The following is a 71021-nucleotide window of genomic DNA, read 5'->3' as shown; positions in this document are numbered from 1 at the left end:
ATCAAATTCAGAAATGAATGAAGATCAGTGCACAGAGTGCGTGTCTTGTCCAGGCAGCAGGGGATGCTCTTGGTATTCATTATTCAGCACACCCTGTTGCCTCTGTGCACTTGTCCATGTTACAATGAGACCAAATTTAATGTGTGTAGTAATTGCAGAATAACTCTGTGGGAGAGTATATCTATTCTAGAATATAAATGCCTTGCTTTGGGGAAGGTTAATTTGGTTTCAAAGGTTACACCAGAATAAGACTCTTCATTGCAGTTCAAGAGCACCCAAACTGAGTTATTCCAAGACTATTTATTTTTCAGAAAGATATATTTGGGGCTGTTTGGTAGTGAAGACAACGCCATCAAAATTATAAAAGTCTTTGGTCTGTGATCAACACACCACCTTTCAGCAAACAGGGCTTTAGTCGTCTGCTGAATGGAAGGTTTAAAAAGAGAAGTCAGGTCCTTTCTGAGAGCCCCATAGCTATTTGCAGACTTGCTGACTTCAGCTCAAAAGAAAACAGGTAGAAAGACTTTGGAAAAGTCAAGACTTCATCTTGACGCTTACAAAATGAAATGTCTTGATTTCTCATTGCAGTGCTTTTATTTCCAACACTGCCACAATACAATATTGAGAAAACTAGATAAAAATAGAATTTGAAGGCTTTTTGAAGTAAATAGATTTATTTTTTGTTGAACACAACTTTCTGTTTCAGTTACCATTACTCCTGTTTTTAAGGTGGGTAATAGTTTTAGTCGTATTTTCTTTAGTTCACCTTTTAGGACAAAATTGTGCATTTCAAGCAAAAGCAAAGCAAAACGGTAATTCCTGAGCTCAGATCATAAATAAATTAATATTTTCCTGTTTTCATATGATTATTTTCCAGTGCATGTTCAGGAAGAGGAAACATTAGTTCCATTTGCAGGCAAAGAGTTAAAGTCTGTTAATTCAGTCCCTGCAAGTGGTTTGAAGTCTCTCAAACCTTTCATGTTCACTCCCCTCTTGTGCTAGTTCTCCCCAAGTTTTGAGAATAGATGTCTTCTAATTAAAGCTGGCAGAAACCAATATCTTTTTACTGAAGCTGTGGAAAGAAAATGCATTTTTCATGAAATCAGCTCTGCCTGGAATAATGTCATTTTATTTCCACTGCTTGAAACTTCTGCTTGACGGTGAGCAAAGGGCAGGGGTTGAAGGCTGCCCCAGACAGCTGTTAACAGGCTTTGACTGCTCTTCCCCACGGCTCACTCCCCCAGAGCACATCAGCCCATCGCTGCCCCAAGCTCAGGTCGTGCCCATGAGTGGGCTGCTATGGGATGGAGAGGAACAGGGCACATGCCACAGCTTTAGGTCGTGCTTTACTGGGCAATTCTCCCCAAACTCTGGGGTTGGGAGCCTCTCCGTCTTCTTATTTGGGAAAATCATCTTACATTTCAATCCAGTGTTTGAGGAGTATCACAGAGCAAACAAAAATATCGAACTACTTAAGCTATAGGTGGGTAACAGTCACATTGCTCCCTTTTTACCTAATTTTGGGGGAAGTGCCAGCACTCTGGGAGGAAAAGCACGTCCTCCAGCTCAGCCTGTAGCCCTTGCAGGTATTAGATCTGAAGGTTGAAGTCATGTTGCCTAGTTAAAGTCATGGCATGATCCACTGAAACACTGAGACACTTCTCAAAAAAGGAAAAGCTGGCCTGGCTCTAACGAACGTCTCCATTTGCACCTTCCAGTTTCAATTCCTACAACTGACCCAGTGACAGGGCTCTGGGACAGAAGGAGTCAGCGGTGTTTCAGCAACACAGACCTTCTGCATCACCGTGCCAGTGTTGCCTCCTTTTGTAGCAATTCATATGAAAAATGAGCCAGATTGTAGAAATATGGAGAGTTTTTAAGAGTAAATAAAGTACCAAACATCAAAGGAGAGGGCTTGTCCAGGTCGAAGGTTCAGACTCACCAGCTCTCTTGAGAAATATCCACACCCTTGACTTTCTTGGTGTGCAGTTCACACACAAGCCTCCCCAGAGGTGATGATTTTCCCTTCCCCTCAGCCTTGCTCACGGCTATCCTGCCTGCCTACATCATGCAGACAGGATCAACTTCAAACTCCAGAAAATGCCCCTTCTTCGAGAGCAGCCAGTGTGATCACTTTGGAGAGATTCCCTTTTAGAGACAATGAATCCAGCAGCAAGTGTAGATCACGGCTGCAGAAATCCTGCCCACTTTGGGAAGTGTTTGCAATGGTTAAGAATAAACAGCTTTGCACAGTGGCTCAGTTATTAAGCACCAATTATTCCACCCGCTCCAACGATCGACTGCAATTGCAGAATAAAATCCAAAGTGAAACATGAAGTTCCAGTGCTCTGCACTAGATGGTGGTGCCTGCAAAGGAAAAATCCCGAATGGACCTCTCCGGGATGCTCAGCATTGGGCAGCACATTTGTGCACCTCCAGGCCACTGCCCCAAATTTAGGATGAGGTATGCAAGAGAGGCACATTCCCCCGGTGAGCAAGGGGACAGGGTTGGGCTCTTTCTATCCTGTACTGCCATAGTTGCAGGTTGCCCAGAGAAGCTGTGGCTGCCCCCTCCCTGGCAGGGTTCAAGGCCAGGTTGGACGGGGCTTTGGGCAACCTGGGCTAGTGGAAGGTGTCCCTGCCCATGGCAGGGAGGTGGGACTGGGTGGTCTTGAAGATTCCTTCCAACCCAAACCAGTCTGTGATTCATTCTATGATTCTACAGACAGTTTTGCCAGCATCAGTCAGAAAGCAAACGGCACTGTGCATCTAAGGAGAAGGCAAAAGAAACCTCCTAAGAAAAAAATCTTCAACCCACATAGTAATGAACAACGAAGAAATAATCATCCCTAGCTGAAAGTACGCACCTTTCAGCAGTAAACCTCTAAGGTCTTCACAAACAACCACAACAGCATGAGCTTTGTTGTACAAATGAAGAAGGAAGCTACAGCAGAGGTGGGAGGGATATCTTACCCCAGATTGCTTCCCTGGCAGTGAAATGATGATCTTCTGTGTCCCAGGGGGCAGAGATGATGACAAACCTGCAGATGGAAAAATTCAGCTGGCTTTACTTAGTGGCACTCTCTGGGTTGTTTTCTCCAAATCCAATTACAGGAGACCCAGGTACATCTATCCATCCTCTGCCGAGGGGTATCAGTGCTGGCACACAGGCCAGCACGAACCTTGCAAACTTCTGTCACCAGCCGTGATTCACAAAGGAAGAGAGCGGCTGGACTCTGGCAGCACAGGCTGAGCTTTTGGGGATGAGAATTAATGAAAGGGGAAACTCTCTTGGAAATCATGAGCTTATTTACTCTGGAGTCACTGTCCAACAGCAAATATTGCTGCCTCTCAGCCTAACCCCACCGTCTGAGAGCTGTGGTATGTGGTGGGGGAAGAAACAAGTTATTTCAGTAATATCCAATTCCCATGTAATATCCCCTCCCATGTGAACATCAATAATTCACCCGGTGAACAATATTTTACTGTCATCTTTGCCACATGTTTCCCTACAAAGAGATCGCAGACACCCTATGTTTCCATCTTTTTTTTCCTGTGAAGGTCAAAACTGAGTTTAAAAAGTTCTTAACTCTGTGTCATTGTCTACAGCCTCTGGTGAGGGCAGAAATGAAAGAAAAAATAACCAAACGTATCAATTTTCTTTGCAAGCTGCTCATTTAATCCTGACCCACTGTGCCATGGTATGCTGCCCCATGGAGACGGGGTAGAAGAAGTGGGGGGGGCTAATGGGGGGGGTTCATACGTGATGTTCCTGACCTCCAGCGATGGATCTGGGTGAACATCTTCACCCTGTTCCCAAAAAGAGTCACCTGGGAAAGCCTGGAAAAGACCAGAGCTTGTACTGGGCTGGAGATTTCATGAGCACAAACAGGTATTAACACGATTCAGGATCTGAGCATCTCATAAACAACTCAGCTGATGAATTTAACCAGCTTGTTTCCCTTCTCTTTAAACAAATGCTGGGATGCAGGGAAAATGCAAGCATGTGGAAGAAATGGAGGGAAGAGCTCATGTTTGCTTCTGAGCAGGCCAGCAACCAGAAACGCCCTTAGAGCAAGTTGTGGGCAATTCCCATGGTCACAGTCAGACCAGAAGAGTCTTCTGGTGTGAAAGTCTGGACTCTCTGCTCTGACTTTTCACCCTAAATTGAAATTACGTTTCTGGAATTTTGAAATTCCTGGCATTTGCCTCAGAAATATCACATTGTTTTGTTTTAATAATGTCTAAAGGTTTGAGTAAAGAAAAAAAAAAAAAAAAGAAAATGTTCAGTGTCCTTAAACATCTGAGTATATTAAAAAGCACTTCAGTAGATCCTGCGAAATATATCAAAAATACCAGCATCGGTATAACAGTGTAAAAATGTAAATGGAACAAGGAGGGCAAGGATTTTCATTATGTGGGAGTGAGTCTACATGATTTTTTTTAAGCATTTTCCCCCATGCTATGTTATCCAACCCAGTGTGTTACTATAAAACCTTTCCAACAGATTTGCACTTGCAAATGGGGGCAACTCCAGTTAATTTTGCATCTACTGAGGACATGATACAAAATTTGGCATTTGTAGATAATCAACTGGGCAAAGTATGGGAAGCAAAGTCATATCTTTTATTAGACTTGTTAGTATAGTTGAAATTTAAAAAAAAAAAAAAAAGACATTTGGGAACAGCAACACAACCGTCACCTAGCCAATGGCATTGCTCTCTTACTCAATTTTATATGATTGAGCCAGTAAGTTCATTAAGTTCATCCCTTTCCTTCCTCTGCAAGAGTCTGTTTTTCATATTCAACTCCTACTCAAGATTAGTTCATTGTGACTTCTCATCTGCTGAAAGTTAAACAGGAGAATTGCTCAAAAAAGGAATTTTTTTTTTGTTCACTCAAAAAAGTTCAACAGCATGAAAACCAACCTGCTTAAGTTTCCTGAAATCATGATGGCTTCTAGACCAATCCATAGCATTTTTAGACCAGGGCTATCAAAAAAATAGAGCTGTCCTCAGAGAAAATGCTTTGATATTCCCTCCTGGCCACTACATGGGGTGGAGAAGGATGGTGGTTGTGGTGTTTTGCACCATAGTGACAGAAAGCGCGGCACTGAAAACCCCCTTTTCCACCAATTCTGATGAGAATTTTCAAGATCCAGGTAGGAACAATTCGGGTGCTACTCTATGAAGTCAAGACCCATGAGTTACAGATCCTGGGAACAATTCTGCTTGGTTTCCCGTTGCCTGTTTGACAGCCCAGGCATTGCCAGCGAGTCGACCCGCCCAGTACCACCAGTCCTGGGCCACTCAGGTCCCATTGTTGGGTCTGCCCGGAGTCAGCTGTGCTGGGGGAGAGCAAGGGGCCATTTCCCAGCCAAAGGCTGAGCTGCTGACGTCTTTAAGTCCTTCAGATGTGGGCAATCTTGTTCCGTTCCTTCACCCAGAGGATGAAAACCTTGTTACCTGTATTGTTGGATGGTGGTGGCTTGGCATTCATTTTTCTCCCTTGTCTTTAATTCCTTCAGGGAGCATCCTTTACAGCCTCATAGCCAGGAACACAGTTGCTTGTACAGCTGTAAAGAGCCATATAACATTTATAGACCCGAAGAGGAAGGGGGGGGGGGGGGGGGGGCGGTGCCGAAAGCTTTTCTATTTTCTAACTCTATCTGTCAGTCCGAAAAAAAAAAGATATTATCCTTCAGAACATACTCCACCTTTATCACAACATTTATGGTGTCACCATGAAAGACTGTATATCCTATAGCATCAGGCACCAGCGGTGCCCCAGCGACCGCTCTGCAGAGATGCAATTCTCAGCAACACAAAGGCAATCTTACACAGCTCCTGCCTGGAAGCTAATATAAATTTGCACCCTCTTCAGTGCTCCCTAGCTTGACAAGTAATATAAAGCTATCTTGTTGCCAACAGGAATCAGGGCTAGACATTAAGTAAACCCCTGACCATGAAATCAGCTCTGGGATTAGGGATTTGTCGAACCACATGAAATGAAACTCAGCAGCTTGCGAGCAGAGGGACCGGGGAACTGGGAGGGATGCTGGGATGGTTTGAACTGTCACCAAGATACAGCTTTTCCCACCATCAGAAGATCTGCTGCTTTTCTTCTATGCAGCATACATTTGCAAAGCCCTCAAGCGATTTTTCTCCGAATTTTTTTTTTTTTTTTCTGCTTCAGCTGGAGGCGAATAGTCAAAAGTCCAAAATTTCTCACAAATGAAGAAACCGCATAAAGGTGCAGAAGTTTGAGTGCTGTTGAGTGCTGTGTTCTCTCATCATTATTTTTAAATATTTTTAACTTCTGCTTTATATAAATCCCCAGATTGAAAGCAATTCTAAAACAAAATGAAAATTATTATTATTTTGATCATATCAAAACAAATAGCAATAGTCTCAGAATTTCTTTTTTCCAAGATTTTATTATAAATATAACCTTTTCCCACAAGTAGCTGTAAATCCACAGAGGCGGCATCTGGGGAAAAGACTTTCATCAACAGATTCCTAGCCAGCTATTACTCCAGATTTAGAAGCAACACCACATCATGTCTCCAACTGCCCATTGAGCCCGGCTATAAGAAATCACACAGCACCACGTGCCCCTCTTCCTGCATTAATCCAACAGTTTTCCCAATCTGTTATAGTCCAGCATGAGTTACCGTAGCATTATTTAACACCAGGTGATTACACTAAGGCTCAGACCTTGATAAGCAAAAGTATTGGCCAGGCCAAGACATGAATCCCTTATTTCATTTCTGCACATGGTAATCTCTGGCTTTTTTTCTTCTTTTTCAGTAGCAAGGCTGCAGTTTCAACAGCAAAGGGCACGGGGATTTATTACAAGCAGAACAAAAACTGAGTAGCAAAGGGAAGATTAACAGCAGCCCTCTTGCCGAGTCCCACTATCGGGGACTTTATAATTCACTGATGTCTCTCAACTTTATGCCTTTAGTGGGATACACTGAAGCAGCTCGACAGAAACCAACCCTAGAACGAGCATAATAAATGGGTTTGCTGCAAACAAGTGTTGCAGAAATTGTGTAATGGAGGTGGGAAGGTGCAAAAACTTCCTCCATGTACCCTATGGGGCCTTGCTGGCTGGCGCAGGACAGCATCGCCCCACAGGTTCATTTCCAGGTGGTCCTTGACGTGTCCTTGAGTTTTTCCTTGAAGGTCAGGCACACCGCAGAGCAAATCACGCGTCCTTCTTGCAGATCCCTTGGGAAGACATCCTTTATGTGGATTTTTGTGAGGGCTGAGTGGCTTCTTTAGCCATCAGACCCCTCCACCACGGGTTTGCATCACGGGAGTAGGGAGTGGAAGGGACTGGTGGGGCAAGCCCCAGCTGAGGAGGGCTTCCAGCCAAGTTGCAAAGATGTTTGCTGAATGCAGACTCCTGGGATTTTCCTAGAGTGAAACCTACCTAAATTGACTTGAGCAGCCAGGCTGTTCCCAGTCCCAGCTTTATCTTTATCTTTATCTTTATCTTTATCTTTTATTCAGCAGGCTAAATGTTCTTGCCAGTGGTGTGTCTCATGTTGCAGCATTTGCTTGGCCGCTCTGTGCCTCATCAGCCCTTATGATAAAAAAAGAATAAGCAAACCCGCCTTTCCCACCGGTCTCCAGGCAATTTGCTATTCTGATTCAGCAGTTTGTTTGGGTTTAATTGCAATTATGTTATTGTGTGTTTAATTAACCCGGTGCTTTTGTTGTTGCTGCCAGGCTAACAGCAGCACAGAGACACTGCAGAACCAAATGTCTTCCCGGGGAGCAGCTCTGGCAGGTGGGAAAGGAGGGCAGCTGAGCTGTGCCAGCCATACAGAGATGCCAGCGGAGGAGTTTCTGCCTTGTTGTAGACACAGTCTCACCATGTCCGCTTCCCATGGCAGCTCCAACCTCCCTCGATTTCCAGCTGTCTGGTGGTGGATCTCCACAGCCATGCAGGAGCTACGCCTCCCTCCTGCCTCCTTCTAGAGCAGCTGAGGGACCAATGCAGGCAGCACTGATGGAGGAGGTAGAGGAGCAAAGGCTTCCCAACAGCAATACACCCCTTGGGCTCATCTGCACTCAGGATGGTTTCATAGAGTTGTGATCAGCCAAGTTCCCAACAGATCCACAAATGAGGTTTCCAACCTTTTCTAGCAGTAACAAGACCAGGACCATGAGTACGTGGATACAGAGATAAGAGAGAAAGCCTTGTGGATGCAGAAGTAAGTGAGGATAAGGAAAGGGCAGACAGCATCATCTTGGGCTGAACCTTCAGGTGTGGCGCCCAGCACCAGCCATCAAAGCTCTGCTCACTTGAAATCTGGCCACTGCGTTTTTCTGATGGTCTCCTGCTCACATGTCCAGTAACACATCTTGTAATCTTCCAGCACTGAGGACGAGTTGAAATTTCTCACTAAACAAAGCCACTGAAAAGTGTGATGAGTATTGACAAACCTTGAAATGCTTCGCTTTGATGTGGTCAGCTGGGTCTGTTCCAGCGGCAGCCGTTCAGTTCTCCACCTGAATTTTATAAAAGCGTAAGGAAAGGCTTCAATTCCCACTTTAATCTTTTTCTTGACAAAATCAGTCCATTCAGGGACACTTTCCAGTTTCTTTAAATCCTTCTTTTCAGCTGAAAAACTGAACCTGTGGGGGACTTCTAGCCAGTGGTGTAAATTAGAAGAAACTCCTTTGGAAAGCAGAGGAAAGCTGCCTTTTGTGTACTCGGCAAGTTTGGAAATGTCACACACAGAAAAAATGTACAGGTTTCACAATTCCCTACCTGCTTCACAGCAGCACTCAGGTCTAACATTTGTGAATTTTGCCCCATTATTTCCCAAAGACATTGATTTTCAATTGTTCCTAAACCATCTTTTAGTCTGGCCAAAGGAGTGAAAAATTGCATGTTCTGCCTTTTTTTATTTATTTATTTATTTCTCTTTCCCTTTTTTTGGCCTGTAGAATTTGGTCTTTAACACTTTTATTTCCAGTGTTTGCACATGTATTTAGCTTCTTGAGACAGCTTTCCTGAGAAATTCACCAAGCTGTAACAGTTCAATGTGTGTGTGGTGGTTCCATCCCTTTGTGTATCTGCTAATACAAATGCAGTCACCCAGAGACAGGCTTTAAATCCAATCAAAGAAACAAATAACTAAAGGCTATTAGCCTGGTAATGATGCACAAAGTCCATGGAAATTAATCACAGGGAGCAAGAGTTCTCAGAGGTGGAGACCCTTGATGGGACGGTTGTCGGTGTTTTGAAAAGCTTTGGTCAAACACAAGGACGTGAGAATCTGGCAGTGAACAAACACTCCCATGAACCCTTTCTTCATGATATTAGAAAGCAGTGATTTTCTACTTCCTCATCTCTCCAGCTATTAAAAAAAAAAAAAAAAGTTTCATATTAGTCACACTCTGAGTTATTATTTTCTCCAGTTTTCCTCTGACTCGTAGTTTAATAAATTTAAGATTTTTAAAATATAGCCCTGCCTGTTTCTGCTTCTAGATAACATTTCTTGGTTTAAATAATATATTCAAGAGCAGAAATAATCAGCTGTCAAGAAAGGACTGACTTTTCAATTGAAGCTGAAGCAAAACTGTATCAGGAGCTTTTTTGCATGGTTGTATGGGCATGACCTGCTGTGCCTGTTTCCCCACTGCTTAAAAAAGCAATGGGAGGAAAACGCTATTTCCTACATCTGTGACAATTAATACATTGAAATTTATAGGCAGGCAGATAAGAGACAAGTCACAATATAGAAAAGTCTTTTAATTATTTTTAATATTCAAACTGGGACTTAACACGGCTTTCTCTAGCTGTACTTAGAATAGTTGCTGTGAAAATAATGGATCTTTCAGGGATCAAATAAAAAAGATGAGGAAAGAAAGATGAGAAAAGAATAAATAACCTTTGGGCAGGTCCAGTGCCAAATCCTTGTACAGGCCACAAAAAAAGAAAAAAAAAAATTGTTTACTTTGAGTTGATTAAAGGATTTTTCTCAAGCTGATGTGAAATATTTTCTCCTCATTTTCAGGCTCACCTTTTGTTTTAATTTACCCAGAGAATGGATAAATTGATTTCTGAGTCAACCTTTTGTTCCAAAAATAACAAAATAAAATGCTCCAACTGCTTCCATGCAAATCCAGAGAGAGGCTGCAGATACATGTGCACGCACGCCTTGTTTTCCTCCCTCGTTATTAACAAAAGTCATTTTGCTTCAAGGGTCACAGCTAAGATCGTAGGTGTGACTTTCTCAGTCCTGACCGCAGTGTTTACCTACTGTATCTTCCTAATGAGCCAGAATCATCATTATTGCTTGTACTGATAACACAGATCTTTTATATGAGGAACTGCAGGGGCACACAAGAAGAAAATAAATCTCCAACCTGTTCCAGCCTTCCCTTGTCTGCCTTTCCCATACCTTTATTGCCATATTTTTCTCTCCTCTCCTGCAATGCTCTTTGGCATAATTAGTAGCACTCAAATAGCCGTAAACACTTTTTATGTGGTTTCTTTTATCTTCTCTCATTAAGTCAATGAGCTTATTGCATTCACAGCTTGTGAGGTGAGGAAGAATCATTCTCCTCTGCCTTGCACCTTTTGCACAAAACACAAGCTTGGGTCAGACAATGGCTTTCAAGATAGTGCAGTAACTTCCACAAACTGTTTTCTAACAGGGAAAGAGTGGAAACCTTTTAAAGATGCCAGGGAACAAAACCTCTCCTCCCCACCCCCCAATTAAAAAATAATTTTCCAAGCAAAAATGACATTTTCTTTGGAACATTCTTCTTTTATCAGAAACCAGTAAGGAAAAGACTAGAGAAAATGCCAGAAGAATCGTCTGAGCTGAGTTCCAAAAAACACTTGTTCAAGCCAAAGTAAAGTCTTATTAAACTCCGGATCAACAAGTATATTTTAAGCAATCATTCTAGGCAAAATACAAACAAAGAGAAAGATGATGAGAGTGGTGTCAGAACTGGCGCTCAAGTGAGACCACTGGCTTTGATCCAGCCCCGCTCCTGCCCCAGTACCTGTAGCCTTGTGCTGTTTTCACCTGTCTAAATGATTTTCCTGCTCTGCAGCTCTTGCTGGCCCTGTTACCCACTGCTGGCTCTTGCTTGCTTTGAAAAGCCCAAAAAGGGATCCATTCCCAAGAAAACCCGTTGGGATGAGGCCATATCTGCCCTACAGGAAGGCTGTGTGCCCAAAGCCTGTCTGTTCGAGCTCCACTGGGTCCTTTAGTAAGGGCAATACCCGCATCCCCCTGCTCTTCTCTCGGCTGGACCCAGCGCCCGACATCTTGATGACTGGATCTCATTGACTTTAATTCCATTTCAGTGACTTAGATTGCAAGAGAGTCATGTACTTTTTAATGCATGAATAATTCTATACAAAATACTTCAAAATTAGCCACTTGGCAAATCCCAGGCACTCAATGATTAGGGGATAGCAGACTTCACTGTTCATTAAATATTAATCTGCCCAGCTCATGCATATCCATTTTGATACAGCCTCTCATTATACCAACGTACTCTACTTTTTCCAGAGTCCCTGCCTGGAATTGCTATTCCCAAAGAACAGCCCTGAAAGATATTAGGTCTGCCAAGAAACTGCTCATGTTATTTTATTTTCATACAAAATGTATTGTGATGTACCTTCCTAATCCAGGCCTTTAAATCTGTCTTGACAATAACATGACTTGTTTTACAGAAAATAAATCTTGTTGTACCCTTAATAATAATGACAATAAAAAAAAAAAAAATCCTAAGAGAGAGGAGAAAAAGCTGCAGCAGCAGCTTTGTCAGCTAACTTGCGTATATAGAAAATGGTGGGGAATAAAAGAAATGCGGTGTGAGCTCATCTGCTCCACAAAAAGCTTTTCTAAGTGCATCTCCACGATGGAGGGAGCAACCCCAGATGCGCCTTCTGCTTTTCTCCTGTACTGCTCTCCGTTTTGATGACAGTAATTGAGAAAGGCTTCAGGTAGAAAGCAGTCCTGGAGACTCTTAAGGTTCCTTGGTGATATGTGCAACACCAGCCTGTGTCTCATAAAAGTGCACTGCAAAAAGCATTGGTATTTTGTTCCATTTGCAGTTTGAAAACAAAAAGGGGGGAAAAAGTATAATTTAGTTTTCCATGTCAAACGCCTAATTTCTCTGAAGGCCTTCTTGGACACTAAGAACTCGTGTTTGTCTTCCTCAAGTTTCACATGGTTGTGGTTCATAAGCCCTGTCCTAGTTTTAGGTCTAATAGCCAGCTACAGCCGTGATGCTGGAGCAGATGAGAAGTATTCCCAAGGCAGAACCAGAAATGCCAGCCTGTTTCACTGTGACCAGCACGGTCTATGTGGCCTGTGCCTCAGCAGGGAGCTCAGCCCCTGGCCATGCCCCAGCCCCTCCTGCAGACCCCATGGCCTTCAGCCTCCGTCTGATGGTGCAGAGTCACAGGACAGAAAGCATCATTGACCTTTAGCGCCCATAAATTTATGTAGCGATTGGCCATTCTGCACAGAAGCATCAACATTCAGGTCTCCAAGACCCCCGACAAGTGCCCTATGAGCCATATCCTGCAAGTCAGACAGCTGCCTGGGCAGGCAGGAACAGCTCGCCTCCAAGCTGCAGCTGTGAGCCGCGTGGCCACGGCCCTTGTCCAGGATAATTCAGAGGGGCAAACCAAGCGAGCCTGGCCGCCAGAACGAAGCTGGCTAATTCGACATCACCATCAGAAACAGCTCGGTCTTTTTCCAAGGTAGGTGAGAGAAAGAGTCAATCTGCCTCTACCGCGAAGGGTTGTGGGGAACAAGAGACAAAACTTTCCAGTGTCAGGTGAAGCAGCTCATTTCAAGGGGCTCTCTCCCAAGAACTCAATTCACAGGTGCCAAACCGCTTCCTCCGTAACCTCGGCTAGAGATAATTAGAGAGCATTTAAAGCAAAGCCTTTGACTTCCCTGAGCTCACGTGGTGCTCTGACCCAGGATAGCAATTCTGCAGTTGCCATCGGTAGATACTTGCTAGGAGGCTAACGAAGTCAAGGCAGCAGTACTGAAACCACAGGGCATTAGTTACAGGGCTAAGGAAACAAATCTCACAGCATAATCCTCAGGTGCCTTTAACGTTCTAATTAAACCTATATATAGAAGCTGCAGACAGGAAAAATTGTGTGAAAAGTTTCTCATCTGCTGAGTATTTTTCCATCCTTTCCCCCCCTACCCCCACCTCCCTTAACCCAGAGAGGGGCTGAAAAAGATCCTTCACATTGATTTTGATGGAGAAAGAGGGAGACAAATGCCAGGCAGATAGAGATCAGCAGCATTTCCATTCCCTGAGCCTGGTCTGAAAGACACAGCCCTGCCAGCGCTTGCTGATAAGACCAACTTCTGCCCTGATAAGGCAAGGCCAGCCCAAGCCACTCACAGGGGGTCAAGCACAGCACTGTAAGCATCAGCTCTTTCTCCTTCTCTAATTGCAAGGCAGGGATGGAGTTGGGACAATAAACCTGAGGAGCTGGGGAAATCACGAAGGCTGTCCAGGAGAATTAGTGTTCTGCAAAGGATTAGAGTGGGATAGGGAGAACCTCACTGCCTTTCAGTTTGGGAAGGGTCGCAGGAGACAGATGAGGAAAGAGGGCAAAAGCCTGCTGTATCTTCTGTCACTTAGCAAAGCCATCAAAGTGATGGATGATGAGTTTGGGAGACAGGAGACACTTTGCACCAGCAGAGGCTATTTCATTGGGGTGAGAGCTGCTGGGACAGCAAGGCCATCCCCGGGATCCTGGTTTTTGCAAGGGCTTGGTGTTTCTCAAGCTGTTAAACTTTTACATCTTGCACAAACGGTCCTTTTTCATGGAAATTACCATCTGTGTTTTGAGCTTTTCTCTACAATGCAGCATCCACGTGGGGTCTCATGGCAGGAGCACGGGGACGTGCAGTGAGGTTGCACTTGCAGGTTCATGCAACATGGGGAGGCTGAAGTTAGTTTAAAGTGCAAATTCTGAAGAAAAGAATCACAGTGCTAGCAGAAGCCTCTTCTAGTCATGTCAAACATTATTGAAGTTCAGGTTTTTGTCACTTGGAAGAAATATATCTGGTTTAGCAGAGATTTCACTAATAGTCGCAACACAGATTGGGGTCTAACTTCACGTGGGAGCTCCCTGGGTTATCCATGCTGTGACAGATGTAGCAGTGAGATCCTATTTCGTCATGCCAGAGCTGTCTGAGACCTCTTTCTTTTATTCCTTTCACAGGGTCCACTTCAGAACTAACAGCCAAGGGTATCTTTATCCCTAAAGCAGCAGAATGAAGGGCTGAGCCTGCTGACGAGGAGGCGAACTGAGATGTTCATTACCACCCTCTCCATGCCAAAGGAGCCCCTCCCACAGCAGGAATTATCCTATAATTAGCTTAGAGAATAAAGCACTTTTAATTAAGGACTGAAATTCAGCAGGCCATCTGCCTGGTTTTATTTGCAAGCAATAGTCATCTTCTGCTGGCGGCAACATTTTTCCTGGTTCCTCTCTCGAACTGTCCAAGGCTCTCTCTTGGTCTGAGACCAGGACTGAGTATGTGGGCTGGAGCCAGGACATCACATCCACATTGCCCAAGACAATGCACTGCAATTTGTTGGTTATTACATTGCAAAGCTGCTCCCAGAGACAGCAGGGAGGGCATCTTGCTCTCCTTACAGGCTTGTTGCCGCCGTTTCTGAGCTCCACGACAGCGCCTGCTGCAAGAAACCCACCCAGAAAATCTCAGCAGATGATCTTGCCGTTAGTTCCTGGATGAGCCCTTTGCTCTGCAAATACTCGGTGAGCTTAGAAAAGCCAGAGCACAATTCCTGAAACTTTCTTGCACAGTTGTGGAAGGGAAGCCAAGTTGGATAGCTGATGTCTCGGAGGCCACCTTGACCAAACTGCAAAAAGATGCAGGAGCCAAAGGGACTCTGACAATTACACAGCACTTTTAAGCTCTCGCTGCATTTCCCCATATACTCCATGGCATTTCCAGTTCACGTGGAATAAGCCATTTCTCTTCTTCAGTACCTTTCTGTAACTGTCATCTCGTACTTACTCACTTGAGCAGAGGTGAAACAGCAATTCATGGTCTTGCAAGGAACACAAAGAGACGCTTCCATTTTGACAATGCTGAGATGTTTCCCATCAATCAAAGACTGTTAAAATATTTTGACATTTCCAAAATTACTATTTTTTTTTTCCCAGTCCCTCAGAATTTTGCTTTATCATACTTGTAGAAATAAGGCATATTCAGCTTAGCTGTGCAGGAAAGAGAAGAGAGAAATGCTAGAGTAAATCCTCAGTCTGAGGTTTGGATCCCACAGGAATGCCCATATAGACAGGAAAGACCTCACTAACAGGTGCTCTCCTGGTCCTGCCAACCCACTTGGACACACCTTCAGTCCCTGCAACGCAGCAGCCAACACTACAATATTTTGGGGGAGTAGAAAAGAAACTTGCAGACTATCTTCTCTCCACATGCCATCACTCCCTGCTTTTTTGTTCTTTCTCTAGAAGGGCTCACAGTAGGGCAGGAAATAGTCATTAGTTAAGGCTGAATTAGGGTGAATTAGAATGTTACTAGCTGAGGCATAGTGCCTGATCACATGCAACCATGAAGATGGGTTAAATGGACCTACTGTATTTCTCACCTGGGATGATTAAAAAGGGGCAAATAGTTGACTGCTATGTCTTAATAAAAGGAGAAAAGCTGCTACTTTGATAAACTGAGACTTTGACTATTCCCAGAAAGAAAACCAGCTCATTTTGTAGCAGACACTGGATCAAGTCTACACACAAGCTGTTAACCAGGGCATCCAAAACACTCATTCTACTGATGTGAATTTATCTAGGTACCTTCAGCAGCTGGAGCAATCCCTTGACAAGAAATCTGCACAGTGTCGTACTGCCAAGCCCTACAACCCAGCCTCATCCCTCCTCGTTGCCCTGCTCCTCATGTCTCCTATCCAAAATCTGTCATTCTGAAAGAGATTTCTCCTGGGGATGAAGTGAAGCATCCCAGATCTGAACCATCTCTGAAACTCTTCACAATATCTGTCACCCAGACTTAGGGACATCAAGCATCTTTTCAGCATCCAGAGATAAAAACAAACAGTCTGCCAGTGATGCCTGAACAGAAATTCAGGTATCTGAAGCAGATTCATGAATATATTCAACCAATTTCAGATGGCTAACTAGTGTACAGGAAACACACTCTGCTAATTGTGTGAAGACAGAGGTATGGAGCAAATCCATCTGATGAATTATCTCTGCAGACCAGTCGAACAGCTCACAGAAACGTCTGTCTCACCAGGCAGGCTTTTTCAGACAGACACTAGTATTTTGTGTGTTCTAGTAGCACAGCTGCTAATCTTTATTCATTTATTTATTTTCCTTAAAAAGGAGAACAATTAATTTTTAACCAGCCCATTATTAGCTTTCAGCACCTAATCCTCAGATCGAAAACTGTTTCCAGAGTAATGTGAGGGAGGAATTAGGAAACACACAATAATGAGAAAATCAGATAGTCAGTGACTTAGGCTTGAAACAGATGATCCCCCTCCTGAATTGAAGAACTGGTACTGAAAAGACAGTGAAGGTATGAAAATAAAAATTAAACAAAAAATTAAGAGGCAGCTGAAAGCTTTCCCTGTTGAGAGGGGTGTTTGCAGAACGCTTTCCACTGTCTGTCACAGTGACAGCTTCAAGAATCAATAGGAGAAAGGAGAAAATAGCGTGTCAAGATATTTTTGGAGACTGGTGAGGCTTACAGGGAAATTCCTTTGCAGGCAAAGAACAAATATTTATTGCCCTTGCCTTATTTCTTCTGCCCACTCCAAGACACAAAGGGCTCTTGCTCAGATCTCAATAAACATGGGCTGATATATATCCTCTGATCTTTTGCCCAGGCTTAGATCAGTATTGAAAGTCACCATGAGCATAAAAATAATTCTTTTTTTTTTTTTTAATTTGGGGGGCATTAGTGGAAAATACCAGCATTAGATTCACAGAAAAAATGTAATTGAGATTGGGGTTTGTCACAAATTTTGCTAAGATTCCCAGTCGGGGATGTTGAATGCTGATGCAAATGCTGGTTCATCCTGAACTAAATGTCCAGCCCGAGAATCTGCTCCAAATCAAGATGCGGAGAGATGCTGTGCAGATCTAGCCCAATCTGAAGGCTGCTGTTCTGACAACCCAACAATTTTCTCTCCCCTTATAGTGGAAAATGCAGCAAAATTCAGTGGCCAGATTGAGTTTTGCTTGCATTTAAGTCCACAGGCATAGTGTGAAACGGAAGAGCCATAGGAGCTGACATGAAAGGGAGATCTCTCTCGTGTTCACATGGTGTAGGATGAGTTGGTCTCACACTGGATCACTCTGTATCTAGCCCACCGCTGCCCAGCCCACTCCATGCATGTCAGACACGCAACAGGACCAGCAGCAGATCCATCAGTTGGGTTTCTCTGTCAGGTAGCAAATAGCAAGTGTAACCTTCTTCTGCCATCAGCTGACAACAGCAGGGCAGTGTTAGCTACCCAATAACAGAAATGTAACCTGCATCTTCTCTTTGTGTACATTAAGCCGGTCCCTCAGACACAGTACCAAGCTGCTTGTCTTCTGTCATGTGTCTCCTTAATAATCTATATATCAAACACACAAGCAATAAGACTTGCATTGAATTCATGCTAATCCTCCTCAGAGGGCTGTGCTATCCCTTCGACAGTCTACAGTAGTGTTGCTTGCTAATCTAGCATCTAATTGCTTATTACTCAGTCTCAGTGCCCTCAGTCTCAGCAAACAGTTGGCATTTCTCAGACCATGACAAAAAGGAGCCAGGGTATTCATTCCAGTCACAGGAACTGGAAGAAAGTCCATGAAGTTTGCTGGGGAGGGATGAAGACACATTTGAAGACACCAGGGACACAGCACCAGGAGCAGAGAGACACCCCAAAGGGCAACCCCAAAGAGCTTTGAAGAAGAGGTCATGCTTGTTCATCCCTGGATGAACTGGTGTCTCACACCACGGTTCACTTGGTGCTTGAGGCTCCTGTTCTACAAAGCGTTAGAGACAAGGAAATTCCTGGAAACCAGAAGCTTTTTCTCCCCACAATCCATAGATGCTGAGTTCCTGCCCCGTTCAGGTAAGATATTTAGGCAGGAGCTCAGCCTTTTGGCAGCTGCTCTTTGAATTTCTTGAAAAGGTGCAAAGCCTGAGTACCACACCTTGGTACAGGCGAGTCTATCCATGTTTGAAATGCTTATGGTTTCCTCCTTTTGCTTCTGGCCAGCATGACCCCAATTCCTGATTGCTTCTCGCAGCGAAGGAAGCTTGCCTTCCTTCTCCCTGCCAGGTCCCCTCAACATTCCTTTGTTTCTTTTTGCAGCCACGTTCATTTTGCAGGGGCACCTGCGGGCACTGGAAAGCACAAGCTTCTTTTTGTTGTTGATTTCTCAAAAGGAGGGAAATCTCTCGAGCATGACACAGGGGCTGGAAAGGTCACAGCTCAGTGGGTTCCTTTCACAAACATAGAGGTGTATTCACAAATGCAGAGGTATAATGAGACAACAACTTGCCAAGTGCACTGAACAAGTTCTCCCATTTGCTGAGCCCATCCTTCTTATGAGGGGCAGGAAAACAGTTACCACTTCCCAACCTTTGGTCTGTCTAATTTGGAATAGGGTCTCTTTTATCAGCTTCCTAAATCTGCTTTGATCTCTCATCATGGCCACAACATGATCACCTGTGGGGAGGAGGATGAGGTAGGGAGAGAGAAGCATTTCTGTGTTGGGATTCCAGCCTTGCTTTGTGTGGACTAGGGCTTCGGTTTAGGAGGACAACAATGTTTGATGAGATATCTTAATTTGCTGAGCAGGACGTCTTTTCAGCTTCTTTCACCCACAGATGACTGACTGAGGGGAGAGGATAAGGAAACAAGGGTTTTCTTGCAGTGGGGAATACCACTGTGAAATGCTTGGAGCTCATAGGTTGAAGAGCACTATCTATTCTCCGAGCAGAGAATACCTCAGCCCTTTGCTACAGGCTTCAATCTCAGGTGCAGTTCTACCAGAACAACACTTTTCTCACTTGCACCTTGTTAATTTGCATGATTTCTGGCACCTCCCCCAGCTGTCAGAGTGCTGCCACAGCCACAGCTCAAACAATACATCAGTTGAGGAAAGTACCCCCATCCCAATGAGGCGAGCAAAGACCTGTGACAGCCCTGATGAGAAACTGCTATGAAGTATTATTTATTTCGCTGCAAAACCCACACCCACTTTCATGGCACAAACAGCAGCACAGCTTTCAGCAGCTCTGCAGCATTCAGAGTTGCCTCCATGTACTGGAATAAATATAAGAAGTGCACTCAGGAACAAGACCGGCATCCCATCGTGTTTTGCTGCATTTGCTCATGTCACAAATTCAGGGACTTGAAAGCCAGGAGGGCTGAGTCATCCTCCCCATCTTGGCTGCCAAACACAAGCCAAAGGATTTTTGTCCATTTGTTTCTCCTATAAACTCCTGGTGATTTTTTTTTTTTTTTTCCCCTTTGGCAGCCTGCTTCGGAATGTGTGTTCATCACAGGTTCAGCGCTGGTCGCTGGCACGAGGTGCCTGCATGTGTGTTGGCACACGGGGCTGGTGGCTAAGCCTCAGCTGCAGGAAGGCTGTGAATGGAGCAAGAAGAGCGAGGCAGCCCACCAGCCACGCGGGCCTGTCGTGGCTGCCTACGTGGAGGTGTCTAGCTCCATGTTAGATGCAGCCAGGTATTCCTCAAGCCTTTGGCTGTCTCTCTAGAAGGGTGTAATATTTTCACTGGTCCCATATTGTATTTTCCAGCCCCAGGGACCTGACAGAGAGCTTGCAGCACCTCAGGCAGCAATAGCCACCCATGTTCGGGCAACTGAGCTCAATCTATTTTACAAAACCTCTGTTGACTCCATGTGGCACCAAGGAAGTCTTTCTGACCCAAAGCGATTGGGCTTTGCTGAAATACTTCCCTTTTCTCCCGGATACTCTAATTCTACATCAGCACCCTCCCAATCTCCAAATGTGGCATGAGAAAATACCCTGTTGCCCTGGCTCCAGACATGTGTCCCCACTTTCCAGTGATCCTCTGACCTTGCTGTGCCTTGGATGAAACCACGGGAGGAAGGTGATGACAGATGGGTTGGTTGCCTTTTTATTTTATGTTCCACAGCTTCTGAGCTGCTGAACTTTGTGGTTGTCATGCAAGGAACATCATCGTGCTCAATGGCTGGTGGGCGGCTGTCTGGAATCAGAGTGGAAGTTGTTTGCGGAATATGTAATGAGGATTATGTATGTATGCAGTTCATCCAGAGATTGGCTGAGCTTGGCATCTTGTGAAGATGCAACCTCCTTCTCATCTTATTTAGGTTTTCATAAAAACAGGAGGGCCCTTCCCCCACCAAACTGAGAAATCAGGATTCATCCTTCCCCTCTCCACCCTCTACATCAAATTGAGGTGACTGATTCAAGTCGCAATATTTTAGAAATTATAAACGACTCTGGGTGTCTTTTCAAGTTGCTTCTTGATTTTCTAAGCTGTGAAAATTAAAGATTTCAAATTAAACTGCAAGCACAAATTATAACACCTCCTGCTTCAAACCCTACTGGATTTCCAGTACCAGTCACAATTGGTTTTTGATGGGACCATCGAGATTCATGAAAGGAAACAACATTTTAATGTCTCCTCTCAGTGCTGCAGTGTGACATGTCAGAGCAGCCTGACAAGAAAGTCAGCGATGGCAGAGACACGTGAGGCTTGGGGCTCCCAGCTCCAGACTAGCAGGGTTAAGGCATGTTTGTGCCCATCACCCAGGGCTTCTAAAAAGCACTTTGCTTCCTGTAACTATATTTGCAGGCAGTTGATAGGAAGAGGGAAGTCATTTTTCCCTCAAATCTGGAAATCAGACTAAACTTGCAGAGCTGGACTGAAACAACTGAGCCATCCTGCCTCTAAACTTCACAGTGCACTTTTTTGGGCAAAATTCCATTTTATTTTGGAGCTATTTTATTCCTATGTCCAAATGCTTGTTTGTTATTAGGAAGGGGCACAGTATCTGCTCTAATCCCTTCCTTACAGCCCGGACAGCTCTCACTCCCCATCCTCACTCCATGTACCTGAGCCCATGCTCTGAGCAAGGACCCCTGCTCCCCTGTCTCCCATCCCACTTCACAAATCCTACATCCCTCCTTTGAACTGGGCTCCTAGGCAAGTGCTTGCAACAGAAGTGTTGGCTCAGGACAGAGAGATGAGGAGGGTGAGCCTTCGCTGGGATGGACTTGAGGACGGGATGTCAGCAAGGGGGTGGAGGAGAAAGGCAGTAGAAGGGCAAGATACGAAGGATGCACTTGTACTTTCTCCTGCAAGTTTCTGTTTTGTTGACCATGAAGACTCTGTCAATAGAAGATAAGAGAATTAAGTTTTTTCCCAGTAAATCAGCTGCATATCCACTGGAGCACAGGAGGCCAAGTTCCCATGCACATCCCTCTGCCGACCCTTGGCAAAGCACTTGACCGAGAGACACTGAGATGTCCAGAAGCACCAGAAGTGTAGCTGTACTCACGCCCTCAGCCCTTAAATCTGACTCTAGTCAGCAATGGAGGCAGCGAGGAAACCTCTGAGTTGTCTGCAGAAGCTCAGATTCATATTTCAAACAACTTTGCTGCTGAAGGGTGTTTCAGGGATGAAGAAAGTCTCACTATCCAGGGCACAGGAATTTTTTGGCAGCCTTGGGTATGAGGAGTGCTCACCCCTGTCACCGTTTCAGCTGCTTGCCTGGGAGGGAGAGCAGCTGGTGGGTGTCTGAGATGTGCAATCTCCCCCAACATAAACGAGTGAATAGTGGGATAGTTACTCCAGCACTTCTTGTTTCCTTCTTCCTTTTCATTTAACTTTTCCTGGAGGCTTTGGTTTCTCACATTGTGTGTTACAAATGATCACTTGGGGCTTTAATGTGCTCTGTGTAATTGTATTATTTCTAGAACAAGAGTCAGGGGTTGCCTTTGGTTTTTCTTTTAAAGTCTTTTAAGAAATAGCTTCCTCTCTCACAAAAGCACTGGTCATTTTTTACCTCTAAGAACATTAACTGGGTTATTTCCAGACTTGTCCTTTGATGAGGTTTCATTTCTCTGTACATCTCCAAGGAAGATACTGGCAGTCTTGAAAATATTTCAGATAATATTTATTTTTTATATGTACGAAGGAGTAAAAAAATATGCCTGTATGACATGAGAGAAATAAAATAATTTCAATCCATTAGTAACTAAGGAGGTTGTTAAGCAACACCTGATCGGAACAAAACTGTATTTATATAATATCAAATTGATGATCTGAGATAATTTTTATTCAGAAGTCTTCAAAAAGCTGGTCAAGGACTTCTCCAGAATGCTGATATTAAATGCTAATGAGTGACAAATCCTTCTTATGGGGGAACTTGCAGAAGTTGATGGAGCATTGTGCAGAGAAGACAAGCAGGATGTCCCTGACCACAACACATCTGCTAAACACGTGCCAGTCAAGGGCAAAATAATGGCAAAGCTGTTCGTGGAATTCAGTTAATTGGGAACTAAAGGCTGGGAATGTCTTGCCATTGATGGACTGAGGCTGTAACTGCTCGAGTGGATTTTCAGTCTCACACGGTTGTAAAAGTACCTGCTCTGATACAGTAGATTTTGATTTCTGAAAGGCCTTTGGCTTCGTTCTGGTTAAAAGATTAGCACTGAGCCTGAAAATTACTTTGTCTGCCCAACTGGACTGAGAGAAGATATTAACTTTCCTGACAAAGCCTGGCTTGCCAGTGCTAATAAAGCAGATGAATAAAGAGCTGCCAGGAGGAAATCACCTTTGGGTGGGATGTTCCTGGTGGAGTGCTGCATAACCTCAAGCAGAAACTCCCCTCCTGTTTCATCACCACTGTTGAAACAGATAGAAAATCACATGCAATAAAGTCACGTTCAAAGTTTGATTGACTGGTAAATAGCAAAAAAGAGAAGACAGGCCAGTGATTACAAGTCTCCCATACAATAAGCCTGTTCTAATCCATCTGTTTATATTATACCTCTTCCTTGCCTCCATCTCTCCCCAGAAACAAAGCTCTGCATCAAAGGACAAGCCAGGCTCACCTATGGGGGTCCGTATCCCGGAACTTGACAGCTCAGAAAATGAACCAGGCTACATAAGCACCAAACACCAGCCTTGCTGAAAGGGCTGGAGGCAATATGTATCTGCATTAGAGCCAGAAATGCCCAACTAATAAATATGTGTTGCCCTGGGTCTGCCTACACAGGCAGCGCAGGTGTTGCCAGCATTTGTGGTCTTTAAGAGAAGGTGAAAACTCAGAAAGTCAGAAGGGACCAGGCATGATTAGAGACCTAGAGAAAATGTCGTACTGTGGGAGATTTAAAGACCTCAATCTGATTAGCTGATTTAAAAAAAAAAAAAAAAAAAAAAAAAGAAAATAAGAGAAAAAAAATAAGCAAATAAGCCAGATGATAGATTGAGAGGTGATTTGATCACAGTGAGTAAGTGTCTCCCCACAGAGAAAATACAAGGTACTCAAGTGCTCTTGAATGTAGAGGAGAAGGAATCAGTGGTGAGGATCTGAACCAAGGCAGCTTTGCATTGGAAATGAGGCACAAGGTTTTTTCTGCAATGAGCATGACTAATGCGTGCAACAAGGCACTAGCCATCCTTCTGTTGTTTCCACAGCAAAGCTGGATGCCTTTCTAGCAAGCAGGCTGTGTCCAGCAGAAATGATCAGGCTCAAGAGCTCAGTGATGTGAAAACTGAATAGTGGCTTTGCAGTCCCATCTGTGTGCAACAGGCCCCAGTGGGGCTGGAAATCATGGGCTAGGAGAAAGAGCCCGTGGCTAGAGTAGCCTGGAGCTGCAGTTTGTCCAGCAAAAAGGCAGAGTCCTCTTTATCCAAATTCAGGCTTTCTGCAGAAAACAGAAAACAAACAAACAAACAAAAAAAAAAAACACAAAAAAAGTTGTGGGTTTTTTCCCTCCAGGTGAGCAGGAGTGACATATTAGGCATTAACCTGAGCTGCAGTGGTGCAAGAACTGGACGTAGATGTGTGCACCTACTCCACAAACTCTGCAGAGAGCAGAAGGAGCCCAGCTTCTGCCTTTTGCTTCCTCCTCTCAGAAACGTGGGGTTATTCCCAGATTTATACCCGGCTAATACACACACCAGGTTCACTCCTGCTGAGCGAGTGCCACGGTGGTGGGGAACACACCGCGAGTGACTCAGCGGGAGTGGGAGAATGTGCTGAGTAAACGGCATTGGGGGGGATGACTCACAGCACAGGAACGGGCTGGGGGGGTGTCTGCAGGTCCAAAGGCGGCAAAGGAATGGATGATATGACTCAGGCACAACTTTACCTTTTTCATCCATTAACAAAAAGTAAAAGTGGGCCAGGTTTGAAATACCTGGAAATTTAAGCCCTCCTTGGGCAAGGCTGACCCAAACGCTGATGTATCTCATTCCAGCTATTGCAGCTGTGTCGGGTATTTCCCTCCACCTTTTGGGAAGTAGCATCTATGACGAGAGAGAAATTCCTGCAGCCTCTACCCAGGATGGCTGCCAGACAACAGCAGCCTCCTGCCATTTCAAGGAAAACGTTGCTCCCCACACCTCGCTTCACCAGCACGGCCCGCTGCACACCGGGGAGCCTCTTCCAGTCCTGAGGACTCCTAATGCAGTTAAAAAAAGATGCGTGCCACTCCTGCAGTGAAAGCAAGTTCATCAGATACATGCTAGAAACAGCATAAAACTTCACAAAGGAGCTAATATACCCCCTTCCGGAGTGCCGTGCAGTTTAAATGAAATCTTGCCGACTAATTAAAATCCCTTCATCCATCTCATAAACATCCTGGAATCGTTTTTCTCCCTGACTGAATTATTTAAGAGTTCATTCTCTCAGGATTCAAAATGATTGTTTTAGCATTGCATTACTGCAAGTTCAGTGTGGTGAAAACCTTTTGGCCTCCAAGGACCTTCGTTTGTATAATAAACCAACAAAGAGACTGTTGCTTTGCATTCAGACAACTTCCTTCAGTGAAACCTGCCACTGGTCCTGGAAACCAATAAGGCAGCGCCTTTAGGGACACCTCTCCTGCACTTGTGCTGGCAGAATTACATGAAAGAAAATGAGAGAGGGGGACAACTCAAAGCTTCAGTTGGTTCCCTCATCCACTTGACTAAGCAGCCACAGAAATTGCACCTCCAGCACAACCGAGAAGCTCATATGGGACTGGGAGTGAGGAACGGGGTGAGGAGGAGGAAGGAACTGCTTAATCAGGCACTGCCACCACAGAAAATAGCCCTGGTACCATGACCAAGTGGATCAAAAGATACAGCTCAGGGGACCTGCAGGAGATAACCACACAGTCGAACAGGGGAGCCTCTGCTAAACTGCCCCAGTGGACTCCCAGGTTGGTCTCTTCTGCATCTCCATCTGAATTTCAGCCATGTAGAAGGTGGCAGCTGGACACAGTGGGACACTGAGGACTGTCAGGGCTGGCTGAAGCCCGCAGTTTCAGAGCTCTGGAGTCCAAGCACAGCTGGGATGGTGCCATCGGTAGGATGCAGCCTGCCCAGGGGATGCCCCCTCCCCTGGGCAGAGCCAGCACTGAGCTCCAGCCTGCTGCAGCAGACCCGTCCCTGGGGAAAGGAACTTCCACACCTACAGCTTAAGCTCTATCTTTACCTATGGCTAAACTTGCTAGCCCAGTCTTTCAAAATCTGTTTCAAAATCCTCCCCTACTCCTTTTTGTGACCCTTTTGGTAGGTCTTGACCCACCAGCAGACAGACGGAGGATTTCAATTCAGGCAAAGCTCCACACCCACAGCGAGAGATGAGCAAAGCACTTCCCATCCACTTAGCTTTTTGGCCTGTGAATGATGTCTTCAGAGCACACATTTCCTGGGTCAGGCGTGTCTGTGCTAATGGTAAGGAATGATGCTTCCAAACGACTTTAATAATGTGGAGAAGTGATTGAACAAGGCATTTCACATGAGCACTGTGACTTCGACTGTATCACATTCACTCTGGAATTGCTAATCATGGTACATCAAATGCAATTTAATTTCAATTACAAGCTCTCTGATAAAGCTTATGGCTTCTTTCCCCATCCCCCTTTGTGCACCCTCACACACTCCTGCTCTCACACACACAACACAGCACAAAGCACTTTCAGAAAGGAGAAGTTCCAATATATTTCTGCTGCATTAACAAAGGCTTTGTGCTGGCATTATCCCCCTTCCATGCATATATGGCATATTGAGAAAGTAAGAACGTTATTAGCCGAATATGCCTCATAACATTAGGAGTTAATAGACTCCCATGGGAAGGAGACAGTTCTGACTTCAGTCTGACACTTTGGAGGAATCAGAAGGAAGAACATTCCTTTATTTGACTGGCACTCAGCTTGGAAAGCTGCAGAAAATTGTATTGATTTCACTGAGGCTGTAGAATCAGCTCTGTCTATAACATATCATGAGTATTTATCTATTCTGCAAATGACATCTGCGGGCCTTCATATGTTCAACAGAAGCTGGGGGTGTTGAGGAGAGAAAGAATTGTGAGGGATCTGCACAGCTCCACGGCAGCCTGGAGCGGGCAGGCCAGGGAGCTGTGAGCAGGAGCGGGGCATGCGGTGAGCAACGGCAGGGAAAGGGTGGAGAACTGGGAGGGTCAACCCAGCCTGGGAACTACCCTCAAACTGGGGGCATTGGAGAAAGCCTGAGAAAGACCAGAGAGGACCAGGCCATGGCCAATGGCAACAAAACATCTTTTTTTTTTTTCTTGGCTTTGGTGTGCATGGCTGAAAGTCTACTTTGTAATGGTCAGATAAAATTCCAGATGATGGATGTCACTCTGCAATCCCCTTCTCCTCTACCCTAGCCCTGACACACGTACACACATATATGTGTGAATTTTATAATTAATTCCTATGTTTAGCCCACTGGGGCTTTGACTCTAGCACTTACACTTTCCTTTCCTCTCCGTCCCTGTTTTGCAGCTGCTCCTGTCTGCTCTAGAAACCTAGCTTGCTCTGGAAAAGATCATGAAATGTGGAGAAGACAAAAGTAGCAATTAGCCACACAGCCCTGCACACAGTCATTAGACTATGGGAGATCAGACCCTCCCTTCAAAGAGCAAATTACTGCTGGTGGCTTCATGGTGGCAAAGAGACTCAGTTTCCAAGGAATGTCACAGCCAAGGTTATTTTCATTTCAGTTCCTTTTCAATTTATTTCAAATGACTTTGATTTGGAAGATCCTGTTTAAAAGAATAATAAATGGGAAAGCCTAAATTTGAAGTCAGTGCAAAGAAAATGGTAAAAACTAAGTCTCCAGGGCTGGAGGCAAGCTCAGCTGGCTCGGGGCTCTGTGCTTATGGGCTGCCTGAACCCAAGAGGTTGCCCAGGTGGGCCATCACCAAGAATAGCCTTGGCCCTTCTCCACTGCACAGGGGCAGAGGAGTGTGGGCTGCACCCTGGCTGCAGTGTGGCTGGATCCCCCCAGTCCGAAAGGATGGATTTTTTAAGAGATTACTGGCTATTTTATCATGTGCCAGAAAAGCTCTAGAGCCTCAAGGCTCTCCAAAACCACCCTAGGCTCTCCAGAGGTGACAGCTAGGAGTGCAACCTTATAATTTGTCTTTCATCCCTCCTGTAAAAGAGAAAAATTTGCATTTATCTTGCAAGAGATAGAAGGGAATAGAGAGATTGCAGCACACTGTATCTGTCTCGTTTTCACCCTTGCTTGTTCATTTTCTCTCTATTCCCCCTCCCCTACACACCTCTTTCCTTCTTCCCGCACCAGCACACATGCTCCCAGATTTCGGGACTTGCTCCTAACTGGTTGCAGCCCTTTGGCACTTCTCCTTGAAATAAGCCTTTTTATATTTCATATGCAAGTACTTTTCAGATTGCAGCAAAGCCAGGCATCTGCCTCCAATTGAAAGAGCTTTTCAGAAATGTGTCTTAAACTGAAGGGAGCTCAGTACCTGCACAAGTGAAAATGGAAGTTGTTAGGAGACAATGAGATTAAATCTTCGCAAAGTGTGAATAGCAAATGACCAGGCTGCTACGAAAAAGAGAGTACTGAAGATACAAATTGCTTCTAAATACCATTTCTATAGATTCTGAAGATGAGCTATAATGTGAAAAAATAAAGAAAAGGAGAAGGGGAAAAGAAAATCAAGGGTGGAAGGAGAAGCACTGACCTTTTGGATGGAGAAGACAGCCTGGTTGTCTCCAGGCAGTTACAGGCAGGGTGGCTCTTTCACAGGGGACACTGGGGTCACTCTCCTTGCTTAGGTCCCCAGTGGCACAATGTGCACAGAACTATTGAACCCAAACTCACCTGTGTCTCAGCTGGGGACGGGACTGCATGGGTGTCCCCAGATACTACCAATGGTGCAGGGATGGCATCTCTCCTAGGGACATCATTTGGCTTGTCTCAGGATCCAGCCCTAGAAGAAGATGAAATGTGACCCAGAAGTCTCCCAGACATCCCTTCCGACTTAAATTGCTCTGTGATTCCCCTAACTTTATGTATTTAGACAAATTCTTATGTCAGTGACTTTCTTATTCAGCAGCTGAGTGTTTTACCAGCTCACCTTTGTCCAGAAGTGAGTGGACTGGTGCTGGAAGAGGACCTGAGTAAGAATAAATCCTGACCTGTGGGTTGTGGGGTTCTGCTGTGAATGAAACCAAAGCTTTCCACTCCCCCTATAATGAGAGATGGGTTATGAACCTGCTCCATTGGCTTCCACAAGTTCCCTTTTTTTCAGCAACAAGTTCCTTATGATGAGGGGAAAAAGTTAATAACTAATCTGTACCTGTAAGACTCTGAGCCTTTTGCCCACCTAGCTGCAGAGAGCTGATAAAAACAGCAGGTCCTCGAAGATAAGGGAGATACAGCCGTGCCTAGAAGACAACGGGATTATAGAGAGATGGTCTGAGCACCCGAAGCACACAGCTCAGCAGAAACTGGCAAAAGGTCAGAAGTTTTCCACTGAGGAAGACTTCGAGCCTTCATCAAATGCCCACCAGAGAACACCCAACGACCACCACCACATTTTCCAGAGTATCCACGGTTGGGGCGGGAACTATGTAAATGATCTCTGGGAAATCATTTGAATACTCTGGCCTTTTCTCAGAAAACTCATGCATATGTATGTATACTGCCTATATAGCCTGAGGGCTTTTAGCTGTGAGTGTGTGTGCGCGTGTGCGTGTGTGTGTGTGTGCGCGCGTGTGCGTGTGCGTGTGTGTGTGTGTGTGTGTGTGTGTGTGTTAGGAGGAGAGATCCCACACACACCCAGCACCATAATAAAGGAATAGCTGCTTAATGACTCCGGTGATTGAGTTTTCACTACATCACTTGCATCAGGGCAGTGATGCCTGAAGGGTGCGTGGGGTGGTGGTGCCCGAGGGGTGCAGTGACCAGGACCCTGCTGCTCTCTCCACAGGCTTCAACGACTTGGTTAGCTCCGTCACCCAGCTAACCCACACCTCCTTTCCAAGAAGCTAAAGCAGAGCATTGGAAAGAAAGCATGTGGGAACTCACTGATCGTGCGTGTATGGGCATCAGAAATTACTTGGCTGGTAATGCTGCCCACAGCAAGGTCTGGGGCGGCCTCAGCGGCCAGGACAAGAGCCATGGCACTTGCTTAGCCTAATTCTGGGCCTGTCTCATGTCCTCTGGCACCGTGTGCTTTTGACAAGTCAATTAGGCGCAGAAATATTCTGCCTTCTAATCCAGCAAAGGTCCCCCCAGGCAGGTCCCTGTGGAGCAGAGCAGTTATCACAGCTGGTCCCACGCTGCAGACAGGGAGAGCTCTCCTCGGCCGATCTGCTTCCCCCGGCGCTGTCGCTGGACCCTGGCACTCCGCCTTGCCCTTCTGGCACCGCTCAGTGTTTTCCACCTGATCCTTTAGATTTGCTCTTTGCCTCCAGCAATTCCCTCTGCAGCGGCTGCTGTGCTGTCAGCCTGGCTGAGACAAACAGGTCTCGGTGTTCTTTGCAAGGCAGCCGCAGCTGCTTGGAGAACTCCCCCCATCCCATCCCATCCCACCCCATCCCATCCCACCCCTCTTGGGGGGCATCCCTGTGAGGTGCAGCTCAGCCTGGCACTGTCCCATCGCCATCGGGGGAAGGTTTGGCATTCAGTGATGTGTGCTGGTTTGCAGCGAGAGCATGCAGCACCCACTGCATGCAGAAAAGGGGGGCCCACTCCTTGGAAATGCCAGCGGTGGCTTTAGATGCACCATTGGGCACCTGTCCCATCCTCACCCCCTCCACCAGCAACACTGCTGGCGACGTGGAAGGGGACAAACTCAGCCTTGTCCATCTCTGCTTTCAAGAGGTGGGTTGGACTCTGCCTTGCAGACAATCTCTGTCATGTGTAGAGCCGCATTCAGTCATTCCCTGTGTCTTCATTTCATCTGAATCCAGCCAGTCCAGGCAGACCAAGGATGTCCTCTCCTTGGTCTGTTGATTCCAGTGACCTGCTGGTTGCAAGGCATCTTCCTTGTGAACACATCGTGATGCTTCAAACCCTCAATAACACGAACAGCAAACTTCTGCAAATCGCAGTGGAATGAAAGCCTGCTTTTTTCCAGTTCACATATCACGCTGTGCAATGTGAGAGCCTTTTTTCTCCCGCTGGTACCAACTCTTACATCCCCGGGGAAAAGCTGTTATTGAAATAGGGTAGCTGGGGAAATAAGTTCATACATACCAAATTACATACAGGCAGAGACAGATTGCTAATTATGTTTTTAGGACCAGCTCTTTTGCTGGTAGGATCAGACTAAGGAATAAAGAACAAGTGATAGAACAAGAGGAAACATCCTCAAGTTGCAGCAGGGGAGGTCTGGGTTGGATATTATGAAAAATTTCTCCACTGGAAGTGTTGGCAAGTGTTGGGAACAGGCTGCCCAGAGAAGAGGTTGAGTCACCATCCCTGGAAGCACTGAAAAGACGTGTAGATGTGGTGTGTGGGGACATGGCTTAGCAATGGACTTGGCAGTATAAGGTCAATGGTTGGACTCAAGGATCTTGATGGTCTTTTCCAACCTAAACGATTCTATGAAGATTTATTGGCTTCCATGTTATACTGAAGCTCACCAGCATCCCCTAGACTAGGTTTTGACCCCGCCTAGCTGCTTTCCTCCTACCTCAGCACTGGAAACCCACCACCCCCACCCACCCCCATCCCCCAATTTCAGAGCAAATGATGATCCAAAGTATTTACTGATACAGCCAGGCTATCTCCTGCCATGCGTCTGTGCCAGTGACTCATGTTGTCTTTTTTTTTCCCCTTTCTGAGGTGCCTTGGTGTCACGGCTGAGCACAGGGAACCTCTTTCTAGCTCTCACTCATTCATGCTCTGTGCTGCTGCATTTAAGTGGAGACCTAATGCATTGCAGCAGGGAGCTTGTCACAACATATTAGCAGAGTATCTCTGGATAATTCCCTCTATCAGCTCAACTACATGTCATCTTCCAGGAAGATTTTGGGAAATTTTTGTATGTGTTATATACAAGGTTCAGCAATAGCTCTGACTTGCTTTACAGAACTTTCACACAGCCTGGTCTGTCCTTCACTTGATGCTTTTGATGCATTCCTTGAGCTGATTTTTTTTTCCCTCTGATGACTTTCTTCCCTCTTCTAGCTTTGCCTTGCTGAGGGTTTGATTCATCTGACCTCACACAAATGTCTTGTTTGGGGTGGGAAGAAGGGAGCTTAAGATGACCAGCCCCAGCATGGAGACCTGAATGGTGACAGATGATGACCTTCCCCCACCAAGCAATATAAAAGTTAAACCAAAATGACCTAAAAGAGCAAAGGTGAAAGATGTGGTTTTGCATAATAAAATATTTCAGAGCCTTAAAAAAATTTTCCCAAGTGCAATACCAGGATGCCCGTAGGCCTTTTCCCCAGTGAACCCACTATGATCACCGTTTCCCACTGAACAGCATTCCCAGCCTGTGAATAATTTTGTGTTAAATAATGCCAGTCACCATTACAGGGCTGGTTAAATGGCAGGAAAACATCCATAGATCAGTCTGTCTCATCCCTACAGCACGGTGATTACATGGAAGATGTATCAGCTGGGTAATATCCGCAGAGCAGCCATTAAGCTGACTTGGGGCTGATCCAGGTCCTTTGGCTGGAATAACGAGGTTAATCACACAAACTCATTTCACAACTATTACTTTTGCGTCTCAAGCTCCCCATGCACCTTCATCACAGCAGCATAAGCACAGTAGAGAAGCCACCGGGCATGGCATGGAGGAGATGCAGGCTCTGCGCTCATCCCGCTATTGGGAAATGGGATGATTTCGACTTCCAGACACCAGATTTAGGGATGGAAATCTGGATGAGCCATTGCCATAGTCCCAGCATCCCACAGCCAAACCCTGGTCTGCATCAGTAGGGTTTCCCTTCCTGACCCCTGATGGGAGCTGCAGCCCAATAAAGCTCATGTTAGAGTAAAACCTAAGGCACAGTCAAGCTCTTACAGAGATTCACATGAAATAAAAGCAGTTTGAAGGGACCAGAGCAACCCCAGGATCTGTTGGGGCCACAGGGAATGAGGGGCTGATACCAAACAAGGTGCACAAGCTCCATCTCCCCACCAAGCTAAGCCAAATGCTGCCGGTCCCTGAGTAACTGAGGATGCCGGATGATGATAACAGAGTAAGAATAGGAAAAAATATCACACTGAAGACTGGAAGAAAAACCACAGGTCATCATGATATCTCTGGTCCAGACAACGCTTAAAACTCAGGTAGAGTTTAACAATATTTATATTTTTTCTGGGCACCCGAGGGCCCTGGCAGAGGTCAAACCAGAGCTTTTTGGTTTGCGGGGTGGATCTCTGCTCTGAGAACAAACCTCCACTCTATCACCGAGAGGCAATTTGCATCTGCAACCCCTTGAGCTTGTAAAAGCTGACAAAGGTCCTGGATTGCCTCAGGTTAGACAGGATTGTATCAATAATGCTACCTCATGGCAGCATAAACATAACGGCTGTGCACAGTAGTTATATTCCTGCATGTTTTTCTTCTTCCCTTGCTGAAAAATTACGTGTTCAGAGACCAGAGCCACATCTCAGCAACTGAGAGGCCATTTATTCATTTGTCTCTCCGTACTCCTTCACCCCCTGAATGTGGCAGGACGTCCCTGTCACGGCAGCCTGAGCCCTTCCTGCCAGCCACAGTAAAACCCAAGCCCAGATGAAACCTCCTCAGCGGCAGGTATAGCCTGAAATGCAGAAAATTTATCAAAAATCTCCTGGACCAGCAATGAGCTCTTGTCAGCCAGCTGAGCACTCATGTGAAAACTGGTGGCTGTTTCTGGGCCCCAGGTTTTAGTCCTTCTGGGATCTAAATATTTTGCAAAAGCACTGGAGTGAGGTCTGGCGTGTGTCCCCTAGGTGGCATCTACAGACCGTGCAGTGACCGTCCCCACGCTGTCCCTGCAGGGGTGGCAGCCCCGGGACACAGCCTGGGACACAGCCCCTCACCCACGGGCAGCACGGTGCCTTCAGAAACCCCTCGGCCAGGCACAAACAGCATCTCCTCGGGGGTGATACCCCTTCTCTTAAACTCAGCACCACTCTTCCCCCTGGGCTTGAAGCCAGCTGCTTGTGTTTGTGGCAAGAGACCCGGTGAAGTTCCTGCACACACATCGCATCGGGATCCTGCTCTGTAATTCACCCTGTTAAAAGCATTGAGACACTCTGCTCTGCCTCTATAACATCCTCTACAAGCTGGGCTTAGCTTGTAATTTGCTTAGTTTGCAATATGGGAAATGAAAGCACAGAGGTTTGCCCAAACAGATTGCTCATAGGACCAAAAAACACTGGAAAACGGCCTATTTCCCAAACCACTGCTGCTCTCCAGGAGATGCAGGAGGAGGAAGCTGCACGAGGTCATGGTGGTCTGGGTCCGTCTCGTGATGGAGGGATTAGCCTTTGGGACTCCAGGCTGGTTTAGCCCAGTATTCAAAACGTTCCCACCTTCCTGTGGTTTGCTCTTCCAATCTTGTCAGTCTGCTGCTGTCACTGCTTCCCTCCTTCCCAGCACCCTCTGCTCTTTCAGCAGCCCTCCTCCTCCTCCGTCTCCCCACGCTCCCTACCTGCCTTCTCCTCGGAACCCGTCCCCTTCAGGCAGCACCTCCTGGGGAGCCCGGCACACTCCCAGGCAGGGTGCTGGCAGCCAACCCTCTTTGCTCTGCCCAGACTGGCAAGAGGGAAGGGGAACGACTGGGAAACCCCAGCTTTTGAAGGCAGGAGCTGAGGAAGTGCCAGGCAAGTGTAGACCCCTGCAAGCCAACATCTGATGGATTAAACACACCAAAGTCATATTGAAGAACCCTAGAAATAACTCATCCTCTCCCCCACTGGAGGAGGTCAAAGGGATGGAGGTGCCTCAGAGAAGCAGCTCTCTGACCTACATCGCTGCGCTGGAGAGCAGGATGTTGTCTCAAACATGCTGCCTATAGATCCCACGTGGGAATTTGCTTGGGAGGCAGTTCCCTGTCCCGGGGAGGGACGGGGTGCTGCAGGCTCCAGCGCTGGCTCAGCACATTGGCAGTGCGACATAAATAACCGCTGCTATCCCTGCCCAGGCTGCTTTGTCTGCTGAGAGCGCGGGATGCATTCCCTATAGGTGTACCACGCAGGATAATAAATGTCCCATCCCTGCCCGGAGGCAGTGACAGATTGGCGATTCATTTAGTTCTGACCTCCTTGCACATGGCACCACTCAGGAGCCGGGGATTCAGCCATGGTGGAAGCTGCTCAGACATAACTCGGCCAAGGACAAGGACACATCCCTCCTCTTGCACAAAATTTTACCTTGCTAAGGCATTTCTTGGATCCCTGTTACTAGACATCTAAGGACACCAAGACCTTAGAGTATCTCTCTGAGGCTGGACCAGGCTCCCTTCCTCTTGCAGAGCCTTGACTGTAAATGCCCAGCAGCTCCGTAAGCTCCTCTCAAACCCCAGCAACCCAGAGAGGCTTTTACACTGGTCCCTGCAAGCGTGGCTTGGTTCATAGGAGCAAAATTAATCTGCGGAGGACACCCAGACCTGAACTGCTTGTACATGGGGAGGAAAAGACCCCCTGGCAAACTCACCACCTACTAATTTACTGAACCTGCACAAGCCAAGCTTAAGGAGACAGATCAGGTGATGCTAAGAGAGCTGTTGTGCTTCTGGGCTGGGATTAGCTGTCAGAAAGATTAACCAACACTAGAAATCCCAAGAGGAGGAGAACCACAAATGATGTTACTGGAGACCCAGGTGAGCAGCCGCTGCACTCACAGTCTGACCTGCTTCCCCCTGCCCACTCCCCTGCCTGACACTGCACAGCTAATTTTAGGTTAAAGGCCTTTTATCGGCTGCCAAGCCTCCAGTACGCTCCAGGCAGTCTGTAAGAACTGAGTCTCCTCCCCGCGGCTTTCTGAAGGGAAATACTTGCAAGGTTTTGAGGGCGGCAGAAGTGACAGCTTCCCACGAAGCAACCGTAGCTCCTGTGATCTGCCCTTGGAAGTGCCCAGGAAAAATATCTCCTGGACCAGAACTTCTCGAAAGGCATTTCTGTGCCTCACTCAACCTGTTTTGGCACCTTCAGCTTCAGGGGAGCCTCTCACCTGCTGTTGAATGAGTCACCCCCACTGACTGGAAGGCCCCAGCTATTAAAAAGCTGAAATTTCCAGATGGTTTATAAAAAATAAAAGATCCACTTTGGGGTTCTTACCTTCCCAGATTGCGTGCCTTTGGGTGATGTTTTTTAGCCTTCTTTTCCCAATTTTCCTGTTTGAATGGAAGGTGACCATTCCTGCGGATTCAGGATCTCGAGCCTGAACACAGACCAGTATTTTGAGACTCAAGGGTAAACCTGAGCAGCACAAACACCTCTCTGCCTAGAAAGCAAACAGAGCCAGTTCCTTCCCATGGGGGAGGAATTCATGGACACGGCAATGACTTTCTTGGCAGCAGCAAAGCTTTCAAAGTGCAGAGTACTTTCAAAGGCTCACTCAGCCTTAAATGGGGCAAATTTTGCATTGTGCATCTTGCTGAGCACACCTTCCAGCTGGAGGTAGCTCTGAGCAGACCAGCGCAATGAAGTGCCAAGCTGGAGCCAAACATTGCAAATTTAGTTAATTTAGATGTTTATGCTGAAGTTAATGGGAATGTGGAGGCTTTAGCTGTGTTGAGTCATCCTGTGTAGCAACAAAACTCCAAGTAGAAAAAGACCCATGAGACCACGTCCCTGCTCCAGATTGGATGCGATTGCCTTTCTGTAAAGCTCATGAGCTGGGACGATGGACTGTGCCTGGCGGAGCTGAGTGTGGGTTTCATCTGCTCGCAGGTAAGACCGCTGCCAATGCACCTTCTGCTGGCACATGAACAAAGAGGCAGCTCCAGTTGCTGCCCATTTCCTTCCCGTGCTTAAGATGTAAACCTGCAGTTATCTGTGCGGCTGGTTTCTGAGCTGCTTCTCTGGATAATTGGTAAAACACAAGCAGCAAGATTGATTGTAGAATTGAATTAGATGCTGAGGCTGCTAGCTGCACATCCCGGCCCTGCTCCGGGGTCCCAGCACCCTGGAGGCTGTCATCTGTGCAGCAGGCAGGAAAAAGCAGGGGAGATGGATGGGGAGAGAGGAATGAGCTATAGCAGACATCTGTCAGTGCATCCATGAGGGCTCTGCTGCTGGATTCAGTCCCACTGAATTGCAGCACTAAGCAGTTCAGGGATGATGTCCTGTCTTGTGGCTGGGATACAGAAAGGGAAGACTGCCCTGCCCCAGTGCACATCTGAACCACAACACAGACTGGTGACATCCCACAGTCTGGGGCTGACCATAGTGAATTTGGGCATTCGGCTTTCCAGCATCCCAGCATCAGCACAGATGGAGCCTCACCCAGGCTGCCTTTTCACTAGTGAGCATCATTCCTGCCAGCAGGCATTCCTGGGTAGCCTGAGGTCAAAAACTCCCCATGCAGGAGGCTGAATGTGAAAGTTGCCTCTAGCTGGCTCTGTCCCAGATAGCCCATGACATGCACAGAGGACATGGAGGAGCCAGGCTGCAAGGAAGAGAGATCTTCTGCAAGTGGGATATGCTGCTTTGCAGAGAGGTGGGAAAGGAGGAAAAGCGGAGGGGTTTTTATTCTCCTCTCTCCTCTCCTCTCCTCTCCTCTCCTCTCCTCTCCTCTCCTCTCCTCTCCTCTCCTCTCCTCTCCTCTCCTCTCCTCTCCTCTCCTCTCCTCTCCTCTCCTCTCTTTTCTTCATCCAGAAAAGGGAAGTGCACGGCTCCAAAGGCAGCTCTGCCCTGTTATTAACTGTGCTGCAGAAGAAATTACTGCAGTTGCCACAGCAATGCTCCATGTGTGAGGAGGGAGGTGCGGGCTGCCATGCCCGACTTTCCCATTCACACACAATGCCCACCACTAACACACTCCAGAACATACACTGAAGGGAGAAACACATCCCTGTCCAAACTGGATCCCTTTCTGCAGACCAGTTTGTGATTTCCTCTTTCCTCCTGTAATAAACTGCAGTCCTTTGGTTGACCTTAGTCAGCCGTTAATTATTCCTAATGAAGGAAGATTCTTGGCTGAGCAATGATGGAATAAAACATGCATGAGAAATACACTTAGTGAACTATCAAGGGCCTTAAACTCTACAGAATGAAGTATTATCGGTATATTAATAATCTCTGTGCTTCTCATGGAGCGAAGGACTTTATAGAAAAGAGACAAAACCAAAAGATATCAAGTAAATGACTGGCCTTTTTCCCCCGCTGAAGCAGGGAAGACCTACAGGATCATAGTTAACATGTGCCTGGAGAAAAAATATTTGATACAAAGAGTATTTTTCCTACATAGCCAAATAATTTTATCACTGCAACTAGTAGGCAAGCTAACTTTCCCATCACTTCCCCCAATAAGCACCTCTTCTGAACACAGCTGGAGAAACAGAGAAGGTGGAAAGTTTTTTGGACTCATCAAATATCAGGAGATTGTCTGTGAGGGTATTGTAAAGAAAAGATGTGCCAATATCCCCAAATATTAAAAAAAAAAAAAAAAAAAAAAAGGGCTGAAAGGATAGAAAACTGGACAACTCTTTGCCAAACTTTTTCTGACTGCACGTATAAACTGTTTTGTACCGGCACCATCCACAGTAGCCATGAATGTCTTCCAAGAGTGTTCTTGGGCTGAGAAAGATGGAGGAACGTGGCTTTGGAGGACATAGTCATGCAAAACACCTCAAACAACGCCTGAGTCCATTTTCAGGTCGCATTATCCTGAAGCAGATGGAGACGGGGCCTTGTATGAGTGTGGAGCTTTGAAGGGAGACGTCCCCGTATCAAAGCTCTTTCCCCGCGAGACTGCCAGTCCCCGTCGTGCCAAACGGCGCCGTTGCTACGAGAAACAGCCGGCACCACCTCCAACACATCCACCGTCTGGCTTCCTCCCATCTCTCAGAGCAATGGCCCAAGCTGGCTGGTGGCTTGGCACGAACCCACCCTCTAATTAAGGCATAAGACAAAGAAGGGGAAACCTTCAAAGAAATCCCACCAACAGCCCTTACAGGAAAGCTTAAGACTGCCCGAGCAATTGTCTGATCTGAGTTCTCTTCATACCCTTCCTGGCAGGGTCTTTCTTAGCTTCCCAAGCTCACCTGAGGGCACCAGGTCACTTTGTCTCTGCCCTTCATGCCACCACAGAGATGCCTTTTATAGAATTTTACACTGTGTTTGGATTCTTGTTTTATTTTTATTTTGCCGCTTTTTGCTCTCTGCATCAAGGCCCTGTGCGTCATTCCTTCTGGGTTTTATTTGATTGCTTTTGGAGATGAGGAGATTAATATTTCATCAAATGTACAGGGAATAAATAACCAGATTTGAAAGACATCCAGAATCTCTCCTGCTTTGACTGGCGTTTACAGACCTAATGAATGGGGAGCTATTTTTGCCACAAGCCGTTTCTGAGGAAGTCACAATGCTTGCCGTGATCTTTGCAGGACATTTCCGTCACCCACCACACGTGCATTGCCCGTGATGTTGTGTGGTCATGCCCAAAGGAAGGGTGTATCCTTTGCAACATTTGCAACACTCTGGATGTGGCCGTACACTGGCAGAACCCCAGAGGCACAGGCATGTCCCTGCGTCAGCAGAGCTGCACCGGCCACTATGCAACAGCATCGTGTACACCCATGCAACCCATGTACCTCCATGCAACAGCATCATGTACAACGCAACAAGTCCCTGTGCTGCTGATGCAGACACAGCCCCCAGCAGGATGGCTCCAGCCTGACAGGGTCGTGCATCTCCATCACACGGCCCATGAAAGCAGAGGTGGTTTGTTGGGATCAGTCTCCAGAGGAACACTGTGGAGTTTTTCCCCAACCACAAACTGCAGCTTTTTGTTTAATGGGAAATGCCAATCTGCACATTGGCAAATTATGGTTGACTTAGCTAAAAGCATTTTTATTGAGGAAAATAATAATTATGACTATTATTATGATTAGTTTAGCATTCTGCCTTGAAGTTTAATTAGCTGTAAAACAAAAGCTTTTGTGTTTCTGTTCTATTCAAAATTGACACTTCCTCCCCAAAGAAATTTGAAAAATATGACAGGCTATTTTGAGAAACTTAGAAATCATATGAGATGTTCAGTTATATCCCAGATCTTTGTGGGTTTCCCAGCTTCCTTGAGTTTGCTTGTTTTAATTTGCAGTTTTGGTGTTTTTGTTAACATGGTATCTCTTATTGATGCACACAATCTGAGGGAGGGGAGAAGAAGGGGTGGGAGGGAATTATCTGTGTACTGAAGGAATCAGTCGTTTACTGCATAGAGCAATGAGTCAGAGCAAAACCCAGCCCAGTGCATGACTTAGTTGGGTTTTCATTCTCCCAGGAGAACGCTGGTTTCTCTCCCTGCATGACTGCATGGACGGCTTCTGCATCTCCACCAGGGTGTGATGGGATGAACAGGGGTCTGAAGTGTCCAGAGGCCACGCAAGGCTTTCTCAAGGTCTTCAGGACCCAGAAGCTTTTCTGCCAGCACAGCTCTAAGGTAATAACCGTTAAAGGAGGTTGTTGATTGAGTAACAAGCCGTTGGCTTCCCTCCCTGCAACATATTCAGCAGGTCTGTGGTTTAAGCTTTCCTGCGCTTCCTTTCAGAGGAGCTGTAAGACTTGCAGGGACGAGGCAGGCTCTGCAGAGCAATCAAATACAACAGGGCTACCCAAATTTGGGGCACGATTATATGGAGTGGTGACCTGGAATAAGGAAAACCTGGTCCCAACAACCGCTTTCTTTTATCAGGTAGAATTTGAAAGCATGTTCTTCCCCTCACTGCTAGTCGAGGAGGAGGGAAAAGGGTCAGACACAGGACAGAAAGCCTGAAAATGGATTTTAAAACTAGGGCAAAAAGCACGTCCCCTGGGAGAGACTTGTGTTGTGGTTGTGTTGGTTTTCTCTCAGCCTGCAGTTGCTAACGCAGCTTCACATGCTGACAGTCCTTCCTCCACCAAGAACACACTGAAGAGCATCCTCAGCTTCACTCGTTTTATGCAGTAAAGAAACACTCCCAACACACTGGTAGGGAAACTGAGGCACATTGCTGATCTCAGCTGTGTTTTCAGCTGAGAAGCCAAACTCCACTCTTCCATCAATCTGATCTACACGTCCATGATGAGGATTATTTTTTTTCCTGCAGACATCCCACTTGGAAGCAAAGCCCCATGGCCCACACAGCTACCGATGCTCCACGAGGGAAGCAGGGACACAGGTGCCGCGTTCCCCCAGTGCAAGGACTGGCCCCAGTCTCATCCCCGTTGTGCAGGATGGACACATGGAGTTGCACGTTTTTCCCAAACAATGGAAGGGAGTGGCTGCAGGGGACAATGCAGGAGCACTGTGGTGGTGTAAGTCACACAAACAGCCCCACAGAGCAGCCGTCATGGAGCTGCTCAGGAACAAGACTGTCAAACCATGTGCAGTTACATAAAATAATAATAATAATAATACACCGAAGGCAGATAAAATCAGGCTAAATCACTCCTCTCCCTCCTTCCTGGAGATCTGATATTTCTCCTCATTCTCCCCATCCCTAATACCCATCTCCCACGTTCGTCTCTGCACCGCACCGAGGAGTTTGAGATTAACCATGACGAATGGACTGATTTCCTTGTCTCAGGGACTGTTTTATTTTTCCTTTGCCACATCTGACAAGTTGCATTTTACTATAAATCCCCTCAATTAGGCCTTTCAAATAGCACTGCAGCCGTCTCCCTGATATATGGGGAAGGAATTATCTTCATGACCCTGACAACCAATTCCTGGACTAAAAATAGTTGATGTTCACTTTTGCTTTCCTCCCATCACCTCGCACTTTGGCCACCTGAGAAGAGCGTGGCCACTGCACATGTCCCACTCGGTGGCCATGGGCAGGCTGAGATGGCTAAGGACAATCCCCAGGGTTTTGGCATGGAAATGGAGTCTCTGGTGCTCCCCGCTGCAAGGTGCCCTGGGGTGCACGAAGCCCCCAAAACCAGAGCATGGAGCTGTGTCCTCAACCCACAATTCGCTCGGTGAATGGGCTGAATCCAGGCTGCTCGAGGGTGTGGGAGCTTTCTCAAGCCTCCTTTAGAAAGTTTTGCATTTTCTATTGGGCTTCTTGAAGTGAAAAGTGACACAGAGGTGGCTCTGGAGTGTGTCTCATCCTGTCACTTGTCAAGGGTAGGGGTGTTAGGAGAGCTAAGAAACAAAGAGTTTACTGAATTTACCAGTGCTTTACATATTTTCAAACATCTTTGCCAAAGCAATGACACAGTTGATTAAATCCCACTAACGCTGGAAGATTTATGTCTGTGTTGTTTATTCCTTTTAATTACTGGGCCAGGATCATTTACCCTTTGGTGTCTGGGATGGGTCACTGGCTGCCCTCGTGCTGGGGTACAGCCCTGCATAGCCACACGTGCCTTGGTCCAGCAGATACAGGAAGGACCCTGATTACCTCCTGCCCTCTCCCGTGCTTCAGAGACAGAAAGCGGCTCCGTGAAGATGGATGGAGGCTTCAGCCATGAATCCATCAAGGGACGCTGCCCTCCTATTGATCCGTCTGCAATACGCTGTGGTCTGCAGCCGTTCCAAGAGGTGGAGGCTGTGGTTGGGACAAAAAGGGGAGCATGGCCCAGCAACCCATGAGAGGCTGGTGGTGGATGCACCAGCATCAGGTAGGGGGAACATCTTTGGTTCCCCCAGGATGGTGACCCCAATGGCAATGTCTTACATCGTCCCCTTCCCAGCAGCACACCTCGGCTCTCTTTATTTCCTCAAGGACAGAATAAACCCTAACTTGCTGCCTGGCTTTCTGCTGCCAGGTCACCACAGGCAGGTGGAGCCTGGCTCACTCCTGGGGTGGGGGCACAGCAGCCACAGCTGGGACGACCCCCCCCAGCCCCAGGTGGGTGCAGAAGGGATGCCCTGACACTGCCTTGGCACAGAGGAGCAGGTTTCACCCAGGGAGAGATTCACCCAGCTCAGAGATGGACCCAAGCCTGGCCCAACAGCATCCCCAAGAGATGGGCATGTGGGGGACCCCTCCCCAGGAGCCCAGGGTGGCGACTGCCAGGGGACAGCAGGAGGTGACACAGAGAGACACGACAGAGACCCCTGTTAATCTGGGGCAGGGGGTGTCATTAGCCAAGACCCCAGGAGCCACATCCAGGCTCCCCTGACTACGCACTCCTGCTCCCCACCCTCCCCAGAACAAACATCCCCCAAACCAAGCCCCCCTGCTCCTGACCCTTCGCCTCTGCCCCTTTCACCACCCATCCTATGAGAAAAATCACCCTCCCCACAGCACCCCCTCCTCCTCCGTGACTCAGTTTCCCCCTGCGATGATCAAGTGCCCCCAGCACAGCCCCACTGCGTGCCCCACGTCCCCTCCTTGTCGCAGGAGCATCTCCCCCACCAGGAAGGGGAAAGGGGCTCTCACCTCCCTCTGCGTTCACCAGCCAGTTTGCAAAGCGGTTGCAAAGGGTGGCGGCAGGAGGGGAAGCCTCCCCTTCCCCCGGTCCCTCTGTCAGAGCCCTGGAGTCAAATCCCCGAATGCATAAACCCTCCCGCAAATCGCAGCCCCAAGCCCCTTTCGTACCCGCAGGGGACCCCGCAGCGGCGGCTGCAAAATGGGATTGCGGGGGGCAGAGAGGGGGATGCCTGGTCCAGGGGGAGCCAGGAGTGTTGGGGGGTGCAGCTGGGTATCCCTGGGCCGGTGGGACGTTTCTGCTGCTAAAGATGCTGAGGGAGGGAAGGAGAAAGGGGGGGGGGAAATAGAGTTGGAAGGCACTAGGGAGGTGGAGGAAGGAAAAGGGGAGGAGGAAGAGGAGGAGGGAGAGACGCGGGGAGTGGGAGGCTGGTGAGGAGGGATGTAGCCCATCGCCAGGAGCTGGAAGGTGGGAAGCCAGAGGACCGGCTCCCAGGGAGGTTATAAAAGGCAGGAGCGGGTCGCTGAACAAAGGGGAGAGCGAGAGGTCCCTGCCCGCCTCCGCGCAGCCCCGCCGGGACCCGGACACTCTCCTTTGCACGAAGCCCCGAGGATTTTATCCCCGACGGCAGAAAGAGCCCAGCAGGAGCGGGGACCGCTGCCAGCCATGCCCCGGCGAGCTGGGCACAGTGGGAGTTAAGGATGGTGCCCAGCCTACGTCCTGCCCTCCTCCTCCTCCTGCAGGTAAGATGCTTTTAAGTCCTCTTCCCCCAGAAGGGCCCTTCTGCCTTCCTCCCCATCACCCCTCCGCACCCTGCACCGCTCGCTTTCTCTGCAATGACTTTTCCATTTCTTTGAAGGAAGGGAAAAGTAAAAGGAGAAACAGCTACACAAAGGGCCCTCGGGAGGATTCCTCCAGTCGAGGCACAGGGGCTTCGCAAGAGCTCACGATTCCCAAAAACTAGCGGGGAGGGGGCTGGAGTCACTGAAAGGATCGTTAAAGGGGGTGAGACTTGCAGCCAGGTCCTCCCCAGCACAGCCCAGCTCTCCCAGCAGCTCCCCGCCTTGCACCTCCCAGTGAAACCAGCTGCCACCAGTTTCCCTTAGGCTGCTAGGAGGGGGAGGCTGCTCTGGGGGTGTGATGGATGGGGACAACACAAACGCAATGCCTCGTTGTACCCCCCTTAGTTGATTTTCTAAAGAAACCTCTCCTTTTACCCCCACCTTCAAAGCACAAGACTTTCCTCTCTAAATCGCTCGTTGTGGAACTGTAGCCACTGCTAATTTTGCAGCTCTGCACAAAATGCAAATGCTTTGTCAGAAGCAATATTCCTCCTCCCCGAGGGCTCATCAAGAAAGAAAATGCTCCCAGCCCAAAACCTGTTTAAATCCCAGAGCCTTGGGAAACGAGGAGACAAAAAGGTTTCCAGTGAAATCTTGAGTATTATTGGAACAAACCTATGTAGGCAGTTAAACAAAATGATCAGGTTCTTGATTAAACCTCTGTGTCAAAGAGGGTTAAAAGAAAATATTTGCCGGGGTCTCTGCAAAATGCTGTCTTAGTGGCCCAGCTGTGAGTGCAGAGTTATAATAAAAGGGCAGAAGAAGGCGAGGGTCACCCTTAGGGCTGGTTTCTCCCTGTGCAGTGCCGGTGGTCGGAGCAGGGAGGAGTATTCAGCTGCACCTTTGGGACAGGAAAGTTCTCACCTAAGCGATGAGAAGAGCTAATATGCACCAGGCGACCTCATTGCCAAGTTGGTGTTGCTTTTAAAAGCTCCTCTTCTGAGCAGCTGCTTTCTCCTATAGCTGCACACCCCTAATCCTGTTTTATAGATCTTTTGCAGCTATATTCCTTGGTTTTGTTTGGTTCTGATGTAAGAAATGAAGGTGAGACAGGGCAGGATCTCTTCCCCTCAGCCCAGGTCCTCCTTGGCCAATATGTGGGGACACCGTTGGCAAAGCCACAGACCTGGTGTAATAGGGGCAGGGTCAGAGATGGGCACAGCCAAGCGAGCATGACAGCTCCCCATAGCTACAGTGTGAGCAAAAAGTGGTCAGAAAAAAAGCCTGTAAGTGCTGAGACACAGGTCCCTTTCTCTTCCAAACCTCCTCGGGCTCAGGGGTTTCCTTAGCCATCCCTAGGTGTTCCCCAAGGATGATCTCCTTGTGAAGACAGGGGGCCAAATTCTCAAAAAGCTTCCAGAGTTTCAGAGCAAAACCACCCTTGTGCTGTGTCTGGGACCAGGAGGAGGGTCACAAAAAACAGCCCAAGCAAAGAGAAGTCTCCCAGCCAGCTCCAAAAAGAAACACCCAATCTACAAAACACCTCTTTGCAGTCAAACTATCTATTTTTCCTTATAGCCATATGAATTCAAAATTCAGACCCTTTTCCAGCACAATCCCAGCACTCTCCTGGGGACAGCAATGGGCTAAAGTCCAGCCTTAAGTGAGCACATCCCAGCAGCCAGGAGTACCCACAGCTGCATCCAGCCTGTGAGCGCAGAGACTTGCAGCAGTCCAGCTCCAAGGGAGAGCTCAGCAGGAGTGAATCTCCCCTGATTGGGCAAATTTTGCAGCCTGCAGATCCCTGGGCTGGCAGAGCTAAGGTGTTTCCCACATCTGGCCAACAGCTCCAGTTTAGCAGCAATTGGTCCACCTCGCTTTGCTGGGTAGACATCCCTCAGGGGGTCGGACAAACAAACCGGGAGACAGGCAGCCAAACTTGCTGCAAAATGCTCTTTGGCACCCTACAAGTCATTTCAACAAACTAAACACGTGGTTAAAAAGGAAGAGTTCACCTGCAGCTCTGTCAGGAACTGATGACATTTCTGGGGCTGATAAAACTGCTTGCAAAAGCATTGTATGAAAAAACAGAGTTTGATGCTGGGGGTGGAGTAGTTTCTCTCCCTTGATCAGCCAGAGCAGCCATAAGCCCAAAAAACAGCCCCCTGCCCCTTCGCTGCTCAAATACTTGTGCAAAACGTGAGCTGCAGTAGCAGGACACGCTGACCCTGGGCATCTCTTCCAGTCCTCGCTTTCCTTAAAAGCTGGAGTTGATTCAGTGTGTATGAAATCATCCCCGTGGTTTCGCATCTCCGGCGAAGGAGTGAATGGAAATGGCACAGCCCGTTCCCAGAATAGCTGCTCTATCACCATAGGATGAATATATAGAAATACAATGAGACTAGCCTGCACAGCCGGCTCAACCCTGCCCTGAAATACAGCTCTGCTCACCAGAAATCCTGCACAGGGCTGGCCCAGAAGTTTGTTGCGAGTGACAAGCTCAAGCTGAGGTCTGGGTCTGCAGCACTTAGAGAGGCTGCATCTGTGGTTTTGCCTTGGAGAACAGTATGGACCCAAATGAAAGCTCAGGTCATGGGGTTCCCTCAACAAACAGAGCCCAGGAGCCCTTGTCCAGTGCTTGAGAGCTGTCACTTGTGAGCTGGTGGCTCTTTCTGAAGATGGTATAACATACCCAGAGGCCCATCTGTTGTTTTCCCTTTTTTCCCTAACTGTATTTTGAGCTAATAGAAGAGACCGTCCTCTCTGCAGTGTCCTGCTTTTATCAGTGAGCCACCCACCCAGAAACAATCACCTCCTCTCAGGTGGTGGAGTAAAGGGCGTTGGACTTCTGCAAATCGTAGCCCTTCTTCCACCCTGAAATCCTGTACTATTCGCCTTGGAAAGGCGATGGCAGGTGCAGCTTTGGTGTGACCAAGCTTTCTGTAGTTATGAGTGCAGATAAACTGGAGGCAAATTATAGGTGAATTAAATGGTCAATGTTCAGCCCAGGGTATGACCCTAAAAAGGTGATGGGTGAAGGTGGAGGCTTGGGGCAGCCGAGATGTTAGAGGCAGTTGGGGAAAATAAATCTCCAAGCCCAAAATGAAAATATTTTTGAATGCACACGGGTCCCACATGTGCAGTCTGCAGGAGAGTTTAATACAACCACCTTAGAAAAACCGCCCTCCCCCATGCTTGTGTCCATCGTTCCAACTTTTCTTTAGCAGCTTTTCCTCTGGCAAATCCGGATGCCACATGAGCCACTTTGATTCATGCAGTGTCCCCTTCCCTGGCTTGTTTGTGCCTTTAGCTTCCAATATCCAAATACCATTATTCATTTTTCACCTGTCCCCAAAAATCCATTCCCCTTTTGATAGATAAATGAAGTCAGAATTATTTATGGCAAGCGAGAGAAACCAGAGCTTAATCCAGGAAAATCTTTAATTGCTCATAAATCAGGTTTTACAGGGCATTCACTTAGCACTGATTGATATTCTTTTGTTAGGATCTGCATCCAGTATGCTCAGAGAGAGACTCCAAACAGAATAAATACTCTCTCCAAAGCGTCTGTCTACACACAATGGGGACTGGCCCTCTAATATGGCTAAATTCATAAATTCACAGATTTTAATGCCAGATGGAGGCGTTCTCACTGCCTGCTCTTTCCCCCTGAGTAACATCAGCTGCAGAAAATCCCCCCATGGTTCTTGCTTAGAGCCTCGTTCTGCTGCCTGCGCTTTGCCTTGATGCCTTGACACTAGCAGGGCTCCTGATGTGGCTTTGAAGGGAGTGAAGGAAGTGAAGGAGCAATGGGGTGCTTGTTCGTAAAGCGGGGGGGTCTCGGAGAAGCCTTGAACTCAGGGAGTGGCAAAGCCAGTCATGCCAGGGCTGAGGCAGGGGGGTGTATAGGGGGTCCTTCACGGGCCAGAGGCTCCCTGGGGGGTTCATTCGTGGCTTGGACTGGGGATGGGTTGTATCCAACTGAAAGCTCTCAAGGTGGAGGTGGTAAGAAGCTCATCGGCTGCAGAAGACAGTTCCTGGAAGCCAGAGGAGACAAGGACAAAGGGATCCCCCACAGCAGAGTGAAGGCAGGGGACAGGGAGGGCTGGGCAGCAGGGGCTGGAGGCACCCTGGCCACCTTCAGCACATCTGAGGGGGGGCAGCTCTTTCAGTCAAGCTTTTCAAGGCCACCTCCAGCCTATGGCTGCAGCGTTGGCAAGAGGTGCTGCTCCGTGCTCTCCCTTTCCGTGCCGCTGATGTGGTTCTGCCAGCTGAGGTTGGCATCCAGCTCTTTTAACATTCACTGTATTTAACACCCAAAGTCTGACACCTTTTTCTGCAGGCTCAAGGCCAAGAGCAGGCTTAATCCCAGCCTAACACCCCAGGGAACCTCAGCAAAGGTCCAGGGCAGAGACTGTGCTCAGCCCTTCCCCTGCCTGGGTGTCCCAGGGGGTCTTATTCTTCCACGCCAAGTGTCGCAGGGGACACAGGCGAGCCAGGGAGCAGAACTGTTGTGTGAGAATGGTCCCTACAGCACCAGCGACTCTGGGGTGGCTGGTGTTGATCCCCCTCCCAGGGAGGTCTCAGTGTCCATCACCATCCACTGGTCCCACTGACCTCTCCAGCTCTGCAAAGCCACTGGCTCGCACTGCTTCATCCTGCTAATTGCTCCACTCCCCAATTACAGCCCTGTCAGCAGTGGAAAACCCAAGCCCCATCTTAGATTACTAATTAGGCTACGAGCCATCTATCTCGCTGCTCAGAGCTGTCAGTCCTTCCTGCCACACAGATCCGATCTTGTTTGAGGCAATAAGATATCAAGGGGGGACAAGCCTGTCTCTGGGTAGTGCAGCGCGGGGGATTGATGTTTGACTCGGATGTGAATATATTAATTAATATCTGTGGATTGCTTTGGAGAAGGAAAGCACTGCAGGGGGACATTAATTCCTAATTGTTATTAATTGAATTTTACTGCTAGGTCAGTGGCAGGTCACAGAGACTGAGGCCGTGCGTGTGTGTGTGTGATTGTGCTGCTCACACCCATACCAGCAGCGAGAACCCCAGCCCCCTCGTGCCGAAGAGCTGACACTGTCTCAGCCCAGTGCTGCATGTTCTGGCCCAGGGGACCTGCCACCCTGTGCCCCTCATGGGGCGTTCCACCAGGACACAGCTAGTGGGTCTGGGTAAGAGTAGCACAGCCTGAGTGACCTCAGGCAAGTTGTGCTTATTGCCTCAGTTTCCCTTCTAGGACAGCCTTGACTTGGTGGGTGGTGGGACACCGACTGCAGCTGGTGTTTGCTGTGTGTGGGATGCAGTAAACACTGAGCAGCGTCAGGTTTTGGTGTCTGAGCCGTGCAGCGAGGACTGGTGGAGGATGGCTGATCCCACTCCAGGAAACGTGGGGGTGAAAGGAGGGAGCTTGCTGCTCCCTGAGGTCTGAGGTTAACCCAGCACCATTGGCGTCTGCTGCGATGCCTCCCCGTGTGTAAAACGGAGATGTTAGCAGAGCCTGGAAGGGAGCTGGGCAGATGCTGAGGCAACAGCAGTGGAACCACTGGTGATGGAGGAGAAGCTGCTGCCAGTGCATGGCCTTATGATGCCTGTGCGCCTCCCAGCAGAACCATCATCCCCATGGGAGCAACTCCGCAAGCTGACCGGGACCTCTGTGCAAAGCAGCTGCTTCTAGAAAAGCAGATTTCTTTTCTTTCCCGTGCAGCTGAATGCTCAGCTGAAGCTCTCCAGGATTCTGTCAGTCTGAGAGGTGGCGGAGATGTTCTTCACTGCAGAGCATGATTTGCTGTAGCCTGTGTCAGAGAAGGGCTGGCAGGGCAGAGGGACACGGCCCCTCTCTGGCCCAAGCATGACACACTGTCGTTTCAGGGCTGCTGAAGTGTGCTTGGCTCCAGCCCGGCCAGGCTGGGACCTGCTGGGCACCATGTGGCATCTTACGGCAGCGATGCTCTGGCAGGTAAAGCTCTTCGGGGAGGGAGCTTTGATCTATTCTCTGTGCAAAGCCTGGGGAGGGGTCAAAGTAACCCGCAAAGAGCAAAACAGAGGAGAGCCCAACCATCAGGATACTGCATCAGGATGCTTTTGGCTTGTGCAAATCCACCTGCAGTTGCCACCTTCCCCAGATTATCCCCCACGAGCTGGGGCTGACAGGAGTGGGAAAAACCCTCTGCCCTGTCAAGTGCATTGGCCATATTGCAGTGAGACAAGACTCAGAACCTGGTGAAATAGCTGGTAGGGTTTGTTGTGTGTTGCGGAACCTTTTTTCCTTTTTTCCTTTTTTCCTTTTTTCCTTTTTTCCTTTTTTCCTTTTTTCCTTTTTTCTTTTTTTCCTTTTTTCCTTTTTTCCTTTCTTTCTTTCTTTCTTTCTTTCTTTCTTTCTTTCTTTCTTTCTTTCTTTCTTTCTTTCTTTTACTTCCCTCCCTCCTTCCCTCCTTCCTTCCCTCCTTCCTTCCCTCCTTCCTTCCCACCTTCCTTCCCTCCTTCCTTCCCTCCTTCCTTCCCTCCTTCCTTCCCACCTTCCTTCCCTCCTTCCTTCCCTCCTTCCTTCCCTCCTTCCTTCCCTCCTTCCTTCCCTCCTTCCTTCCCTCTGTAGCTGTTTCAGCTCATTTACAAAGCCTGCAAAGAGCCAGAGACTGCACTCCATCCATACCCCCTCTAGCTGTAGCTTGGTCCGTGTTGCTGCTCAGTGCCAAGACCTCTCCCTGTGTCTGGAAGCAGAACAGGCATTGCCAGGCTGGAGCAGGCTGCAATTAGGAGAAACAAGTCCAATTAACACTTCAGAGCCTGTTCAGGTAGGCAAACCATCCCAGCCCCTTTTGAGAGGAACTCTTCTGTCCCAGCTACCTGTGCAAAGAGCCATCAGGTCCTCTGGGCACCAACTGTGGGCACCAGTGCAGAGGGGAGCCGACCCTGCACCACCTCACTTACCCCATGTCTGGAGTTGGAGTGGTCTCAGCTTTCAGCAAAGAGACCCAGGAGGTGCCTGGTTCCTGCAGGACCAGCACCACAGAAGCTCAATGCAGCACCCGTGCTCGGGGCAGGGTTTTGCTGCCGGATCCCCTGTGCCATCTGGAGCAGTCATAACAAGGAAGCTATTCTCAGCTCCATTTATATGTCTGCCTGACATCTCTCTTGCTGTCAAAACCAGCTTCCCAAGGCAGTAAATAGTTGTTTGGAAAAGAGCAAGTGGGTGCTGAGTTTGTCTCCCTGTCTGAAAAAAAGTCCTGCTAATGCTTTGGTACGGTGCAGGGGACTGCTGGGTGTGCCAGCAAGAGCAGCCAGTGTTTATATGGCTAAAGGGCAAGAGGAGGACTGTCTTCTCCCTCCCCAGAGCAGTTTTGAAGGTAAATGGCACTCAGGAAGAGAGATCAGTCACTAAGGGATCAGCCCACCACCCTGGGGAGCTAAGAGCTTGCTTACAAGTAGAGGAGGCTGCAGCTTTTCCTGCCTCTAAGGCTCAGGTTTGAGTTTCCTGAGGGATCTGTATGTGCTTGTATTTTGGGGCATGGCTCTGCCGTTCAGTTAGCAGTGAGTGAGCTTTCCTCCAGGGCTTTAGTCAGTCCTTGCAGGGCAGGCTTGGGGTGAGAGAAGTGGAGTTTAGCCTCATCCACCACTAGCATTCGTCCCCTGAGCAGAAGGGATCAGCCCCTGTCACCATGTCACCAGTCTCTGAGCCGGAGGAAAAAGTGGGCAGCTGCTCTGGTAGAAATCAATGTATTTGATAAAACAGCAGGTTCCTCCTTCCCCCATCTGCCTCCCTGGTGAGCTTTGGATCTGACAGCACCGTCCCTCTGCCGTCTTCGACTTACAGTTGCCTGCCTTGGTTTTAGTTTCCCCAAACTCCTGCAAAGGCACAAAAATTCACTAGTAGCTTTTCCAAAATAACTCCCTGTGGCAATGGGTTTCACTCGCAGCGAAGCTGCCCAGGAGCTGCTCCAGAGAAAGGATGGGATAGATACTGGTCAATGCTTCCCAATGCAATGGGAATGTCAGCATTTGCAGACGAGATTTTCTCCTGAAAAAAGACTTTAGCCAAACCTGGTTGACTGTGGATCAGATCTCCTTAAGGATGTGTCTTAACATCTTTCCACTGACAGCTTACAAGGCTGTGATTTTAATAAAGTATTGAAAATCCGAGCGTGGTGTCAGGCTCATCATGTTTCCCCTGTCTGCTCTCAGGATGCAAAGATGCTAAAACTAAAACTGTTGAATTAATTGCTAAATAGCAGAAGCTCCCACGACCCAGCAGGGGCTGAGCAGGGCTGCAGTGTGGCTTGCTGAGGGGGATATTTGGGGCAGGAGAGGATCGGTGGGTGGGAAACAGAGCAGAGAGATTCAGTCCTACAGCTCCGGGCTGAATAAGCCCGTCTCCTTTGGGCTGGGAAACCTGCAAACCCATCCTGCAAATGGGCATGTGTCGATCGTGCAGCTTTTTGGGGTGGCATCTAGCAAGAGATGGACAAGCTCAGGTCTGACCCCCCCCACTGCTGTGTCCAAGGAGGGACTAGGGGCTGGGGAAGTGGCATATGGCACATATAACCCTGCCTGTGGTCCTCTCTCCCTGTGCAGGCGTTTCTCCTCTGGGATAGCCCAGTGGCAGCCTCCATCCAGGAGCAGTACTGCGAGAGCCTGCCGCCCATCACCAACCACACGGGTGAGTGTCCTGCATACCCAGCCCTCCCCAGCCACCCCCAGGGGACCCCAGCAGCAGGGATGGCTGAACAAAGGTGTGGGGGGGGTGTCTCTGGGCTGATCTGCAGTTGCCCAGCTCCTTTTTCGGGGAGGTGGGTTGTGCTGAGGCTGCGTTGCAGCCCCATGCTGCCTGCTGCAGCAGCCTCTTTGCAGGGTGACAGTTGAGGCAGGTAGAAGATGCAGTTCTCATGAGAGCTAAAAATAGAGAAAAATAGAGTCTGTTGGTCTGGGCTCAAGGGGGAAGTGAGCAAAGAAACATCTCCCTGGCCCCTGCTCCCGAGCTGCCTGTTCTCTGCCATGCCCAGGGACACCAGGACCCAGTCCCCTATGTCCATCCCCCTCTGCCATCCCCCTGCCCAGGGCTGACAACCGGAGTTTGTGACTTTCTGCAGAGACCACATCACCAGTGCAGTGTGGCTACCATGTGCTCAGGGCTCGGCCACACTCCATCCCCCAGCACTCCTAGATGTCTGCCACTGAGCACTTTGGGAATCCACCAGCCACAAGGAGCTTCTGGGGACGTGGCCATGGCCAGGGCTGGCTCAGCTGAATTGGGTGAGGCCAGCAGGGTCATGGGCAGCTCACTCCCACTCAACACCCATACATGGGCTTGCATCCAACCAGGCCAGGCGCAAGATGTGTTTGTGCCAAAACTGGCTTTTAGCCTGTATTCAAGACATGACTTGGATGTCACCTCAGCAGTGACAGGTCTGGTTCAGTGACAGGTTTTGGGGGAGGAAAGGTGGCTGAAGGAGAGGAGCTCACAGTGACAAGGAGGAAAGTCCTCTCCAGCTCAGGGATGCTGCAGAGTTAGTTTTCCAACGATTGAATGAAGACCAGAGCAGGCACGAAACAATTGCCAGGCTTGCCCCAGCCCTGCTGCTCAGAGCAGCAATCTCCATCAGAGTGACGGATGGCCACGGAGGCCTGGCGCTGACGGATGGCTGCCCGCCACCCGGCTCCCATTAACAGCACCATTAAAAACTCCTCCTTAAAATATTACATCTTGCCACCAGCTGATTCAGTGCCTGGCCAAGCCCAGGCTACTACGGCCCTGCAAGGAATGTCCCCAGAGCATCCCCAGCCCAAGAAATGAAGGCAGAAAGGCAAGGGAGAGCAAGGCTGCCAGTGGAGGTGGAAGTGGAAATGGAAGTGGAAACAGAAACACCTGTGTGCTTCTAGGCTGGGCACAGTGCAGATGAGAAACCTGGTCATCACTCATGTGCTTTGCTCCCTGAAGGTTTCATCCCTCTGCTCAGCAAGGTGTTTGTCCCTGGCCGTGTTAGGCTGTGATAAATGGCATTTGTTTTTTTCTTGCTCACCTCCCCTGGTTCAACATGTCCAGCTCTGTGGGCTCTGACCCACAGAAGCACCAGCCAAGCACTGCAGGGCCCTCTTGTGATGCACGGACCCACTGGTGGGATGGCCATGGGCAGCACTCAGGCCCCAGAGCCTCCTCACAGGCTTTGGCACCCGCTGCTGGAACCTGTGAGCCCAGGAGAGACGGCAGAGCGAGGGGAGAATTTCTGCCATGGCTTTGCTGATACATATGCCCTGCAATCACCGCCACCCTCAAGCAGTGGGCGCTGATTTCTGTAAGGATTGGGCTTTGCTCAGTAGGGATTTATTAGTGTGAATCCCAGCAGGATTTAGTGAGCCCTGGGACAGGGGAACACAACATGTCAGGCTTCAGATTTACAAAATTTCCATCGCCTCCACACACCTGACCTGTCAGCCCTGAGTAACTCATCAATTTGGGATGAGGCTGGTGCATCTGAGAGCCACTTCCAGCTCGAGGAGGGGGCTTAGAACAAGAAGTAGAAATTAAACTCATTGTCTTATGTCAGCTGCTTGGTAAGTGGAGCTCAGTGCCAGACCTCATCCTTGGGGTCCATTTAAGCCCTGCCTGACTCAGGCAGCAATTTCTAGGGAGGGATATTTACAAAACTGGAAACTTTGTTTTGAGGCTATTTAACATGGAAAGTTGTTAGGATGATGCTAATGAGAATTGCAGCAAGGCCATGAGACTTAATTTGTTAATGTCTGCATAACCCTTGGGAAATGGCACATGCTGATAACACGAGCCCCGCGCTCGGCAGGGCATCGGTTGGATGCAGGGAGGGGCCCTGCCTCGTGCCCGTGTACAGCATCCCTGCTCTGAAAAACAGCCCAGTGTGGGCTCTCCTCCTCTCTTGGGTCACCAGTCCCTTCATTATTTAATCTCACACTTTCTAATGAGAATGCATGGCTGGACAGTGATAGCACCAGGGTGCCAGCACTCTCCGAGGTGCATGCACTGAGTTGGAAAGGTCTCTGCTCACAGCAGTGTGGTGGTGGCAGACCCAGAGCAATGCTCACCAGGCTCATGGGGTGCAGGCACTGCAAGAAAAGCCTTCATCCCAGGGAGCAGAACAGCTGAGCCCCACAGAGCTCCCTTGTCCTGCCTTCCTATCAGCACTGATTTACCCATCTCCCTCTAAGCTCACCGTCCCACGCAGGGTGATGTCCCTCGGCATTCAGGCTCCCTGCATAGGCATGATGGTCCAACCTGGTATTTTAGATATGCATCAAAAATATTTGTCAGTGATCTCCTGATTCTGGCCACTGCTGGGACACATGAGCAATCCACTCACAATTGGTCACCCCATCAGAAAGGCTGCTTTCCTCAGTAACCATGAATATTTTCTCCTCCAGGCAGAAATCATACCAGACTGGACTTGAGGTCAACATGGTGCATTAGGGAAGCTGGGTCAGCTGCACCCCAAAACATCTGCAAGGCAAGAAATTCCCAGATTAAGCTTAAAAAGGAAAGCAGTGAAAATCAGCATCCCTTGTCCAGGGTGCATAGGAACCTGTCCCAGGGGCTCCCAGCCTACAGATTGCCTCAGACCACAAATTTGTCTTCCTGATGATTTCAGCTCCCCGGGGTCTGTGCTCAGCTGCTTCCCTGCCACAGAGCACCTCAGGGAGGGACACGGTCATTCCACCCATCGGGCAAAGCCTCCCCTGGCAGCTGCAGGACCACGTCCCATCGGGGCACTTCCCCAGGGAAGGAAGGGGCAATCTGAGCAGATGGGAAAGGCTCTTCCTAATGAATAGATGAGGCTTTTCCAACACAGCCCAGCAGAAAGCACTCGAGTGGAGCAAGCTCAGAGTGCTCATGGGGTTGTTTTGCCGTTCGTAGCAATCAAGTGTGGATCGGCCCAAGTTGCTGGCATCCAATTGCTAATAGCACTGGTTGGTCCTGGCTGCACGTTTCACTTCGTTAAGCTGTTAAACTGTTATCACAAGAAATTGTTATCCTCAATCCGTGTGTGTGCTCAGGAGAGAGGGGAGCACAGCTGATTCCTTCCCAGGAAATGTTTCCCACCACTGTAAGTTCACGTAAAGCAAAGGAAAATTACGCCAAAGGTAGGCAAAACTGAATAGAAATGTCTTATTTAAAAAAAAAAAAAACTGGAGGTTTTTTCAAGGAGGGGAAGGGAGCATAGCTTTTCATTTAAATAAAGCAAATCAAGCTGGTCCAGATATAGCAAAAGGCTGTAGCTGAAAAGCACAGGAGAGCAGCGAGTGATGAGAGCATTTCCTTTGCAGGCACTTTATCAGACAGGTTTGGAAAGATGTTTCACAGCGGGTGACAGTTTGACCAAGAGACTTTCCACCCGCTCCAGCTCAGCTCCCCAAACCGCTGACGCTGCTCCAGCAGTCCCTTCTCGTGCTGCTGCTGTTTCATTCACTCACTGACTCCCCTGGGGAGAGACTGGAATTTAAATTCATAAAGGTCAAATTAACAACATCAGCGCTTCTTTTCCCTTCAGCCTCGTTGGCATCTCTCCCACCAAGGCAGAAATACTAATAAAGGAGCTGAGCAGGGGCTAAAGAGGCAACAATGAGTCCTGGCAGAGACTTAGCACTGAGGGACAGCCGTGATGCTGAGGCAGGTTTGGGAACAAAAAAAATGTGAACTCACCTATTTGGAAAATCATAGTGTTTTTTAAAAAAAATAAAAATCATAGTGTATACTAGTATCGATAAAGTGATTGTGCTCCATCATCTAGGAAACAGGGATGTCAATAGAAACTTGCTTGTACTCATAGATATTCTTGTAGTGGAGGAGGGAAGATGACGAGGGTTTCTGGTAGGAAACAGTGTCCTGGCACATCTCAGTGTGAGCCGCAGCTACGGCAGTTAAACTGTACTTTGGACTGGATGCAGGAAAATTATTGCCAGATACTTGGTTCAGTTGTAGCCAAACTAGAAGTCTTTGCTTGGAAAACTCTGCCAGCAAGGGATTATGCGTCTCCGCTCACCCACCAGCAAAGCCCAGACAATACCAGGGAATTGCTGCCACTTGCTGCCACCTTCAATAATAACACAACTCCAACCACTCTACGGGTCATATCAGGAGAACAAGATGTGCCCCAAACCCAACCCACCACATTATATATTCAATAAATATATCTGCTCCACAGAAGCTGTACATGGATCAGTCTTAAGTGACGACATTGAGCAGATGCATCAAATACCGATGGCAGAAGCTAGGTTTGATGCCTATTCTTCTCCAGAATAGCACCAAAGACCCAAGAAGACTGTCAATGATGGTGAATAGCAACAAGCCAGAAATTCACGACAAAGACACTTTGCTACCATAACCTTTAATTAGCCTGTATAATTATTTTTCATTGAGGATTATGGAACTTGAATGCTTGGAGGATTGCTGGGGCTTTTTCAAGGGCTGGACTCTTACTATGATAAATAGAAACACACAATGCCACCAAAAGCAGTGCTGGAGGTAGGGTGTGAGCAAGGATCTAAGTATTTTGAGACTACCACTGTTGCTCCCAGTCATGTTGAGTACCCAACCTCAACTCAGAGGGAAGGCAAGCAGCTTCACCACCCCAATTTCAACCCTGTGTTAAGATAAATTGTCCCCCGCAGTGCCGTTTCCCTCAATAGCTCAAGAAGCTGAGTGGCTCTGCTGCTGGGATCAACAGCACCTTGAAATCAGAGCATCCCCTCAAAGGCCCTTGCTTTGGGGCAATAAGGTGGGAAATGGCTCCTTCTGCTACACCAGTGTGGTGGAGCTGCCTGGGGGAGATGAATGGCCTTTTGTTGGCTGGCTCTAGGGAGTGTATTTTGATTAGATGTGGAGATGAAGCCCCCCTGATAACCAAACGCAAATGCTGCAGCAGGGGCACCCTCAAGGAGCCAGAGGCTTCAGCCTGCCAGAGGCAGCAGCAGCAATGCAGTTACTGAGGACATCAGGGATGACAGAGAAAATTGTGGTTGAGTAAGAGCTCAGGACAAGTAAAGATATGAGCTAACACCTTTTGGCTCTTACTCAGCCTCCTGAGACACCGTAGATAAATAACACGATCACTCCCAACCACAGGAATGAGCCTGTGGTTCAGTTTTCCGTCATCTCTTCTGGCTCCTTTGTGTTGCACAGGAGGTTTCACCCTTCGAGCAGCCTTAGTGTCACTGGAGGCACAGCAGCAAGCTGAGATGCTGCCCTGGTGCAAAGCTTTGCCTGGTGTGAGATGAGAACATGCTTACTGGCAGTTATATCAGCACAACCTTTGCTTTACTCTTCTTCATACCACTTTAGCAATGGTTTGACGGTACAGTAGCTTCAGACCTCCTGGCATCAGCACAAGAGCACTGTGGCCACATGTCTGGTGGGGCTGGACCAGGATAAACATGCTCCATCCTCTTTAAATTTGCTCAAAATCTTTTGGCAGATTAGCTGGGACTTGGAGAGCTTTACGCTGCCAGGATTCACACGGCTGCACGGCTTTAGCTTGGAGCCATCTCAGGGGCCTCTGCGAGTGGTGGAAGCAGGCTGGGGAGGGATGTTTTGTATAAACAGGGGGATATTTCTATAGTTATCCTGAGACAGTTATTGTGATACGATTGGCTCAAGTGTAAGTCCCTGGACAAGCACTTTTTTTCTTCAAAAGAAAGGAATGCTTTATATTGCTTCAAAACACCGCAACCAAGGGAAACAAGGTGAGAAGGGATTTGAGTGTCTTCCCTGGCGCTACATTCCCCATCTCAAAGCAGGACCAGCTCCTTCCCACCCTAAATGCCATGTTTCTGTGTGTGAGAGAGCCAAATCAGGGGGATTGGGCACAAGTAGGACATTTATTGACCTTTCTTGCTGTAAAGCTGCAAAGACCAAAACTGTCTGTGCAGCCAATGGTGCTGAGAAAGCTGGAGCAGACATCTGCAGAACCTGGGAGAATAATCCCCCTGCAAATACGGATGGGCCGCAAAGCAGATATGAAAGCATTTAGCACTGATACATATAATTTCCATGCTAAACAGTGCTCTAAATACTGGGAGCCGTGTGCCACTGGGGAGCAGCTGGAGCAGACGGGTCGTGCTGGGCAAACGGGATGTCACAGCCCTCACGGCACTCTTTGCCTTTGCTGTTTTACTTAACCTTCCCCAGCAAAATGTTTTTCTTCCCTATACGCTGGAGATGAGCAACATCTGCTTTCTGCAGCTTTTCTTCATCGAGCATTTCTCTTTGTGAGCCCGGGAAAAATATTACAGCCCCCTATTAGATTAAAAACTGGTCGGACAGACCTCAAAATGCCGCCTATGGTGGTGCTGGGGTGAAGCCTGCTGTGCACAGGATGAAGTCCCAGGAGCCTCCTACAGCCTGGCTAAGCCTGACCTCTGCTCACCCAAGTGCAGCCCCCAAGCACAGATGTCACCCCACCCCACAACCCCGAGCCATGGCACGCGGAGGTGGCTGAGCTCCTGGTGATGCCGCTCCACCTTCACCCCGCATCCCTGTCGTGGTGGGACTGCAAGACCCATCCGCTTAGTTTGTCGTCTGGTGGGTGTCCATAGCGCTTTAATATGAGGGTCAAGCAGCGTTAAATCAAGTGCCTTGGAGACGTGGAGATATTAAATCCAGGCTTAAGCAGACAAATAACAGAATGACGCCACCTTTGTCTGACCACATCATTTCCGTGACGGTTTTGATTATTAATGTCATTGCTGTGGTTTTGTTCTACTGGAGAGTACCGTTGCTACCACTCTCTGGCTCTGCTGACCCTTAATTACTGAGTCTTCCTGATTCTCCTCCCTGAGCAGTCTGCATCTATGCCCCAGCACAGTCCCTGGGATGCAGGAGGGAAACTGAGGCATGAGGGGATGGGGAGACAATAGAGTTTGTGCCCAGCCTCACTGATCACAGGGAAGGTTTTTGATGACTCCATGAGCTGCTCTGGGCATAGCACTGTGCAAGCCCCATTTTTCTGTGCCTGGTTATTCCAAGTGAAGCTTTTCCTGTTCCAGATATTCAAGCAGCTTCTCACCTGGAGGGATTCCCAGGTGGCTAACAGGGAGACCACTTGCAATTTAACTTTGTCCTTAGTTGAAGCAATTACCAGTTGCCTTTTCTCTATCTGGATGAATATTATCATCAAATTTTAAACAGGGACTTCATTTTCTGTGACCCTGTATTTCTCTGACAAATTTGGGTAGACACAATTAAGGAGCTCAACAAATGCTAATGGATGCAAATAAGCACAGACAAGCACACTAGACGTGATAAAATGCACATAAGAAGTACAAGCTTAAAACAGTTAACTTAAAGTGAAGGTTGCTGCAGCAACCATACACATTAGCAAAGCTAAAAGCAAAGGTCATCGTCAAAATTAATTTCTCACTACAAGCTATGGAAGGCAGAAGGTAATGCTCACCATGTGTTGATGCTTCCCCAGCTCACATGTTTGGAAGTTGTTTTCCCTTGCAAAGATGTTTGAAGAAAACCCTCATTTTCTTTGCACTGAAAATTTGCTCTGAAAACATCCCAAGAAATAAAGAAGCCAATTTTTCAGATAATCAGGGAAAACATTCCCCCATGAAAACCTTCATTATATTAATAACGCAGTATTTTGCTTTTTCTGTTCGGTTACTCTTTAGCCAGCTTTATCCATAGGAAGTTTTGGGAAAAGCATTCAAATAACAGCCATCAAGTCCAGGTGGAGAGGCAACACTGTGTTCTCGTACCCAGAGAGCTGCGAATTGGGGTGTTTTGTCTCTGCACCGGCAGCACAAACATCTCTGGTACCCAAGAGTGGTTTGCACGGAACTCTGCCCCTTCCAGGGTCTGCAACCTATCATCTGCTGCTTGTCAAGGATCATATTATATGGATATTACAGTCATTGTGCTTCCTACCTCACTTTGAGATGTAGCTAGGACATATTTAGCTACAGTACACGTTGTTCTAAATATACACGAATTATACATAAAAAAGCCTGCAATCTGGCCTACCTAATGCCTACGTTAGCACACTTGTGTAGCTGGGAAAAGCACATAAGTCCTGTTTGAAATCTGAAATAGCAGCAGCAGGCTTGGAGTTTTCTTCCTGGGAAAGGCTGGAAGAGACCAACGGGAACAGCTAGAAAGATCTTTCAGCCAGGAGGCATGAGAGGGTTGGAGGGGCTCTGAGGAACATCCCACCAGGCCCAGGCTGGAATCACCACTGGGAAAATCTGGTTTATTGCTGGCTGTTGTGGGCCTGGCTGCCAAAGTCATGGTTGAAGAAAGCAGCAGGGCTGGAAGACCAGAGCCAGGGAACCCCTGGGAAGCCAGGTCAGAAAACTAGACTTGTGCTAGAACTGAGCTTAACCCGGGTGCTCAGACAGGACCAGGGCAATAGTCATGGCCAGGATGGATCAACTAGGCCTTGGGGAGTCAGCACAGACCCCATTTGGTGTCTGCCATGAGGCTCTTCAGGGGGATGAGCTTGCAGCCACCCACCAGCTCAGCCAGGACTGCAGCCCCAGCTCTCCAAGCAAACCTTGACCCTTCAACAGCCTGGAGGTGGCCCACAGACCTCCACTGACCCTCTACCCTTTTTCCCCACAGGTCCCCAGTGCAACGCCTCGGTAGACCTGATCGGCACATGTTGGCCCCGGAGTGCGGTGGGACAGCTGGTAGCTCGCCCCTGCCCTGAGTATTTCTACGGCGTGCGGTATAACACCACAAGTAAGATGAGCAGCACTGGTGGGGACGTGGTGGATGAGGGATGGGGGAATTCAGAGAACGACGTGCGTCAGGGTCTGCAGGAGAATGAGAGACAAATCTTTGAGTACAGAGCTCACTGGAGGGCTCTATGGGATCCATCAACCAAAAAAGAAAAAAGCCCTCGTATCCCAAATTTCAGGGAGGGTGGTTGCACAGCAGCAGCTTTAGAAGCAGGTCCTCCTGGATATGCTCTTGTAAAGGGGGAGAGGGCTGATGTCCCCATCTTGGGGACAGGGGAAGAGAAGTGAGCCTGCCCTGCTGTGGAGGTGGCACAGGGGTCTGCAACCCCCCACTGAGCAAGGACTGGGCAATCTTGTGGCTCATCCCTCCCAGCACGGGTGACTGACTGCGTTGTCACTGCTGATGGTGACGTGCTGGGAGCAGGGGACAAAGCGAAGCACTTGAAAAGTGCCCAGAGCCATTCCTAGCACACGGTTGAGCTTCTGACCACTTGAGCACTGCTTTTGATGAAAGAAACGTATTGCATCCCACAGAACACATCAATTTTTCCTTCCCACACCTTTTTGCCGCACACATACGGCTCCTGCTTTGTGGTGCCTCTCATGCCTTTGCAGGAGTCTCTTTGCATTAATCCATACTTGTGCCTGCCCAAGAGCCATCCCCATCCCATCGCCCTGATGAGGCTCACGGTCTCTCCTGTTAATAGCAGAAGCCCAGCATCACCCCAGCGCTGGCATCACCCTGGTGCTGTCACTAACCGGGGGCTGCTCTGGGGCTCTTGTGGCCATTCCTTCCCAATTCCCTTGTCACTCACCGTCCTTGCTGGGAGGCGAAGAAAGCTCCTAATGCAGGGAGAGAAGTGAAAACTTCACAGTGTGTTGCAGCAGGACAGCACATGATCGCTCGAGCAAATGGCACAGAAGAGGGGAAAGGAGAGGGGAACTTGTGCTGCTCTCACTGCATCTCAGCGATGGGAGGGGTTGGGGTCCCCCAACACCAAGGGGCAGCGCTGGTGCAGACCCAAAGCCCTTGAGTGACTCTGAAATGTCCTGGGGATTTTAGTCCTGCCATTGTAATCAAGGCAGGATCTGAGCTGATGTCAAACCTAATGATGCCACTGGCTTGATGATCATCAGATCACACCTTATGCACGTCTCCATGCACTGCTAACCCTTCGATGGGCTTCTCTCTTTCAGATAATGGCTACAGGGAGTGCCTCGCTAATGGGAGCTGGGCAGCACGAGTCAACTATTCCCAGTGCCAGGAGATCCTCAGTGAAGAGGTAGGACCTTGGTAGCCCCTCAGCCGGGCTCTTGGCAGGAGGGTGAGGGACAGACAATGGAGTTCTGAAGGGCAACAGCATCCAGGTCAGGAATGGCCCAAGGGAGCTGTGGGCTGGGCACGCAGCAGCATCCCAGATATAAGTTTGTATGAAGCATATATGATCCCCTTTTCAATTTGCATTTTCATTCCCTGCCAAAAATAAAGACATGCCCGTTTCCTTCCCTGTTAAAAATCCAAGAGGATTTGCAGTGTGAGGTCTCATGGCCCCAGGCGGCAGATCAGCATCACCTCCAGCCCTATCACCCTCCTCCAGCTCCCTCCTGACATAAGCACTTAGTGCCAACCTGGCAACGGAATAGAGATGTTTGGGAAGCTGAAAGGGATAAAAAAAATGGGGACCAAGAATTTCAAGCACCTGAGTAGGTCAAGACACCCCTCGGAGCAGAGAAGAGATACAGGCTGTTCATTTGCAGTTGATAACCACCTCTGGTATTTAAGAGCTGATATCTCTTGCCAGGAATGGTTTTCTCACTCAGTTAATTACTAATTCACAGGTTGGATGAGTGCCTAACAGCAGGAGCAATCAATTAATTTAATTATCACTCACACCTTCCTGAGATCCCCTGCTCCCTCTGCCCAAATTCATCCCAGCCTCTCAGCTGCCCCCAGGGCAATGAGGAATGAACTGAGACATCAGATGTCACATTTCCAGTGAGCTCAGCTGAATTACAGCAGGATTTCCCCAGATGAGGGGTTGGGGATGTCCCAGCGCTGAGCAGGGGGGGTGTAAAGACAGCAACCATGAGCTGCCCTGGCATGGGTAGGGTATGAAATGCCTGGGCTCTTTGAAAGGCCAGATTGGTGCTTCTCCTGTCCGTGTTAGCCCCATCCAACCAGCTGTGTCCCCTCCAGTCCCATCTCCACTGTCCTGCACTAGGCGGGTTCCAGTTGCTTTCTGAAAAAGGATCCAGATTTTGTAGTGCAGCTCTTGGAGGTGATGTGGTGGAGGAGGTAGGTCTGTGGTGGTACCTGGGGCTGCTGCTGACCCCCTCCCTATCTCACCCCACCAGAAGAAGAGTAAGCTGCATTACCACATCGCTGTCATCATCAACTACCTGGGGCACTGCGTCTCGCTGGGGGCCCTCCTTGTGGCCTTTGTGCTCTTCATGCGCCTGCGGTGAGTGTTCTGATCTGCTGCCCTGCTCCTGCCAGGGGCACGAGCCCAGGGAGGTCACCCCATGGCCCTCGGGCTGAGAATAGTCCCAGCCCTTGTTTTTTGCTGTATAGCCCCATGGCCATCGATCTCCAGTCTGGAGGAATCGTGCCCATCTCAGGGTTATTCTCCTCCTGCTGTTTTTTTAAAGCAGCAGGTTATGGAGGCAGAGGATCCTCCTTGGTGTCTTCCACCTCCTGCCCTTGGTCCTGCCCACCAGAGCATGGCCCCAACAGTTCACCCTTGAGGTCCCAACAATGACATTCTACAAACAGCCCTGTTCCCCAGGCCACACATGGCCAGACACCCACCACGCTCTGATGGCCCCTTGTCCCCTCTTCTGCAGGAGCATCCGGTGCCTGAGGAACATCATCCACTGGAACCTGATCACAGCCTTTATCCTACGCAATGCCACGTGGTTCGTGGTGCAGCTCACGATGAACCCAGAGGTGCACGAGAGCAACGTGGTAGGTGCAGCTCTGCCAGGCAGCTGGCCTGAGCCTGGCCCTGAGCGGCTGTTGTGTGTGGGGAGCTTGAGGATCATAGATATGAGACCACAAAAGCAACTTGAGGGCCCAAATAGGGCTGCCTGGTGGTCAGTGGACAAACCAGGCTTATGAGAAGCGTGGGCTCAATTGCTCTGCTGGGGTCTGTGTTTGTGCACCAGTTTCACTGCTGTAACACAGAGCTCTGCTCTTCACCCTCCATGTCACCCCCGAACCCCCTCGGCAGGTCTGGTGCCGCTTGGTCACTGCTGCCTACAATTATTTCCATGTCACCAACTTTTTCTGGATGTTCGGTGAGGGTTGCTACCTGCACACGGCCATCGTGCTCACCTACTCCACAGACAAGCTCCGCAAGTGGATGTTCATCTGCATTGGCTGGTGTAAGTACCAGGATTTCCCTTCACCCACCAGGCACCCAGGGTTTTAGTGATGGGTGATGCCCACCTCCATCCTCTGCTCCAGGTCCTCTTGCACCCAAATACCTGCAAAAAGACTGCCAGGAGCAAGAGGATGGGATTTGCATGGCCATATCATCTCACCCAGTGGTTTGCCCTGTGTGAGAAAATCCCTGTTACAGCACGGTTTTATGGCAGCGTTGCACCCCTGAGACTCACCTGTGTGTTCATCTGCAGGTATCCCCTTTCCCATCATCGTCGCCTGGGCCATCGGGAAGCTGTACTACGACAACGAGAAGTGAGTCTGATTGCTCTCCTTCCCCATTATTCCCCTTTCTATCCCAGTTCTCCAGAGATCAGTTGTGCCAGGGGCTGCGGCAGGCACGGATCCTGTCTGGAGGGGCTGACACAAGGCAGGGGACGTGGAAAGGGTGGGAGGAAAAAAAGATAATATTCTTCTGTTCTTTCTTTTATCCCACCTTTAGGCGCTCTGTTGCACATGCCCTGCCTGCAGCTGCCTGCCGCTGCATTTTTCCCTTCAAAGGGCAAATGAGATTTTTAAGGGGGAAAAGGCAAGATTAAGCCAAAGCTCCTACAATGTGTTTGCTAAATGGAGCTGGGATTTAATCTACCAGCAGAGATATAAACTACCACCATCTGAGCCATTTTCACAGAGACTTGCTAATGGAGGTCTTAGCAGACACTTGAGAGTTCATCGCATGGACTGGGGAGTTAAGAGGAGCCCATTTAGGTGCATGGCAGCTTGTCTTGTTTTTCAGGGCTAGTTTTGTCCCCTGACTTCAGCAGCCCTGTGCTACTCACGCAGGCACGGCGCTGAGTTAACAAAACCAGCAAGGTGCTCCCAGGACACGGCTACACCTGCGTGAGCTCCCGCAGAGTTTGCTGGGGACAGAACCAACCCGGACCTGTGTATGTGTAAGGTTGTTCCTGCTCGTCCTGCAATAACCAGTTCCCACATCCCTGTGAAGGGAAAGCTCTTTATTTCACCTGAAGGGCCCATGGACACCCCCACAGGCCCCCTTGCACCTCCATACGCCAAGTTCCCAGGGATGCTCTTCCGTAGCAGCTACAGCAGTTCAAGTTGTAGTGCTTTCACCCTGTGGACAGGGACTTGCAGAGGTTGTGCAAGGACAGGAGTAAATCCAGGTCACTCACACTGCAGGCTTGTCCCCGACACCAGATATCCCTGACACCGCTTGTCCTTGCCTTGCAGGTGCTGGTTTGGGAAGCGAGCAGGAGTTTATACCGACTACATTTACCAAGGCCCCATGATCCTGGTGCTTCTGGTAAGAGCAAAGTGACCTTGTTTGCTAAATATAGGGTCCTTCTCACCCGCATGTGGGATAACGCTCTTCCTGAACAGAGTCTTGCTCCCTCCCTTAGCTTTGCCCTGCCGCAGCTGGCTATGCTGCCCCACGGCAGCAATGCCACTCGTCCTGCAAGCCCAGCGACCTGCACCCAAACCACACGTAGAGCAAATGTGGGCACCTAACCCCCAATGAGAAACAGCATGCCTGGATCCTGCTGGCTTGGGGTGGGCCAGAAAGGGAGGCCGGAGACCTCACCCCGATAGGGATGTCCCCATCAGCAGACTCCCACATGCGTCAGTAAGTCCCTCCATCCCTGCCCTGGCACTCTTTGGGTGCAGGTGGGTGCTTTGCATTCACAGCAACCTGGGGACCTCAACCCCATGCCCTGATCCACATCCCTTTGCTCCTGGCCCTTGGCTGGGCAGTGAGGCTTGAACCAGGGGGCATATGGACTGTAATTTGCTGGGATTTTGCCCTTTTGGGAAGGGACAAAGAGGGGCAGAGGTGGCAAGTCACATGCAGCAGTGCCAGGGTCCAACCTGTGTTTGACGGGTGAAAACTCTGCATGAGGTCCCACAGCTTTTCCTCCCGCCTTGCCCAGTGCTGAAGAAACCCAAGCGAGCACTAATCACCCGCACCAACTGGCCTCCCGGAATAATTGAGCCTGGTTCTCATTTCCCAGCCCATCAGGTAGCCAGGCCTCTTCTAATTTGTGACAATTGTACTCAGCTCCCAGTGCTGCCTTCCCAAGTCCTCATTAGTGGTTTGACAGCTGGGAGAGCGGCCAAGCAGCTCCTTGCTGTGATGGCAGCCACTCTCCCAAAATCCCCTCAGCTGCCTTATATTCCTCTTCCCCCTCCAACCTCTTCACCTTCAGCCCTTTCTATAATGCTTGCCCTTCCTCGCCAATCTTCTGGTGAGCCCTGCTGACCCACTCCCTTGAAAAAACTCCTACATCTTATTGCTAAAGTGCTTTAAAGATGATAAATGCAGATGTTCTGTTTCAGTAAATGGAAGGCAATAGATGAGGTTCAAGAGAAAACATTCCTATTTCTCCTGGCACAGCCCATTGCCTCTGCTGAGGAAATGGGAAGAAATGCTGGGGAAGCAGGTGCTAACCAGGTGCCCTGTTCCTTCTAGATCAACTTCATCTTTCTCTTCAACATCGTCCGAATCCTCATGACGAAGCTCCGAGCTTCAACCACATCAGAGACAATCCAGTACAGGTAAGAGCACGAGCGACCCTGCAGAAAGCAGACCTAGAAACTGCATTAGCAGTTAGGGGGGATAGGAACAGCCCCATCAGTTGAGCATTAAGGGGATGGGAGCATGGAGAAGACATCTAAGAACACCTCAAATGCTTTTTGGAGACACGTGGTCATTGTATATGGGATTGTTTAAAAATCTTGGCCAGTGAGAGCTTTGCAATGGAGAACGTGGGTGGTTGGATCTGCCTTTGAAGGGAGCCACTGGGAGCTGAGTCTCTTTGCAAAAGCTGGTTCTGGTGGGACCCAATCAGCTTGCTGGGCTCAGAGCTGAAAATCCTGGCACGGAGGTGAGAATTAAATTGCTGCTTGACAGCAAAGCAAAGGCCAAGGATGAAGTAATGAGTCGATGCCACCCCAAACACCTCCTTGCGAAGCTGCCAGGAGAAGGCAGCACCAAGGCAGGAAAATTTCACCCTTCTCTGCTGAGGAGTATTTTGCAGAAAACTTGGGAGGTGTGTGGTCAGAGCAGCTCTCCAAAGTACCTGGAACAGGAGAAGACACCTTGGTCTTTATCAGTGCTTCTCTTTGGATCATTTTCTGGGCAGGAGTCAGGGAATGTCGCTGTGTTCTAGGTCAAGAGAAGTAGGTTTAGGGTAGAGGGTGGATTTTTCAGCTGCAAATGGGAAAATTCAGATGCTCTTGCTGGGAAATGCCAGCTTCCTCATCACGGAGTATTAAGCTGGGATGAACAATTCAATTTGGGATGAGCAAAGATAAAGGCTATTGAAATAAGATGGATGGCCTCAGTCAGCAATTCTGAGACACTTCTGGTTTTCCAGTATTTACCTGACTTTGGCAGAAAAGGGTTTTAACCCTTGTGCAAAAGAACATTTTAATTTCCCAGAAACATCTTGTGAGACAGGAAAACTTGGAGAGTTCAGTAGGTTATAAACTGTGCCCTGGAGGGGTCCTGCTCACCTTAGACAACGGCTGATGGATCCCTGGCTACCATGGCTGCTCTCCTTGAGAAGCTACACAAGTGCATGTGCTGTCCCATAGTTTGCCAGCCTGAAGATGCTTGTGTCCTCAGTTATTCCCAGCTCCTCTGGACCATCTGCCAGTTTGTGTCAGGGGCTGTGACTCTCCTCCAGGTCAGCGATGCAGCCCAGACCTGCCAGGGATGACTTTTCCTGTGTTTAGCTAATGTTGGAATCTGTCCATCTTTAAGAAAAAAGTGTTACCTTGGCATTGTTCTTGTCCCCTAATCCAATCAAATGAGATGCCAAGCCCTGATCCTTCCCACACTCTTGTATCAACACTATTACTTTTCACAAATGGCACTTATAATCTCATCAAGAAAAAAAATCAAATTAATTAGCTGAGATAAGTTTTTCATAAACCCATTTTGAAGGGTGTGAATTATTTTACTCTCCTTAATTCTTTTTTTAATCGAGCCTTAGATCAGCCAAGCGATCATTTTGTGCCAGCTCAAGGTCAGGTCTCCACTATCCACTGCCCTTTTCTGGATGGAGAAACCACAGCAGGTGCCCAGTGCTCAAACCAGCTCAATCACTTGGGAACCGCATTGGAAAACAGCTCAGCTCTGCTCTGTCCTCCCCCAGCCACTGGTTTGCCCAGACCAATCCCAGCCCTGCTGGTGCTGGGAGTGGGAGAGTCCTCATGCCCAGGGCTGCACTGCAGCAGCTCAGGTCCGTGTTTTCTCCCCAGGAAAGCAGTCAAGGCCACACTGGTGCTGCTGCCCTTGCTGGGAATCACCTACATGCTGTTCTTTGTCAATCCGGGCGAGGATGAGATCTCCAGGATTGTCTTCATCTACTTCAACTCCTTCCTGGAGTCCTTCCAGGTATGGTCCTCAGCACCATCTCAGTCCCCCCATGAAGGGATGTGGAGGACCCTGTCCTGGTCAATGCTGTCCCCCACTTCTGCTTTCTTCCAAAACCAGACATCCCCAAACCCCAGGGTTGCTCCAAAGATCCTGAGCCTGGGGGTGTTGCTGGCCACAGCTCGGCAGTGATTCTGCTGCTTGTTTCCTTCCAGGGCTTCTTCGTCTCTGTCTTCTACTGCTTCCTGAACAGCGAGGTGAGCACCAGGGCATGGGGGTGCTGGGGGAAGTTACCAAATCGTATATAATTGATGCAGGAGAAAAAGGGGCTGGACCAGAGCTAACTAGTGACCCAGAAGCATATCACACCATGCAGTTCGTGGTCCTTCATCTCTTGGTCCCCGCTGGGCTGGCTGGGGATTTCAGTGTTCACCCAGCCGCACCATCTCAGCCGCCTGCCTCCAGTGCCCATCTCCCAGACCATCCCACACTGCAGCCGATGAAAAGACATTTCTTCACTATTTACCTGCCACACAAAGCACTTGGGCTGTTGTAGGGCAGAATTAGTGTTGAAGAAATGCCACTAGCATGAACCAGACAAGCTATAAAGCCTCCCTGACTGTCACTTACACCTCTTCCAGCCCCTTGCAATAGCCAATGCAGTGTGTAAGATGCTGGCTCTCCTGCAGAGCCTCTGCTCGGATTTATTTCTCCCTCTTGTTTCCATTTTGCATTCAGAGGCACCATCGGTTGGATTCATCTCCCTTCACAGCTGCAAGGGCTGTGTTTCACCAACATCTTATCATACAAGACTGGGTGCCCTGGGAGGTGACAGGGGCTCCCATGACCCTCCCTGCCCCTGGGGAGCTGAGCAGGGTTTCAGCAGCATTTTTGGTTGAAAGAATGAGGATGAAGACGGCTGTTGCCTCTGAACAATCTCAGACAGCTGCAAGGTGACTAACTGTCCCCTCCTCTGTCTCACACCCCCAGGTCCGATCAGCTGTACGGAAGCGGTGGCACCGATGGCAGGACAAGCACTCCATCCGTGCCCGCGTGGCTCGGGCCATGTCCATCCCCACCTCCCCAACCCGTGTCAGCTTCCACAGCATCAAGCAGTCCACGGCTGTCTGAGCCAGGAGTGAGCTGCTGTACGGGATGGGGAAGCCGGTGTCCCTGCTGTGTGGGACCCCTGACACAGCACAGCACAGGAGATGGGTACTGACTGCACCCACCAGTCTCGCAGAGGGCACACAAACTTGCTGCAGCTATGGGAAACCCTACAGAAGTTTCTGTCCCACGTGCTGGTGGAGATCTGTAGGACAGGACAGCTGAGATGCTGCTTTGTCATCTCCCTGGCAGCAGTGTGACCTGCTGGGGCAACAGAAGGAGCCAGAGGAGCCTCGAGAGGTTGCAGAAACCTCCCTGCCTGCCTCCATCCTGGGCATGATGCCCCATGTCCCGTCGCTGCCTCTCTCGAGTTTGTCGCTGCTTTGAGGTGACAGGACACCAGGACATTGCTGGGACAGCTTATGGGGCTAATCCCTTGGGAAGCTGGGTCAATCTTCCAGTGGGTGCATGCTGGGGTGCTGCTGGGGGGACAAAACCTTCTCGGGTGGCCAAAGCCCTCTGGGTTGGCAGGGGATGGATGGAGAGCCCTGGACTGACTGCAGA

The 71021-nt window shown here is 48.7% G+C and overlaps 1 protein-coding gene across 1 annotated transcript; it reads left to right on the top strand.

The window, feature by feature from the left end:
* The first annotated feature begins 43576 nt into the window (after positions 1 to 43576).
* On the top strand, positions 43577 to 70553 carry CRHR1 (corticotropin releasing hormone receptor 1). Its single transcript, XM_074926728.1, has 13 exons — positions 43577 to 43818; positions 52438 to 52522; positions 61451 to 61570; positions 62767 to 62852; positions 63925 to 64031; positions 64414 to 64534; positions 64800 to 64953; positions 65206 to 65266; positions 66203 to 66275; positions 67440 to 67525; positions 69236 to 69371; positions 69566 to 69607; positions 70341 to 70553. Exons 1-13 carry the CDS (start codon positions 43777 to 43779, stop codon positions 70479 to 70481), a joined length of 1254 nt encoding a protein of 417 aa, XP_074782829.1. The 5' UTR covers positions 43577 to 43776; the 3' UTR covers positions 70482 to 70553.
* Positions 70554 to 71021: the final 468 nt, after the last annotated feature.

The sequence above is a fragment of the Athene noctua genome, chromosome 25 (assembly GCF_965140245.1).
Source record: "Athene noctua chromosome 25, bAthNoc1.hap1.1, whole genome shotgun sequence".
Taxonomy (NCBI): domain Eukaryota; kingdom Metazoa; phylum Chordata; class Aves; order Strigiformes; family Strigidae; genus Athene; species Athene noctua.
The sequence above is the reverse complement of the archived record's forward strand: the minus strand, read 5'-3'. Positions and strand labels throughout refer to the sequence as shown.

What these genes read in the sequence shown, in the direction of transcription:
- CRHR1 (XM_074926728.1), top strand. Translation starts at nt 43,777, where the DNA reads ATGGTGCCCAGCCTACGTCCTGCCCTCCTCCTCCTCCTGCAG. An exon ending in GTGCTCTTCATGCGCCTGCG is followed by an intron (nt 64,032 to 64,413) that starts GTGAGTGTTCTG and finishes CCTCTTCTGCAG; the next exon opens with GAGCATCCGGTGCCTGAGGA. An exon ending in ACTGCTTCCTGAACAGCGAG is followed by an intron (nt 69,608 to 70,340) that starts GTGAGCACCAGG and finishes TCACACCCCCAG; the next exon opens with GTCCGATCAGCTGTACGGAA.